The sequence below is a fragment of the Vigna angularis genome, chromosome 7, assembly GCF_016808095.1.
Source record: "Vigna angularis cultivar LongXiaoDou No.4 chromosome 7, ASM1680809v1, whole genome shotgun sequence".
In the NCBI taxonomy this organism is placed as follows: domain Eukaryota; kingdom Viridiplantae; phylum Streptophyta; class Magnoliopsida; order Fabales; family Fabaceae; genus Vigna; species Vigna angularis.
The window spans coordinates 36,255,430-36,327,518 of record NC_068976.1 but is presented as its reverse complement, the minus strand read 5'-3'; the positions used below and the strand labels follow the sequence as shown (position 1 = coordinate 36,327,518).

At 37.7% G+C, this 72,089-nt stretch overlaps 1 protein-coding gene across 1 annotated transcript; it reads left to right on the top strand.

Annotated features, from left to right (window-relative positions):
• Positions 1-41,135: 41,135 nt before the first annotated feature.
• On the top strand, positions 41,136-44,345 carry LOC128197915 (uncharacterized; the record flags this gene model as incomplete). Its single annotated transcript, XM_052880767.1, has 4 exons — positions 41,136-41,324; positions 42,753-43,291; positions 43,436-43,529; positions 43,965-44,345. Coding segments are annotated over exons 1-4 (1,203 nt in total), but the record flags the coding sequence as incomplete, so codon positions are not given.
• Positions 44,346-72,089: the final 27,744 nt, after the last annotated feature.

Here is a 72,089-nt window from a genome sequence, read left to right as displayed (position 1 = left end):
GGAGATGCTAGATGAATGGAGAATGCTTTCAAGCTTATGATGCTCTCTTCCAACCCCAAACTTAGATGAAAAACTAGTGATAAAGTGAGTGAAAGGGAAATTTTCTCAAGAGAGATGAGGAAAAGATTGTAGAGAACCTTTGAAAAAGTATGTAGGAGTGTGTGTGCAAAAAAGAGTCTGAAAAGAGAAACCAATGCGCAGCTTAGGGTATAAAAATACCCTAATGGGCTCGGGTTCCACTAAGGGGCAACCTAAGCCCAGTCTGCGACACTACCGCTCAACGGTAGTGTGCCGTTGAGCGACACTTACGGGAAGTGTTCTTCTTCTTCCTAGCTTGACCTAGGTACCTTCTACTCATACCCCTCACTTGCTCCCTACAATTAAGATCTCAGATCACTCAAACATTCAATCCCTATCATGCAACTCAAGCAGAATCAAAACAAACAATACAGATAAAAGCAATCAACTGGGTTGCCTCCCAGGTAGCACTTGTTTAACGTCATGAGCCTGACCCAAAATCCTTCAACACCCTTCAGTAGATGCAAATCTTTCTTACCAACACCCATCAATAGGTGTATACAAACATAGTATCCTTCAGTAGATATTGTTCCGCCTAACATCCATCAGTTGATGTAAACCCTGTAACAAATTTATAACAAAAACAAAAATACCCAAAAGTTCAAAATTACATCACCAAACCAAAAATTAAAGAGTTCTTAAATCACTGGGTTGCCTCCCAGCAAGCGCTCTTTTAACGTCACTTGCTTGACCCAATAAAGCTCAAGTTCCTTCTTCATGGTTGGTGTCTCTATCCCACCAACTCCTCAACTGCTTCCAGTGTACTATTTTGACTCTTCTAGAATGTGGAGACTTTATCGCTATCATCTCCTTTTCTTTGTAGCCTTTCACAACCCACAAATTGTTTTTGAATCTCACAGGTGTACCAAGTTGGAGTCGTTCTTTCATCCAGTCATCAGGAACTTTACTTCCTCTTCCAATCTTTTCTTCTTCCTGTACCTGAAACAACAAACAATGTTTACCTTTAACCTTTGGCTTTTCATCTTCAGGGCTAGTCATGAGTACATCTTGAAATGCAGCTTTATGACTAGCTTCTTCCTCCTGCATCTGTCTCTCTTCTTTGAAGACATCTACAACAACCCTTTCTTCTCGGTCTTGGAGCACCACTATACCTTCATTCACATCAATGATGGCTTTGGCCGTTTTCATAAACAGTCTTTCGAGAATAATGGGTATCTTTTCAGTTTCCATCTTCATCACCACAAAGTCTACCAAGAAATGTAGTTTGCCTACACAAACTATAATATCCTCTACTATTCCATAGGGTTTCTTTGATGATCCATCTGCCATTACTAAGTCAACCTTTATAGGTTTCACATCAACATCACCAATCTGCTCAAGTAAAGAATAAGGTATCAAGTTAACACTTGATCCTAAATCAAGTAAAGCTTTTCTTATCCTTTTCTTCCATATTGTGCATGGAATGGAAAATCCTCCTGGATCTTTTGCTTTCTGAGGGAATAGCTCCTTTTTAACAGTTGTATACTTCTTTGTATCTTCATCTCTACGTCTTTTCTTTGTAAAGACTTCTTCCTCTGGTTTAGTATAAACTGCAATCTGCTGTAGTATCTCCTTCCAAGGTACATCATTGTCCACCATCTTGAATAGTTCAGTAAAATCAAATTGTTCCTCTTGATTTATTGGAAAAGGAAAAATATCCCTACTCTTTATCTCTCTTCTTTCTCCTTTCTCTTTTCTCTCTTCATTTTCTTTTTCTCTCTTTTCTCTCTTTTCTTTTTCTTCCTCTCCTTTTTCTTTCTCTTTGTCTAACTCAACTATTTCATCATTTGTACTCTCTAACACTTTACATTCTTCCCTGGGGTTAACCTCAGTATTAGCCCTAAAATTTTTGTCAGGCCTTTCTTCCACTTGCTTGGTAATTTGACCCATTTGAATCTCCAAATTCTTAATAGCAGCATCAGTACTCTTTTGAGAAGATTCAGTTTTCTGTATAAATTGATGAAGAGTTTCTTCCATCCTTATGGATCTTTCATTAAGTATAGAAATCTGTTGCCATAAAGTTGGTTGTTGTTGTTGCTTGTTAAATTGCCCAGTTTGTCCAGCTTGCGCACTTTGTCCTTGACCAATGCTTGGGTGTGGTTTCCACCCTTGATTGAAATTCCCCTGACGGTACGGAAATTGATTGGCCCTGAAGTTAACATCCTCCAAAGCTTCTGCTGGAAAAACGCATTGACCATTTACATGGTCACCTCCACATAATTCACACAACTGTGATTGAACCTGTGCAACAGCCTTTAACTCTTTTGGCAGTTGTGCAAGTGTTTTTGTGAGAGTCTCCAGTTGTTGAGTTAGTATCTTGTTCTGTGCTAGCAAGGCATCATGGGATTGCAACTGTAGAACTCCTTTTTGTTGAATAGGAGCTCCTCTTTCACTATTCAGCTCATTATCACTTGTAGCCATGTTTTCAATTATTTCTGTAGCTTCCTCTAGAGTTTTCCATTTGATATTTCCTCCAGCTGTGGCGTCAAGCATCATCTTGGTTTGGGAACCAAGACCTGTAAGTGATAACAGTTGAAAAACTGTTATTTTCATGCTTAAAATTGATACTAAAAGCAACCTTTAGACTTAGAAACTAGCTTGAAATCATGCCTTTTATCTTTATTTTCAGAAATAAGAGAGCTGGACAGGTTTATGCTTGATTTGAGTGTTTTTGTGCAGGTTTTAAGGTGAATTTAGTGAAAAGAGTGAAGAAGGAGAGAAGTGACATTAGAAAAGACAAGAAAGAGTGCAAAAAGAGAAGTCGAAGGCACCGCTCAGCGGTAATTTACCGCTGAGCGGCACTCAAGAGGTCACGTTGGAACCGCTGAGGGGCAAAATGGCCGCTGAGGGGAAGAAAGAAGACGCGCAACCACCGCTGAGCGGTAAATACCGCTGAGCGGCACTTTTTGGGCTTGGGCTTTTGTAATCTTTTGTAACTCTAGAATAGTATATAAGGACTTGCACGTCCTAGGGTTAGGTATCTTTGGCAGAAACGAGGCAAACACTCTCTCTTCCACCCCTTTGAAGGAGGATCTTGGATGCTCAGGCTACCTCTTCACCTTTCTAGGGTTTATTCTTTCATTCTTTCATTGTTCATCTAGGTTCACCATGAATATGGTGAACTAAACCTTGTATGTTTGTTGGGGAATCAATGTAATCTCTTGAAGCTCTCATATATGGAATTTATGCTTGCATCTTAATCTAAGACTTATGCTTTCTTTCATCATTAGTTAGGGTTTTTCCTCTTTGCTCAATGCGTGCATTGTTTAACTCATTCTATTGCATGATTATTGGTTTTGTCGATACGGACACGTACGGGGAAGTCTAGATCCGGGGAATTTCTCCCAATATTATACTGACAATATTATATTGGTTGTCGTTAAGCTCCTGCGCTCATGAACTAATCATTAGGAATGCTAGGAATTGTATGAACTATTTGATTAGGGAGAAGCCATCTAGAATGGTACTTTAGAGAGTGGCATTAACAACGATGATTTGAATGTTGAATTCCTAAAATGTATGAGAGTGGATGAGATGAAATTGACCCCCAACAACATATTCATTCATATAATCCATTGAAAGTGTTTATCTTTAGTCTTTGCCATTGATCAATTCATGCATACATGTTTAGTTTTCGTCTTGCATAATATAATCCAATTATTTCGTTTGTAAGTCTTAGCTAATCAACAAACCACACAACTAAACTAGGCCGTGAGTCCTTTGGGAAGAACGATACTTGGTCTTACCAAGTTTATTACTTGAACGATTCGGTCATACTTGCCGATTGTGAAACAAGTTTGTGACATCATATTTTGGTGCTTACAAATTTCGTTCAAGTAATAAACTTGGTAAGACCAAGTATCGTTCTTCCCAAAGGACTCACGGCCTAGTTTAGTTGTGTGGTTTGTTGATTAGCTAAGACTTACAAACGAAATAATTGGATTATATTATGCAAGACGAAAACTAAACATGTATGCATGAATTGATCAATGGCAAAGACTAAAGATAAACACTTTCAATGGATTATATGAATGAATATGTTGTTGGGGGTCAATTTCATCTCATCCACTCTCATACATTTTAGGAATTCAACATTCAAATCATCGTTGTTAATGCCACTCTCTAAAGTACCATTCTAGATGGCTTCTCCCTAATCAAATAGTTCATACAATTCCTAGCATTCCTAATGATTAGTTCATGAGCGCAGGAGCTTAACGACAACCAATATAATATTGTCAGTATAATATTGGGAGAAATTCCCCGGATCTAGACTTCCCCGTACGTGTCCGTATCTACAAAACCAATAATCATGCAATAGAATGAGTTAAACAATGCACACATTGAGCAAAGAGGAAAAACCCTAACTAATGATGAAAGAAAGCATAAGTCTTAGATTAAGATGCAAGCATAAATTCCATATATGAGAGCTTCAAGAGATTACATTGATTCCCCAACAAACATACAAGGTTTAGTTCACCATATTCATGGTGAACCTAGATGAACAATGAAAGAATGAAAGAATAAACCCTAGAAAGGTGAAGAGGTAGCCTGAGCATCCAAGATCCTCCTTCAAAGGGGTGGAAGAGAGAGTGTTTGCCTCGTTTCTGCCAAAGATACCTAACCCTAGGACGTGCAAGTCCTTATATACTATTCTAGAGTTACAAAAGATTACAAAAGCCCAAGCCCAAAAAGTGCCGCTCAGCGGTGGTTGCGCGTCTTCTTTCTTCCCCTCAGCGACCATTTTGCCCCTCAGCGGTTCCAACGTGACCTCTTGAGTGCCGCTCAGCGGTAAATTACCGCTGAGCGGTGCCTTCGACTTCTCTTTTTGCACTCTTTCTTGTCTTTTCTAATGTCACTTCTCTCCTTCTTCACTCTTTTCACTAAATTCACCTTAAAACCTGCACAAAAACACTCAAATCAAGCATAAACCTGTCCAGCTCTCTTATTTCTGAAAATAAAGATAAAAGGCATGATTTCAAGCTAGTTTCTAAGTCTAAAGGTTGCTTTTAGTATCAATTTTAAGCATGAAAATAACAGTTTTTCAACTGTTATCACAAACCCAAACTTAGAACTTTGCTTGTCCTCAAGCAAACAAAATGTAACTCCATCTCCAACCAATTCATATGATGGTTCACTCATTCAAAATCCTTTTCTCAAGATAAGTAACAACTTCATTCAACCCTATGACCAAGAGTTCATTCAAGATGTGCACATGCTTTAGTGTTCACAAAGTCATTTAAATTCCAACAAATGCTATTTTTCATGAATGATCAATCAACTAAGCATGGATGTTCATGTGCTTATGGAATATTTCCTCACTAGGTAAAGTGTTTCACTCAACACACACGTGTATAAGAGGTAAAGTGTTTCACTCATTCACTCCACTATCACAATGTCACATGAATCAACTTTGCCTTTCATTTTACCACAATCAAAACAATCACAAGCATGCATCATCAAAAGGACTTTTCACTGGCTTATAATGTGGCTGGGCTAACAAGAAAATTGGTTTTTCTGGATCGCAAAATCCTTGAGTCAAGAGAATCATAACACACAATCATCTTATTCATTCCCAACTTGCCTTTTACAATTGCAATTGCATTGAGCTTTACTTCTTTTTCTTTTCTTTTCTTTTTCTTTGCATATTCTTACTTTTTAGCTCTTAGCTCAATGCTTTTTATGTTTTCCCAACAACCCCAAACTTGAACATTTAACAATACCACACAAGATCTTCTACTTAACTCAAGGTACAGATTTTTCAATCAAGGGTTTTTAGTGTATGTTCAAGGCTAAGGGTTCAAAGGATAGAACACAAAGTGTTCTCTTTTAGTGGGCTAATTTTATGTATTTGGCCAATAAAAAGGGTTTCAACAACACGGCCTTGATCATATGATGCAAAACAAGCAATTGATTCAATCATAGAAAACCTGGGCAAAATCATTCATGCTTTCAAGATAATAGCATTCAACAATAACAACTCTGGAGCTCAAAACCTCACATATAAGCTCATTCACATTTGACATACACATCCTGCTTAATTTCACAATCACAATCATGATATCATGCATTTGTTCACAAAGCTTGTGAATCACCTGTATAAGCATTTTAATGTGCACATCATCTCAACATCAATCAATCAATAAGCATCATCAAGCATTACTTATCAAACAATCACAGTTAATAGCAAACCATCACACAAACCCGGTTTTCAAGAGAGTACATCAAACCCTAATCTAAAAGCGAAAACAAAAATAAGTTCAGAAAACTTAAACCGCAAAAGCATAATCATATGATAGCATTCATCAGTAAATGCTATCTCAACTCCTCATCAGTCTGAGCTGTCCTCTGTATCTTCCTCTTCCTCCTCGTCTTCATCTTCATCAAATGCATCTTCCTCCTCAGCTTCATCTTCTTCCATATCTCTTGCTGAAGCTTCAGCTGCTCCAGCTCCTCCTCCATATACTGGTTCTTCTGGCCAAGCTACGACATTATGGAATTCATCCATAGTCCACCTGTGGGCTGGAGGATTATCATACATCCCCACTATCATCTCAGCAGTGGCCACCTGCCCTCTGTGAATGGACTGCAACTGAGCACCTATAAGAGACATATACATGTCCCTCATCTGGAATGGTTCTGCTTCATGCGCATCAGCAGATGTCCGGCTCTGTGCTGGCCCTCTCTCTCTACGAGCATGGCGTGGTGGAACTGGCTGAGCTGCATCCTCACCTCCACAGTACTGTCTATAATAAGCCTCATCAATAGCTTTTCTTGGCCTCTCAAATGGTGGAACAGAAGTGTCCACCCCAGCTTGCTTGCAAAGGTGAGTGATCAAAGAAGGATGTCCTAGTGGTGCTTTGTTGTTTGAGGTGTTGGCACATACACTGATCTCATCAGCTATCACCTGCCCAATATTGACATTCAAGTTTCTGATAGCACAGTAGATGAATAGTGCCCTGCTGAGAGTAATATATGACACATGTGAACATGGCTGGATGTTGGCATGAGAAAATGCCATCCAATACTTTGCAAGAGGAGTCAAATCTGTCCTCCTTATGTTAACCACCGCGCCAGATCTATTCCTTTGGAAGTGTCCTCCAGGTATACACAGTACTCTCTCAACATCCTCAAAGTCAGCACCTTCCTCCATGCTAAGAGCAAACTGACATTGCTCACCAGCCCACACAGTATCCAGGAAGTTGTTGATAGAATCAGGATCAAACCTGATAGCATGGCCTCTGACATAGCCCAAATAATTCTCAGCTGGATGACCACCAATCTTCTTTGCATTGGTGTAAAATTCCTTGACCACAGCTATGTTGGCAGGTGCTGGATAAGTGGCTAACTTTCCCCAATCATTCCCTAACACTTGCTCTCCAAATTGAGGAGCAAAGTTAGGTATCATTCCAACCTTTCTCTCCATTAGAAGTCTCCTGTCCTGAACCACCCTAAAGTGCTTCTCATGTTTCCTAGAGAGGAACCTACTAGAGTGGGGTTGCTCTGGTTCCTTTTCTTTCCTCTTAGTTGCCATGGTTTTCAATCTCTTTCCTGAAGAGGATGCCATTCCTGCATTCAAAGCACAAACCAAAACCACAGAACATGATGTTAATCATTAGTAAAACACAGAACACAACTCCTTTTGAAGCTTAAACCACCGCTGAGGGCCAGAATTTCCCCTCAGCGCCACCAGTACCACACGCAAAACCAGAAAAAACCAAATCTGGCAAAGTGCCGCTCAGCGGTAAATGCCGCTCAGCGGTGACCTGCAGATTTTTGCAAATCTCGTTTAAAAAACTGTCCTAACTCCACCCAAATGCAATTTTCAGTTTTCCAGTTCATAATCAAGCAGTTTAATCGGTTCAAATATCAAGTATATCATCAAATCATGCATAGAAATCAAAATCCCTAAATATTCATGCTTTGACAATCACATTCAAATTCAAGAACCCTAGAATGAACCAAATGCATTTTACTTACTTGGGTGGAGATGCTAGATGAGATGAGAATGCTTCCAAACTAGAATACTCTCTTCCAACCCCAAACTTTGATGGCACACTAGTGAAAAAGTGAGTGAAAGAGAGATTTTCTAAAGAGGGAAGAGTGAAAAAATGTGGAAAACCTAAGAGAATGTGTGTGGAAGTGTTTGTGCAGAGAGAAGCCAGAAAATAAACCCTAAAACGCAGCTTGGGGTATAAAAAATACCCTAATGGGCTCGGGTCCCGCTAAGGGGAACTTAAGCCCCTTTGCGATAGTACCGCTCAGCGGTAATTGCCGCTCAGCGGCACTTTCGTGAAGTGCTCCCCTCCTTCTTTTCTTGACCTACGTGCCTTCCCTACATGTCCCTCATAGGTTCCCTGCAATTCAATGTTAAAAATGCTTATGCAAATCCTAACTAAAAATCAACAAACAAAAACAATCAATCAACTGGGTTGCCTCCCAGGTAGCGCTTGTTTAACGTCACGAGCCTGACCCAGAATCCACCAACACCCAACAGTAGGTGTAACAAACTTACCAACACCCATCAGTAGGTGCACAATTTCTTACCAACACCCATCAGTAGGTGTTACAAACATAGTATCCTTCAGTAGATACTTAACCACCTAGCATCCTTCAGTAGATGCTGGATCCAACAAAATATTTACAAAAAATAATGTCCACAACTTAAAAATTACAAAATCAAAAGTTCTTAAATCACTGGGTTGCCTCCCAGCAAGCGCTCTTTTAACGTCATTAGCTTGACCCAATAAAGTTCAAGTTCCTTCTTCTTTTTCTTCTTTCTACTGAACTTCTTCAGAAATTTGATCAAACCAGGAACCTGTTGCAGTGTCTCAATCATAGGAACTTTAATCTCCAATTTCTTGAAGATTTCCATAAAGCACTTGAATTTCTTTTCCTTCCCATGATTCTTCTTTAAATGAGGATGGGATTTTTCATATGATTTCTTCTTTTTTTCTCTCGTCCTCTTTTTCTTCCTTTTTCTCTCCCTAAATTTTCTCTTTTTCTTTTCTTTTATTTTTTTCTTCCCTTTTCTTTTTCTTTTCAACTTCTTTATTTTCACACAAATCTTCTTTCTCTCTTCTCTCTCAACCACTTCTTTCTCTTTTTCTTCATCTTTATTTTTCTCACTCAACTCTTCTTTCTCTTTTCTCTCTACCTTTTCCTCCTCTCTCTCTAATTTTTCCTCATCAAGAATCTTGTCACTTTCGGTGATAATGATTTGCCCTTCCTCCTTAAGGTTAACTTCAGTATTAACCTCATCATTCAATCTCTGACTGATGTAATGAAGTTGCATCTCCATTCTTTTAAATGATTCTTCAATGCTTTTCTGAGTAGAGTCGGAATTTTTCAAAAATCGTTGAAGGGTGTCCTCCAAACTTTCTGATAGAGAGGGTTGTTGTTGTTGCTTGTTAAATTGCCCAGTTTGTCCAGCTTGCCCACTTTGTTCCTGACCAATACTTGGGTGTGGTTTCCACCCTTGATTGTAGCTCCCTTGACGGTACTGATTGGTCATGTAGTTTACATCCTCTACGGCTTCAACTGGAAAGGCACATTGACCATTGATATGGTCACCTCCACACAATTCGCACAACTGGGATTGTACCTGTGCAACAGTCTTTAACTCTTGTGGCAATTGTTCAAGTATCTTTGAGAGATTCTCCACTTATTGAGTTATTAACTTGTTCTGGGTTATCAAGGCATCATTGGATTGCAACTGTAGAACTCCTTTTTGTTGAATAGGAGCTCCTCTTTCACCGTTCCACTTATTGTCATTCGTAGTCTTCTTTTCAATTATTTTTGTGGCTTCCTCTGGAGTTTTCCATTTGATATTGCCTCCAGCTGAGGCGTCAAGCATCATCATGGTTTGTGAACCAAGACCTCCAAGGAAGATTAGAACTACTTCTCCTTCGTTAAATCCATGCGTGGGAGTCTTTCTTAATAGGCTTTTGTACCTGTCCCATGCGTGACCTAGTGTTTCCTCCATGCCTTGTCTAAATGAAGAAATCTCTTGCTTCCCTTTGTTGATTTTAAAGCTTTGTTGCTGCCATTGTTGTTGTGGTTGGTTCTCAAATTGTCCGGCAGCTTGCCAAAATTGGCTTTGATCCATGCTTGAGTCATGTTCCCACCAGTGGTTGAGATTACTTTGGTAGAATTGAGTGCCTATTAAAGTCTTGTTCGAATTGCATCCTGCAAACATTAGGCACAAAACTCTAGGAAATATTTGTTAGCACAAAAAGATAGAGAAGAAGATATATATTCAGAAGATAAAAAGATTTAGAAGACAGAATCAAATAAGATAGAATAAAATAAAACCTAATCTAAAAAAAATAAAATCTAACCTAATCTAAAAGATAAAATAAAATCTAACCTAATCTAAAGATAAAATAAAATAAAATAAAATCTAACCTAATAAAATAAAATCTAATCTAACCTAATCTAAAAGATAAAATAAAATAAAATAAAATCTAAACTACCCTAAAAGATAAAATAAAATAAAATAAAAAACAGAAAAATAAAATAAAATAAAATAAAATAAAAACAGAAAAAATAAAAACAGAAATTCAAAAGTAAAGTCAAAGATAATCAATAATCACACAAATTAACCAGTTAAACCACGAGTCCCCGGCAGCGGCGCCAAAAACTTGATGGACAAATTTGTAAGCACCAAAATATGATGTCACAAACTTGTTTCACAATCGGCAAGTATGACCGAATCGTTCAAGTAATAAACTTGGTAAGACCAAGTATCGTTCTTCCCAAAGGACTCACGGCCTAGTTTAGTTGTGTGGTTTGTTGATTAGCTAAGACTTACAAACGAAATAATTGGATTATATTATGCAAGACGAAAACTAAACATGTATGCATGAATTGATCAATGGCAAAGACTAAAGATAAACACTTTCAATGGATTATATGAATGAATATGTTGTTGGGGGTCAATTTCATCTCATCCACTCTCATACATTTTAGGAATTCAACATTCAAATCATCGTTGTTAATGCCACTCTCTAAAGTACCATTCTAGATGGCTTCTCCCTAATCAAATAGTTCATACAATTCCTAGCATTCCTAATGATTAGTTCATGAGCGCAGGAGCTTAACGACAACCAATATAATATTGTCAGTATAATATTGGGAGAAATTCCCCGGATCTAGACTTCCCCGTACGTGTCCGTATCGACAAAACCAATAATCATGCAATAGAATGAGTTAAACAATGCACGCATTGAGCAAAGAGGAAAAACCCTAACTAATGATGAAAGAAAGCATAAGTCTTAGATTAAGATGCAAGCATAAATTCCATATATGAGAGCTTCAAGAGATTACATTGATTCCCCAACAAACATACAAGGTTTAGTTCACCATATTCATGGTGAACCTAGATGAACAATGAAAGAATGAAAGAATAAACCCTAGAAAGGTGAAGAGGTAGCCTGAGCATCCAAGATCCTCCTTCAAAGGGGTGGAAGAGAGAGTGTTTGCCTCGTTTCTGCCAAAGATACCTAACCCTAGGACGTGCAAGTCCTTATATACTATTCTAGAGTTACAAAAGATTACAAAAGCCCAAGCCCAAAAAGTGCCGCTCAGCGGTATTTACCGCTCAGCGGTGGTTGCGCGTCTTCTTTCTTCCCCTCAGCGGCCATTTTGCCCCTCAGCGGTTCCAACGTGACCTCTTGAGTGCCGCTCAGCGGTAAATTACCGCTGAGCGGTGCCTTCGACTTCTCTTTTTGCACTCTTTCTTGTCTTTTCTAATGTCACTTCTCTCCTTCTTCACTCTTTTCACTAAATTCACCTTAAAACCTGCACAAAAACACTCAAATCAAGCATAAACCTGTCCAGCTCTCTTATTTCTGAAAATAAAGATAAAAGGCATGATTTCAAGCTAGTTTCTAAGTCTAAAGGTTGCTTTTAGTATCAATTTTAAGCATGAAAATAACAGTTTTTCAACTGTTATCAGTAAGGAAGGCCAAGACTACTTCCACTTCGTCAAAACCATGTGTGGGAGTTTTTCTCAGTAAGCTTTTATATCTGTCCCATGCATGACCTAGTGATTCCTCCATACCTTGCCTGAAAGATGAAATTTCTTGCTTTCCTTTATTTACCTTTGATTGTGGAAAGTATTTGTTTAGGAACTTTGTTACCACCGCTTCCCACTCTATAAAGCTTCCTTCTGGAAAAGAGTTCAACCAAATCTTAGCGTTGCCTCCTAATGAGAATGGAAAAAGGCTAAGTTTGATTGCTTCGTCCGGCACCCCATTTATCTTTACTGTGTTGCAAATCTCATTAAACGTTGTGAGGTGTTCATATGGGCTTTCGTGACACAACCCATTAAACTGGTTACTCTTAACCAATTGGATTAGTGCTGGTTTCACCTCCATATTAGCCACATTGACTCTTGGTCTTGCTATGCTGTTGAAATGCTGAGGTCCAGCTACATTAGTATAATCAGCAAGAGTTCGTCTGATATTATTATTCTCCATCTCCTGAATGCTATGGTCAGAACTTTGTGGTGATGGTTGTAACAGAGTTTCCGGAGAAGGAAAGAGTTCTCTAGATGTACGGATTCTTCTCCTCCGTCTACTCTCGTCCAAAACTTCAAGAAGAGGTTCTGCAGTTTTCTTGCTACTAGTTCTGATTGCTTCCTGCATACACAAGAAAACAGATCCCTAGAAGAATTGGTTAGCACAAAGAAAAGATATAAAAGAAGATATAATATAAAAGATGAGAAGATAAAAACAGAAAAATAAAATAATAACAGAAAATAAAATAAAATAAAATAAAAACTAAAAAATATAAACAGAAAAATAAAAACAAAAATTCAAATTTCAAAATTCAAGTCAAAAATAATCAATAATCAAACAAATGAACTAGTTAAACCACGAGTCCCCAGCAACGGCGCCAAAAAGTTGATGACAAATTTATGAACACCGAAAACGGCGCCACAAACTTGTTTAACAATCGGCAAGTGTGACCGAATCGTATCAAGTAATTAAACTAGGTAAGACCAAGTATCGTTTTCCCAAAGGACTCACGGCCTAGTTAGTTATCTAATTTGTTGATTATTTAAGACTTGTGAACGATTGATTGTAAGTTTTTAATGCAAAAGACAATAATTAAACATGTATGCATCAGTTTGATCAATGGAAAAAAGAGTAAAACAAACACGTAATGAATTATATGGATGAGTATGTTATTGGGGTAATCAATTTCATCTTGTCCACTCTCATATATTTTAGGAATTCATCAATCTTTTCATCAATGTTAATGCCACTCTCTAAATTACCTTGTCAAGAAGGCCTATCCTTAATTACGAGTTCATACAATTCCTAGCATCCCTAATAATTAATTCTGAAGTGCATAAGCTTAACAACAACCAACCCTCATATTCCTATGCCTAGGCAATATGCTATTGGGAGAAATTCCCCAGATCTAGATCTCCCCGTACGTTCCCATATCGACAAAATCAATAATCATCGCAATAAATGAGTTAAACAATGCAAGCATTAAGCAAAGAGGAAAAACCCTAACTAATGATGAAAGAAAGCATGTATCTTAAAATAAGATGTTAAAACATTAATTCCATATATGAGAGTTTCACAAGACTACATTGATTCCCCAACAACAATACAAAGTTTAGTTCACCATATTCACGGTGAAACTAGATGAACAGTAATGAAAGAATGAAAGATAGAACCCTAGAAAGAAGAGGAGGTAGCTTGAGCATCTAAGATCTTCCATCAAGGGGTGGAAAAGTGAGTGTTTGCTTCGTGTTAGCCAAAGATCCAAACCCTAGGAAGACCTAAAGCTTATATATTGATTGTAATAATACAGAAAATTAGGCCCAAGTCCAAAATAGTGCCGCTCAGCGGTAAACTACCGCTCAGCGATAAGTGCGTGAGTTGATTCTTCCCCTCAGCGGATCCAACGTGAGTTCCTGAGTGCCTCTCAGCGGTAAACTACCGTTGAGTGGTAGTTGCGACTTCTCCTTTTGCACTTTTTGATGTCTTTTCTGATTCCATTTCTCTCCTTCTTCACTTCTTTCACCTAATTCACCTTAAAACCTGCATAAAACACTGAAATCAAGCATAAACCTGTCCAGCTCTCTTATTTCTAAAAATATGACCAAAAGCATGATTTCAAGCTAGTTTCTAAGTGTTAAAGGTTGCTTTTAGTATCAATTTTAAGCATGAAAATAACAGTTTTTCAACTGTTATCAATATTGTTTCTAAATTTGAAAGTGATTCATGTTCTAAATTTTGTTTTGTCTTGTGTACAGTTTTACATGTTTCTCTTGATTTCTGGACTTTGTTTAGGTTGTAGATGTGTCTTTCACTTCATTGATACTTGGCTTGAAATCTTTGCTTGGGAAGATGATTATGATGTTTGAGAGGTTGTATTGATTGTGACACAAATGCCTTGTGTGAGAATTTGAGCCACTTAATGTCTTTCTTGTGTGTGATATGTCTCTTGATTGCTTGTGCATATTCCTTGGCTTGACTCTTGTTGATAATTCTTGATTGATATGCATGTTTGGAAGTGATAAAGGCAGTTTTGTTCTTGAGCCTCTCTAGCCAAATAAGCCTACCTTGTTCTAAACCTTTGATAACCCCTTTTGAGCCTATACTTTCCCCATTTCTTTGTTTTGAAGCTCATACACTAACTCTAAGTGAAAAAAAAACCATGATTACCTTAATCTTAGGGAATTTTGGAGCTTTGGAAGTGTTTTGGGAACAAGTGTGGTCTCCCTAGGGATTCTTATGAATTGACTAGTTGGTTCCTCTTCTTGTTTTGTTTTTGTAAATATGTTGTGTATCTTGTCTCTTAAAGTTGTGTCCTAAACATAAAGAAAAGAAAAGAGACAAGATGAGAACTGAAAAAAATAGAGAAAAATGAGAAAAAAAAATTATAATACAAAAAAATTTGTGAACAATGGAGTCAAGAAGAGGATTGAATTAGAGGTTTGGGTGTGATTTGACTGTGTTTACACTTGTTCCCCATTGCTCCTCTATTTCTTTTGGTTTGTAGCTTCTCATCCATATTTTATCCTCCCTTGTCCTTGGCCCCATTACATCCATAAAAGACCTTTTGATTTGAACATGCATATGTTTTGAATGTTGATATTAGAGACTTGCCAAGTCTGTTGTTGTTTGCTTTCTTGAGTGTATTCAGTTGACATCGTTTACCCTAGACACTTGAGAGAAACACTGATAGTGCATCTGTGAGGTTCTGTTGCTTTTGATTCACCTCTTGAGTTGATTGATCATTTTCTCATGCTTTGAATTGCTTGATAATTTCATGAGTATCTGCTTTCTTTGATTCTGAGTTGGATATTGTCTACTTCTTTTCTTTGTCCAGATTTCTTGAGGACTGTATAATTCTGTTTGTTTCCTTGTGAGTCTTTGTTTTCTGTGGGTTGAGTTTGTGTCACTTCCCTGAGGTCCTTTGAACTATTCCTTGATTTGCGTCTTGATTTTGCCCAGGAGTGCAAAAGACTAAGTGTGATATATTTTGATGAGTCAATATTTTCTTGACTTCGCTTAGTTTAGTGTACCGGATTTAATTAGGGAAGTGTGCTTAATGTCCAATATTTCCTCATTTTTGCTAATTATGTTTAATTTGACCAGAAATTCTTACTTTAATTAATTTGAATTATCTGAGGCTAATTATTTGTATTATTAATTCTAGGGAAATTGTGGATAATAATTTGGGACATTTGGAGGTTAAATGAGAAATGACAATTGGGCCCAAAGATTAATTTCTTTTAGTAGAAGCAAGCAGCATGCACATTTCATTTAAAAGATGCAAGGGCTGTGACGTGACGAGGACAACACGCTGTTTGGAAGCACAATTATTACATGGGATTTTTATTTATTCCAGCACACGGGAGAGTCACGTCCACCAGGTGGGCCACGCTATGCATTTTCTTTTCATTGCAATCATTCGGCTGGATCCATTTCGGGCTTTGGAGAAAAGAGAAAATGGTGGCTTTCTTTTGGAGGTTCACACAGCAGCAGCTGATGGACAAATTTATGAACACCGAAATACAGCGTCACAAACTTATTTTACAATCGGCAAGTATGACCGAATCGTTTCAAGTAATAAACTTGGTAAGACCAAGTATCGTTCTCCCAAATGACTCACGGCCTAGTTTAGTTATGTGATTCGTTGATTAGCTAAGACTTAAGAACGAAATAATTGGATTTTACTATGCAAAAGACGAAAATAAACATGTATGCATGAGGGTGATCAATGGCTAAAACAAAATACAAATACTTTCAATGGAATATATGGATGAGTATGTTGTTGGGGTTTATCAATTTCATCTTATCCATTCTCATATATTTTAGGAATTCAACATTCAATTCATCATTGTTAATGCCACTCTCTAAATTACCTTTCAAGAAGGCTTCTCCCTAATTACGAGTTCATACGATTCCTAGCATCCCTAATAATTAGTTCATTCAGCGCAGGAGCTTAACGGCAACCAATATACTATTGGGAGAAATTCCCCAGATCTAGACTTCCCCGTACGTTTCCGTATCGACAAAATCAATAATCATGCAGTGAATGAGTTAAACAAAGCAAGCATTGAGCAAAGAAGGAAAACCCTAACTAATGATGAAAGAAAGCATAGGTCTTAAATGTAAGATGTAAAAACAAATTCTATATATGAGAGTTTCACAAGACTACATTGATTCCCCAAATTCAATACAAGGTTTAGTTCACCATATTCATGGTGAAACTAGATGAACAATAATGAAAGAATGAAAGATAAAACCCTAGAAAGGTGAAGAGGGATCCTGAGCATCCAAGATCCTCCTTCAAAGGGGTGGAAGAGAGAGTATTTGCTTCGTCACATCCAAAGATACAAACCCTAGGGCGTCCTAAAGCTTATATACTATTCTAAAATTACAGAAAATTTAGGCCCAAGCCCATAAGTGTGCTGCTCAGCGGTAAAGTACCGCTCAGCGGTAAGTGCGTGAGTTGGTTTCTTCCCCTCAGCGGCCATTTTTCCCCTCAGCGGATCCCCCGTGAACTCCTGAGTGTCGCTCAGCGGTAAACTGCCGCTGAGCAGCAGTTGCGACTTCTCCTTTTGCACTTTTTGATGTCTTTTCTGATTTCATCTCTCTCCTTCTTCACTTCTTTCACCAAATTCACCTTAAAACCTGCACAAAAACACTGAAATCAAGCATAAACCTGTCCAACTCTCTTATTTCTGAAAATATGAATAAAAGCAAGATTTCAAGCTAGTTTCTAAGTGTAAAGGTTGCTTGTAGTATCATTTTTAAGCATGAAAATAACAATTTTTCAACTGTTATCACAACCCCAAACTTAGAACTTTGCTTGTCCTCAAGCAAACAAGATGTAACTCAATCTTCCACCAATTCATATGATGGTTTACTCATTCAAAAATCTTCTTTTTAAGATAAGTAAAAACTTCAATCAAACTTATGACCAAGATTTCAATCAAGATGTGCACATGCTTTAGTGTTCACAAATTCATTTAATATTCAACAAATGCTATTTTTCATGAATGATCAATCAATTAGGCATGGATGTTTATGTGCTCATGGAATACTTCCTCACCAGGTAAAGTGTTTCACTCACACTCAAGTGTATAAGAGGTAATCACTCATTCACTCCACTATCACAATGTCACATGAATTAAGTTTGCCTTTCATTTAACCACAATCAAAAACATTAACAAGCATGCATCATCGCAAGGACTTTTCAATGGCTTATAACGTGGCTGGGTGTTGAGAGGGTCGCACCTCCCAACAAAAGTTGTGCATAAAAGAATGCAGTATAGACTAGGAAGTGACTCCTAGGTCGTCTCTCAAGGACCAAATGCGATTCGAGACTTAGGTCAAACACGAAGTGGGGGGGTTTTGAAAGTGTTTTTGTGATTCGAAAATGATGTAAATTAAGACTGGAAATTAAATACAACCAAACATAATTGAAAACAGTGAAATGAATTAACAAAGCGTGAATACCAAACGGTTTCTAAAATAAGTGAGGAAATTGGAAATGCAAGAAGATAAATAAACTGAACAGAACAGACAACATGATAACAGTAAATTAAACATTCCTAAAGCCAAAACTAATTTAAATGCATTAGAGAAATAAGAAAAAGGAATCCAAAACTATTAAAATGCAATGATGAGCTAAAAAATTAAATGCACTTTGTAATCATCTAGATGAAGTACATCCATCATTGAAACACATCAAAAACAATGCATGAACAGTAAAGGAATCAAACGTGGCAAATGAAATAAACTAAACAAGTAAACTACTCCAAGCTGGAATAAAAAATTGAAAGCACCCAACGCAAAATGAATCAGCGTTTCTCTCAAATAATCGTGCAGCTGTGTGCTTCACTTCTTTCAACTCCATATTAACTCAAAAAAAAAACCTTTCTCTGTGGCCTTCCAGTGGCAGCAGCTTTCAAATCAACTTTCTCGTATTTGCTTCCAGCCGTATCAAGCAATTCCATTTCACCTAACCTACTTCTTCATTCTATGAAAGCAAAAGAAATGCGCACGCTCCTTCCAGTAGCCGTGACACCTACTCCAATCTAATTTCTATCTTCATTTTTTTATCCACCACCGTATGTGCCATTCTTCTAGACATCCTTTTTCCTTACCTTTATCCACCTTCCCGTGCACCATTATCTACTCCCAGCCCATCACCGTGCTCCACTCTTCTAAAGGTAAGAAACACTCATCTCTCTACTAGAATAAAATGCTCATTTCAATGATATACTCAAACTTCAATAAAAAAACAATGCATGAACCAAATAAAAAAAAGCAATGTGGAAAATAAGCAAAATGAAATTAACGTGGAGCTTTCCATTCTCATTCATCCAAAATCCAACAGCGTAAATATGCTTTTGCTCAAAATTCCAACGTTTCCAGCCAAAGAAAAACTAAGTGTGGCGGCTGGCTCCCCCCACGTCCAGCCCCCTTTTTCCTTCCAGCTCCTCTCTAATATAAACCCTGGACCGTGAGCGCTTCTTCCTGCACCTCCTTCCTCTCTCGGTGCCTTTCTTTCTTCCAGCTGGACCACGTGTTGATTTTTGCTTGTCACACGGAGCTTGCTGGACCGTGGAGCTTGCCAAGCTGCTAGAAGCGTGACATCTCCTCAGGTTGCTTCTGCTGGACACTTCCGCATTGGGCCTTGATGCGTGCTCCTTTCAAGCTTGCTGGACACCGTGTGAAGTGTGCGTGTGGTGGGCCGTGGCTTCTCTTCAAATGAGTGTGCTTCCAAAGCTGCTCCTACTTGAAGGCAATAAAGAAACCAAAAACTCTTTCAATTTGTGGGCCGTGACATGCTGTTCCAGCCCTAAAAAAAACGTGGCAGCCCACTTCTTCCAATTTAATCACCGTTGTTGCTTCATTTCAATGTGGTCCCTCCATTTTGCTTCTTAAAATTCAAGAATTAAAGGACTTGCTTAAGAGTGTTGGAGGTCTTAGCATCATCCATTGATCAATTCCAGCCACCACAATTTCTAAACAGCAAGCAAACAATGCAACGGATTAGAAATCACTCAAACAGCAGTAATCACTGGACTGACATATGAGAGTAAAATAAATACTGGGAACAGCACAGAATGAATTTGAACAAAGTAAAAACTATATGTTAAAATAGACATCCAGACGAAACTATGAAAAAAAATTGCATGGAAAACGGATAAGAATTGAACTCAAACGAAGACACACAAGTTGACACAACATTCACGCAGCAGCCAGCGAAAATAAAAATGGCTAAGATGCATTGGCTCAATTTCCATTTCTCATTTAGCTTTCTAATGTCCCAAAAAGTTATCCAAAATTTTCCCATAATTAATAATGCAAAATAATAAGCTCAGATAATTCAAATTAGTTAAAATAAGAATTTCCGAACAAATTAAGCACAATTAGGAAAAACAGGAAAATACCGGACGTTTAAGCATAATTCCCCGACTAATTCTAGCACATTAAACTAAGTAAAGTGAGGAAAATATTGGTTCATCAAAATAGACCACACTTAGTCTTTTGCACTCCTGGGCAAAATCAAGACGCAAATCAGGGAATAGTTCAAAGAACTTTTAAGAAGGTGACACAACGTCGACACACAGAAAATAAAGACTCACAAGGAAACAAACAGAATTACACATTCCTCAAGAAATCTGGACAAAGAAAGGAAGTAGACAATATCCAACACAGAATCAATCAGAGAAAGCAGATACTCATGAAATCATCCAAGCAATTCAAGACATGGCAAAATGATCAATCAGCTCAAGAGGTGAATCAAAAGCAACAGAACCTCACAGATGCACTATCAGTGTTTCTCTCAAGTGTCTAAGGTAAAGAATTTCAACTCAATGTACTCAAGAAATCAAGCAACAACAGACTTGGCAAGCCTCTAATATCAACACTCAAAATATATGCATGTTCAAATCAAAAGGTCTTTTCCTGGTTGTAATGAGGCCAAGGACAAGGGAGGATAAATATGGATGAGAAGCTACAAACCAAAAAGAATAAAGGAGCAATGGGGAACAAGTGAAAACACAATCAACTCACACCCAAAACCTCTAATTCAATCCTCTTCTTGACTCCATTATTCAAATTTTTTTTTTTCATTTTTCTTTTTCATCTTTCTCACTTTTTTTCATCTTGTCTCTTTTCTTTTCTCTTTTTTCAAAACAAAACTGTAAAAGACAAGATTTACAAAAATAAAACAGTAAGAGGAACCAACTAGCCAACTCATAAGAATCCCTAAGGAGACCACACTTGTTTCCAAAACACTTCCAAAGCTCCAAAATTCCCTAAGGTTAAGGTAATCATGGTTTTTCACTTAAGCCTAGTGTATGAGCTTCAAAACAAAGAAATGAGGAAAGTATATGCTCAAAAGGTGTTTTCAAAGGATCAGAACAAGGTAAGCTTATTTGGCTAGAGAGGCTCAAAAACAAAACTGCCTTTATCACTTCCAAACATGCATATCAATCAAGAATTATCAACAAGAGTCAAGTCAAGGCATATGCGCAAGCAATCAAGAGACGTATCACACACAAGAAAGAACATAAAGTGGCTCAAATCTCACACAGGGTAATTGTCACAATCAATTCAACCTCTCAAACATCATAATCATCTTCCCAAGCAGAGAAAAGCAAGGATTTCAAACAAATCAGAGTATCAATGAAGTGAAAGACACATCTACAACCTAAACAAAGTCTAGAAATCAAGAGAAACATGTAAAACTGTACACAAGACACAACAAAAATAACCTAGAAAAGAAAAAATTTAACCAAGAAAACAAAAACTAACAAAGAAAAATAAAAATCTCCCCCAATAGACCACACTTAAACTACACAGTGTCCTCAATGTGTCATAAGCATAAGATCAGAAATCAGAACAGTGAACAGATAATGGACAAGTGCAATAAAAGTAAGGAAAGGGGGAGAAGAGAGAAAGAAAACTCCCCTGATCAAGGTGGCAGTTGCCAATTTTGGACTTTCAGGGAGATGTCTTCCACCACAGGATCCAACAAGGAAGTTTTGAGGAAGAATTGCTTCATCCTCCAGATTTGATCTAGCAGGGAGATATCATCCACAGTTGGATCTAAGAAGCAAAGATTGTTGATGAGCAGGTTCAGCTGGTGCCTATTGATCTTGAAGCTTTTGTCAGTGTTAGCACCTTTATTTTCCACTGTGGGTGCATGTTGGTCAAATTCATGTGTACCTCCTGCAACATGGTTAGTGCAATGTGGCTCCAAAGAAATTGCATGCAGGGGTATAACTCCCAATCCTAGTGTAACAGGCTGAACCTCAGATACATCCTCAGAACATGAATCAATTTCTAAATTACAAGTAATATCAATAACAGACTCAGATTCATGTTCAGTGCATGGAGAATAAACATTAGGATGTGATATTAAAAAGTGGTTCTCATCATGCATAGAGGGAGAATTAAAAACATGCTCAGCAACAATATGATCATCAACATACCTCTCAACAGCATAATCATTAAAAGCATAATCATCAACAGCATAATCAAATTTAGGTATGTTTTCTGCCACTTCCTTAAAGATTGGAAAAGTGGTGGCAGATGAAAACGGTCTACCTGGTTCGAAATTACTCCTTATACCTGCCTGGTCCTCAAAATCTTCATCAGTCTCCTCATGTGCAAGAATAGGGACATTTGAAGGTGGGAAAGTAGGTTGCTCAGTGGTAAGCTCATAACTCTGCTCCCCATCTCCTATGTGGACGACACTATCATCATCAGGAATCTGAACAGTCTGAAATGGTGATTCCTCTAAATCATGAGGCTGTTCCTGATTGAGCTGAGTAGCCGTTTGCCCTATCTGATCATTCAAACTCTGAATGATAGCTTGTGTTTCCTGCTGAAACTCCATGATTTCTTGCTTGAACTGAAGATTTTGCATGGTCATCTGCTCCAATAACTCCTTCAATGTAGGTTTAGAAGTAGAAGGCTGAGGAGCTATTTGAGCAGGAGCATCATAAAATTGCATCTGTTGTTGTTGCTGCTGCTTTTGTTGCCTGTTGTTGTAAATGTTCGTAGCATAAGCCTGAGGTGCATAAAAGGCAGCAGGGTGCTGCAAAGAAGGACATGCATCTGTGTAGTGATCATTAGAAGGACAAATATCACATAGTCGTGCAACAGATGCAGATGGAGATGCAGATCTCTGGTTGGTAGTGAACTGTGTCACCAACTTCGCAAGAGAGTCAATCTTGCCTTCCAACTTGCTTTCAAAATCTGATAAAGATTGGGCAACATCATCATGTACGCCCCTCACCAGAGGATGCGCAATATTGTTCTCTTTATAGAAATCAACAGAATAGTTAGAGTACCATGCAGAAGGAGAATCATAAGTATCGGCAGAATAAGCACTATTCACATAACCAGAATAGGTAGACATGGGAAAAGAAAAATACTAAAAATTACGAAACAAATAAAACACAATACATTTATACATGCAACACGCACACACAAAACAGAACATCACATCACAACACAAAACAAAACACAACACACACTAACACAACAAAAACCTAAGACCGAACCGTTGGTCCCCGGCAGCGGCGCCATTTTGTTGAGAGGGTCGCACCTCCCAACAAAAGTTGTGCATAAAAGAATGCAGTATAGACTAGGAAGTGACTCCTAGGTCGTCTCTCAAGGACCAAATGCGATTCGAGACTTAGGTCAAACACGAAGTGGGGGGGTTTTGAAAGTGTTTTTGTGATTCGAAAATGATGTAAATTAAGACTGGAAATTAAATACAACCAAACATAATTGAAAACAGTGAAATGAATTAACAAAGCGTGAATACCAAACGGTTTCTAAAATAAGTGAGGAAATTGGAAATGCAAGAAGATAAATAAACTGAACAGAACAGACAACATGATAACAGTAAATTAAACATTCCTAAAGCCAAAACTAATTTAAATGCATTAGAGAAATAAGAAAAAGGAATCCAAAACTATTAAAATGCAATGATGAGCTAAAAAATTAAATGCACTTTGTAATCATCTAGATGAAGTACATCCATCATTGAAACACATCAAAAACAATGCATGAACAGTAAAGGAATCAAACGTGGCAAATGAAATAAACTAAACAAGTAAACTACTCCAAGCTGGAATAAAAAATTGAAAGCACCCAACGCAAAATGAATCAGCGTTTCTCTCAAATAATCGTGCAGCTGTGTGCTTCACTTCTTCCAACTCCATATTAACTCAAAAAAAAACCTTTCTCTGTGGCCTTCCAGTGGCAGCAGCTTTCAAATCAACTTTCTCGTATTTGCTTCCAGCCGTATCAAGCAATTCCATTTCACCTAACCTACTTCTTCATTCTATGAAAGCAAAAGAAATGCGCACGCTCCTTCCAGTAGCCGTGACACCTACTCCAATCTAATTTCTATCTTCATTTTTTTATCCACCACCGTATGTGCCATTCTTCTAGACATCCTTTTTCCTTACCTTTATCCACCTTCCCGTGCACCATTATCTACTCCCAGCCCATCACCGTGCTCCACTCTTCTAAAGGTAAGAAACACTCATCTCTCTACTAGAATAAAATGCTCATTTCAATGATATACTCAAACTTCAATAAAAAAACAATGCATGAACCAAATAAAAAAAAGCAATGTGGAAAATAAGCAAAATGAAATTAACGTGGAGCTTTCCATTCTCATTCATCCAAAATCCAACAGCGTAAATATGCTTTTGCTCAAAATTCCAACGTTTCCAGCCAAAGAAAAACTAAGTGTGGCGGTTGGCTCCCCCCACGTCCAGCCCCCTTTTTCCTTCCAGCTCCTCTCTAATATAAACCCTGGACCGTGAGCGCTTCTTCCTGCACCTCCTTCCTCTCTCGGTGCCTTTCTTTCTTCCAGCTGGACCACGTGTTGATTTCTGCTTGTCACACGGAGCTTGCTGGACCGTGGAGCTTGCCAAGCTGCTAGAAGCGTGACATCTCCTCAGGTTGCTTCTGCTGGACACTTCCGCATTGGGCCTTGATGCGTGCTCCTTTCAAGCTTGCTGGACACCGTGTGAAGTGTGCGTGTGGTGGGCCGTGGCTTCTCTTCAAATGAGTGTGCTTCCAAAGCTGCTCCTACTTGAAGGCAATAAAGAAACCAAAAACTCTTTCAATTTGTGGGCCGTGACATGCTGTTCCAGCCCTAAAAAAAACGTGGCAGCCCACTTCTTCCAATTTAATCACCGTTGTTGCTTCATTTCAATGTGGTCCCTCCATTTTGCTTCTTAAAATTCAAGAATTAAAGGACTTGCTTAAGAGTGTTGGAGGTCTTAGCATCATCCATTGATCAATTCCAGCCACCACAATTTCTAAACAGCAAGCAAACAATGCAACGGATTAGAAATCACTCAAACAGCAGTAATCACTGGACTGACATATGAGAGTAAAATAAATACTGGGAACAGCACAGAATGAATTTGAACAAAGTAAAAACTATATGTTAAAATAGACATCCAGACGAAACTATGAAAAAAAATTGCATGGAAAACGGATAAGAATTGAACTCAAACGAAGACACACAAGTTGACACAACATTCACGCAGCAGCCAGCGAAAATAAAAATGGCTAAGATGCATTGGCTCAATTTCCATTTCTCATTTAGCTTTCTAATGTCCCAAAAAGTTATCCAAAATTTTCCCATAATTAATAATGCAAAATAATAAGCTCAGATAATTCAAATTAGTTAAAATAAGAATTTCCGAACAAATTAAGCACAATTAGGAAAAACAGGAAAATACCGGACGTTTAAGCATAATTCCCCGACTAATTCTAGCACATTAAACTAAGTAAAGTGAGGAAAATATTGGTTCATCACTGGGCTAACAAGAAAATTGGTTTTTCTGGATCACAAAATCCTTGAGTTAAGAGAATCATAACAACACAATTATTCTTATTTTTCCCAACTTGCCTTTTGCATTGAGCTTTGCTTTTTCTTTTCTTTTCTTGTCTGTTTATTTTCTTTTCATATTCTTAATTCTTAGCTCTTAGCTCAATGCTTTTCCTTTTTCATGCTTTCCCAACAACCCCAAACTTGAACATTTAACAATACCACACAAGATTTTCTACTTAACTCAAGGTAAAGCTTTTCAACAAGGGTTTTCAATTTATGTTCAAGGCAAAGGGTTCAAAGGATAGAACACAAAGTGTTCTCTTTTAATGGGCTAACTTTATGAATTTGGCCAATAAAAAGGGTTCCAACAAACGGCCTTGATCATATGATGCAAAACAAGCAATTGATTCAATCATAGAAAACCTGGGCAAAATCATTCATGTTTCCAAAGTAATAGCATTCAATCAATAAAAACTCTGGAGCTCAAAACCTCACATATAAGCTTATTCACATTTGACATACACATCCTGCTTAATCTCACAATCACAATCATAATATCCTGCATTTGTTCACAAAGCTTGTGAATCACCTGTATAAGCATTTTATGTCCACATCTATCTCAACATCAATCAATCAATAATCATCATCAAGTATTACTTATTACATAATCACAGTCAATAGCAAACCATCATAACAAACCAGGTTTCCAATAGAGTACATCAACCTTAATCTAAAACAAAAGTAAATAAGTTTAGAACACTAAACCAAACAAAAGCATAAGTTCTGCTCTAATTATGATAGCATTCATCAGTAAATGCTATCTCAATCTCCTCATCAATCGGAGCTATCATCTGTATCCTCCTCTTCTTGGATCTTATAGTCTTGATTCTTTTTGCCCGATGAGGAGGCCATCCCTGCATCAAACATAATTCACAAAACCAAAAGATACATTGTTAAGCATTAGTAAACCACAATGAAGAAATCAACCCCTTCAATGATGCCCTCTCCCAACACCAAACTTAGATGGAAAACTAGTGAGAAATTGAGTGAAAGGGAGATTTTCTCAAAAGGGAAGAGGGAAAAGATATGGAGAACCTTTGAAAAGGTATGTAGGATTGTGTGTGCAGAGAAAAATCTAAAAAGAGAGAACAAGGCGCAGCTTAGGGTATAAAAATACCCCTAATGGGCTCGGATCCCGCTAAGGGGAAACTAAAGCCCATTCTGCGAGAGTACCGCTCAGCGGCACTTTCATAATGTTCTCTTCTTCTTTTCTTAACCTACGTGCCTCCTAAACATGCTCCTCACTGGATCCCTGCAATTCAATCCTCAGATTACTTATGCACAACCCTATTACTACTACAATGAAACAAACAAAAACAATCAATCAACTGGGTTGCCTCCCAGGTAGCGCTTGTTTAACGTCACGAGCCTGACCCAAAATCCCCCAACACCCATCAGTAGGTGTTACAAATTTACCAACACCCATCAGTAGATGTTACAAACTTACCAAAACCCATTAGTAGGTGCAAAATTTTCTCACCAACACCCATCAGTAGGTGTTACACACTTAGCATCCTTCAGTAGATGCTATATCCAACTAGCATCCTTCAGTAGATGCTATGTCCAACAAAATATTTACAAAATAATGTCCACAAATTAAAAGTTACAAAAAAAATAAAATCAAAAGTTTTTAAATCACTGGGTTGCCTCCCAGCAAGCGCTCTTTTAACGTCGTTAGCTTGACCCAGTAAAGTTCAAGTTCCTTTTTCATAGTTGATGTTGTTATCCCACCAACTCCTCAGCTGTTTCCTGTGCACTGTTTTGATACTTCCAAAATGTGGAGACTCTATCTCTATCATCTCCTTATCTTTATAGCCTTTCACTACCCATAACTTGTTTTTGATTCTCACAGGTGTACCAAGTTGGGGTCTTCCTTTCTTCCAGTCATCAGGAATTTTTCCTCCTCGTCCAATCTTCTCTCCTTTATGTACCTGAAACAACAAACAATGGTTACCTGTAACCTTGGGTTCTTCATCTTGATGGCTAGTCATGTGTGCATCTTCAAATGCAGCTTTATAACTAGCTTCTTCCTCCTTTGTTTGCCTCTCATCTTTAAAAACATCTACAACAACTCTCTCTTCTCGGTCCTGGAGGACCACTATACCTTCGTTTACATCAATGATAGCTTTGGCCGTTTTCATAAACGGTCTTCCAAGAATGATAGGTATCTTTTCTGTCTCCATCTTCATCACCACAAAGTCTGCCAAGAACTGGAGTTTGCCAACACAAACTATAACGTCCTCTACAATCCCACATGGTTCCTTTGAAGATCCATCGGCCATTACTAACTTAACCTTGACAGGTTTCATATTAACATTGCCGATTTGCTCCAGTAAAGAGTAAGGTATCAAGTTAACACTTGAACCTAAATCAAGAAGAGCTTTTTTAATCCTTTTCTTCCCTATAGTACAAGGGATAGAAAAGCCTCCTGGATCTGCTGCTTTTGGAGGGAATGGCTCCTTTTTAACAGTTTTACACTTCTTTGTATCGTCATCTCTACGCCTTTTCTTTGTAGAGATGTCTTCCTCAGGTCTGGTGTAAACTGCAATTTGTTGTAGAATCTGCTCCCAAGGTGCATCATTATCCACCATATTGAATAATTCAGTGAAATTAAATTGGTTCTCATGATTCATTGGAAAAGGAAAACTATTCTTGCTCTCTATTTCTCTTTTCTCTTCTGTTTCTCCTTTGTCTAACTCAACTATCTCCTCATTTGTGCTTTCCACCACTCTACATTCTTCTCTGGGGTTAACCTCAGTATTAGCCCCAAAATTTCTGTTAGGCTTTTCTTCCACTTGCTTTGTAATCTGACCCATCTGAATCTCCAAATTTTTGATAGCAGCTTCAGTTCTCTTTTGGGTAGACTCAGTTTTCTGTATAAATTGATTTACAGTTTCTTCCATCTTTGTAAACCTTTCGTTAAATGCAGCAAACTGTTGCCATAGAGTTGGTTGTTGCTGTTTGAATTGACCATTTTGTCCAGCCTGCCAATTCTGCCCTTGACCAATGCTTGGGTGTGGTTTCCACCCTTGATTGAAGTTCCCTTGACGGTATGGAAACTGGTTGGCCATAAAGTTCACATCTTCCAAAGCTTCTGCTGGAAAGGCACACTAACCATTTATGTGGTCACCTCCACATAATTCGCACAATTGAGATTGTACCTATGCCGCAGTCTTCAACTCTTTAGGCAATTGTGCAAGTGTTTTTGTAAGAGCTTCCAGTTGTTGAGTTAGAATTTTATTTTGTGCTAGCAAGGCATCATGTGTTTGTAATTGAAGAACTTCTTTTTGTTGCAGAGGAGCTCCTCTTTCACTGTTGAGCTCATTATCACTTGTAGCCATATTTTCAATAATTTCCGTGGCTTCCTCTGGAGTTTTCGATTTGATATTGCCTCCAGCTGAGGCATCAAGCATCATCTTGGTTTGTGAACCAAGCCCTCCAAGGAAGGTAAGGACTACTTCCTCTTCTTCAAAGCCATGCGTGGGTGTTTTTCTTAACAAACTTTTGTATCTATCCCATGCATGCCCCAGTGATTCTTCCATGCCCTGCCTGAATGAAGAAATCTCTTGCTTGCCTTTAGTCACCTTTGATTGTGGGAAGTACTTGTTTAAAAACTTTGTTACCACTGCTTCCCACTCTGTGAAACTTCCTTCTGGGAAAGAATTTAACCAAAGGTTAGCATTGCCTCCTAATGAGAAAGGAAACAAGCTAAGTTTAATCGCTTCATCCGGCACCCCATTGATTTTGACTGTGTTGCAAATCTCATTAAATGTAGTGAGGTGCTCATATGGGCTTTCATGAGATAACCCATTGAATTGATTGCTCTTCACCAGTTGGATCATCGCTGGTTTGACCTCTATGTTAGCTGCATTGACCCTAGTCCTGTCCCATTCCCTTATCACTACATCCAAACGTACACGTTTCCATGGAAAACAGCAACTCCTTCATGCTGTGTCAAGGAAGCCAAAGTACTTAGGTGCAGCCCATAAGTGGGGAGCAATTCATTCAAAACAGGGGACCAGCCACGCACTTTCGGTACATTTCAATCGTAAGCGATTACAGCGTCACTGTAATCGATTACATAACCCCAATACTGCCTTCCCACCCCTGCCTTAGCCAGTTCCTTCATGTTGTGTCAAGGAAGCCAAAGTACTTAGGTCCACCCCATAAGTGTGGAGCAATTCATTCATAACAGGGGACCAGCCACGCACTTTCGGTACATTTCAATCGTAAGCGATTACAACGTCACTGTAATCGATTACATAACCCCAATACTGCCTTCCCACCCCTGCCTTACCCAGTTCCTTCATGCAGTCATCAAAAGACAATGTTCGGGCCACCCTAATCTTGTCCCATTCCCTTATGACTACATCCACAGGTACACGTTTCCAAGAAAAACAGCAACCAGGTCATGCTGTGTCAATGAAGCCAAAGTACTTAGGTCCAGCCCATAAGTGGGGAGCAACTCAATCATAAGAGGGGACCAGCCACGCACTTTCGGTACGCGTCACTGTAATCGATTACAGAAGGCCAATACTGCCTTCCTACCCCTGCCTTCCCATTGCCTTATAACTACAGCCAGAGGTACAAGTTGCCAAAAAAACCACCTACCACCTCATGCTATCTCAATGAAATGGAACAAATTAATCCGACCTACTAAATGGGGAGTTGTTCAATGAAAATAGGGGAGCAGCGATGAACTTACGGTAATGAATAAACTCACTCCAACTAAAAACAAACACAACCAAAATGAATATTACGAATAGTTCACCTGTTTTCATTATTACTCGAACAAGTTGACATGTACATAAATCCAAGTAATACACTTCCAATAGTATAATTGTCTACAATGTATATTCTTTTACTAGTCATGAAGAATGTAAGCAAAGGACACATTTCTAATGCTACAGTAATCCAAAATGTTGCAGCATCTCCAATCTTCGCACGTTGTCCTCGTCCAGGATCCAGTCACATACATACTTTTTCCTAAACGCAGCCAACTCTTCCTGAAATTAACATATTGGAATTCATAACCAATGTCAAGGGTCTAATAATGTATTATTGACAAATTCATAATTTAACATACATTTGTATAATCAGGCATGCTTTTCCCATCATATTTCTCCTCTCCATCCCAAATTTCAATAGCTTTCATCATGATTACACCACAATCGTATCTGTTCAAATTAAAAAACACATGCATTAATTTTGTCAATGGAATCACAAAATTTTTGAACACATTGGTAAAATAAAATTACGTGTTTGGTTGGACTGAGATGTTGGCTTTCTGAACTAACAAAGGACACTTAGATTCTTCAAGTTTATCCGTCAACAAACCCCAAAAGCGTTGAATATTTTGAGCCTGTACGGTTACAATAAAGAAAACACTGACTTTAAACAAAGTACGATTTCAGCACTCATTTTCCAAACAAATTTTTAATCAAGGTAAACCTTACAATGCTTCTATCAATCCGACAACGTCCTTTGATACCATTGGCAAGTGAGTCTATGACATAAAACTGAAAAGTGCAGACCTTCAGTGCATAACACCACCAATGACCATCACTTACAATTGGGATGAACACCTACAGATTGTTTGGAATATGTCAAAATAGTAACCCACATTAAAAACCAAGTATCTCCTTACAAAGTACATCTTACTCACCCAATCAGCAGACAATAAGGCCTGAAGTCGAACCAGATCGTATCGAAAATATGGCTGGTAGTCAAGAAGTTGCCACACATGTTGATTCACTGGTCGTTTCCTATAGTCGTGCAGGACATGGGTCTTCAATTTCACATTAAAACATCATTAAACAACCATGTCAATGTTAAATTCTAGCCTACCAAAAAACAACAACATCTACTTAAACCATTTACCCCAAACATAGGACTGAATACAATCCTCTTTATGACTCCAGTCAACCTTTTTTCAAAGTACATGAACATTGTTGCTGCAAAAATTAAAGCCTACACAACAATTAAGAACTTCAACATCAAATTTATGAACTTTCTAAATAGAATGACAGTAGTAATTAAAGTCAACTGTATAATTACCATGTTGTCTACACATTGCCTTGGCCCTAAAGAGCTACATTCACTTGTGCTCAACAGTTGATACATAATTTCAGAGACGTACCTGAAAAAACATCATTAAATCAGCTACCAATATCATTGACCACAAATTCAACTACCGATAACAACAACTTATAAAAAATTATTATTGACAAACCTCCGTGGAATGTCTCTTCGCGTAACTGCGTGGTACAACATATCCAAATCCACCACTATTTTTGGATCACCAACAAAAGAACACAAAGGCAGTACATTCAAGGGTTCTACATCCACTTCTCCTTCACCATCATCAACACCATCGCCAACGTCAATGACAACTATTGGATGATCACCGGCTACTCCTTTTTCTTGTACAACCATTGTAGAAGCTGGTTCTTCATCTGCAGGTTCTTCATTTTCTTCATCTCCAGCTTCTTCATTTTCTTCATGTCCAGGTTCTTCATTTTCTTCATCTACATGTGCACCTCCTTCATTACCCTCACCTTCAACATGACCAACACCTTCAGGACCTGAACAAAATGGTTGTACAACGACATCTCCTTCGCCATGATGAACACCATCGCCAATGTCAGTCAAAAGTTCTGCATGGTGAAGGGGTACTCGTTCTTCTTCTTCAACAGTTGTAGAAGCAGGTTTGTCATCTGCAACTTGTTCATCTTCTTCATCTGCAGGTTCTTCATCTTTTTCATCTGCATGTTGTTCATGAAATGAAGGAAATTGTTCCACCTTTCGATACTTTAAACGATCACCAAGTACCTTCCTAACAGCCGCAATTTCATCTCTGACTTTTCTTATCCTGGCGTTGTTTGTTCTCAGTTTTTCCAAAGTGGCTAATAGCCAATTTTCATCATATTCATTTTCAGCTGGTTTTTCTTCACGCTTGGAACCTTCACGCCTCAATCCCTCATCCAAATTGAAAGCACGACGTATGATGGGATTTAAACAATCATTCTCACTAAGGTACCAATCAAATTGTACCTTTGACAATGACAATAAATATACAACAATCACATAAGAACAGCAAAAATCATAAAAAATAACTACATAAGTTCATAACAAAGTTACTTACCTCGGCAGTCCTAAACATAACATCTATTTTTTTTGTTGTATAATTTAACGAAGAAAATCGCCTAACGCGCGGAAATTCCTTGGCAGAACAATCATCATGCAAACCAAGCCGTTCATACGCCCAAAGCTACAGTTAAAACAATCAAACTAATCACAACAGTTATTACTATGGATTGACTTAATACAACAAACAACCAATATAAATCATACCTGCAAAACAACAGCATTCCCACTTATGCTCAATGAATCAGCAATCCATCCAGAAAGTAGTTTCTTATTACATCTATTTAGACTATCTACAAGATATTTATGTACAACACTACTCCAATCATAACTAGACAAACTGTCTAAGTCATCTAAGACTAAACAAGGCATGTTCGACACATATCTTGCCTTCCTAGGAAAAAAGAATAGCACAAAACAAACTAATACATACAAGCGACACACCACATCTACCTCACTATCATCATTACCTATAAGCACATTGAACATATCTATGAGGTCTTTCAATTTCGTACATTTTGAATTAAAGGATTCACCAACTTTACCCACAACTGATTCATCAAAAGGAACATCCAAACCCCCTACTCCTAACCCTAAAGTCATGAACACATCCTGCACATTGAAAGGCACCAGATGTTGGCTAACTCTAAACGATTGATGGTGGGGAACCCATCGACGAACCATCTTTTTCAACAATTTTAGGTTCACCTCTAAAGGATCTACAATTTCTAAACACCACTTAAACGGAGTTTGTAAAATGCGCATCTTATGTGTCGCTGCCAGTAACGAGTTCATGTTGGCAATGTACGATGTATCTATCCAAGCTCGAAGGCGCCACTATAAAACAGTTTCCAAATCATAACAATCAATTCACTTCACAAAAACAACAAAGAAAGCATTCATGTTTACGGTCTACTTACATTGTTACTTACATTGTTATTAGAGGATTCCATTTTGAACTCTAATAATAGCGTCTGTAAAATATTCACCTACAATAGAAAAGGCTGATAAACTTACTATTACTCAAACTCCTTCGAAAACGCAAGTAGCCATACCATGGAGTCACCAATCCTGAACTCAGCCATCAAACATACCATACACAATCTAACTCACAATAAAAAAGGGAAAACCAAACAACCACATACATAAATGGCAAAAGCGAACAAGGGCATACAAAATACCTTCCCATTAACAGTGAACACAACCAACTTTGTACATTACTGCCACACCCAAAAAACCACTCCTTTCGACAAAATCTGACAACCCTTCCCTCTTCAATACACTTCCAACCAACACTTCAATGGCCGACGGAGACAAACCACTTCAATGTCGGACTTCAATAGTTGCAAAGACGATTGCGAAGGACTCACTTTCCAAGGTTTTCCTAAAGACCGTCTTTTTTGCCCTGCCCAGAGTTTAGAATGGTGGACGCACAGTTTCGGGAAAGTGAATGGCTCTCTTAGGCGCCAACTGCACGAAACTGCTTATTCCGAAACTGCCCTCCAAATCAGATTTTCTCCTTTTCAAATTCCCAATTACAACAGCAAATCAGAGAACGCCACGTGTCGTTGTTAATTCGTTGTCAAATTGGCATTGTCGAAGAAACCTTTTCCTTTTTTATTTTATCACATGCAACCTTGCTTTTAGAAGAGAATAGGCGGTGACTCATTAGGTAGGTACACACAAGCGGTCTTTTCATTCAACCTTTAGAGAATATGCACACGGCTAAAGCTCAATTCAATTTGTTGGGAGAAAAAGAGAGCTCCAATAGATTCTTCAATTTGTATTAACGCTTGGACCGAGAATTATTTTCTTTTATTCTATATATTGAAATGCTTTTAGGTTGAAATAGTTTACTAATTTATATTATTCTACTGTTCAAGCATGTTTTCATTACTGTTTCCGGGAGTGATGTGCCCCCTCTACATGACTTCAATATGCATTTCCTTTGTTAGCTGAATGTTGCAATTTAATAGCATTATATGAGTTTCTTTATTTACCTGTTGCATTCAATCGGTGCTTTCAAGTTAACGCAAGATGCAGTTTGTAATTTGTTTAATATAAGATCGTTTAGTTTACTATTTTCGTTCACTATACACTCTATTATGTTTGGTTAATTGTTTCGTTCACTATGTTGTCTATTTTGTTCGACTTCTTTATCTTTCTGCATTTCCAGTTTTCCTCACCTGTTTTAGAGACCGTTTGATCTTCATGTTTTGTTCATTTATTTCAATGCTTTCAATTATGTTCGGTCGTGTTTAATTTCCAGTTTTAATTTAATTCACTTCGAATCACAAAAAAAAAAGCTTTCAAAACCCCCCCACTACGTGTTTGACCTAAGTCTCGAACCACATTTGGTCCTTGAGAGACGGCCTAGGAGTCACTTCCTAGTCTATACTGCATTTTTAATGAACATCAAATTTGATGGGTCGCGACAGCCCCATCACTTCCCTTTATTGACTTTAGATTGTGGGAAGTATTTGTTTAAAAACTTTGCAACCACAGCTTCACACTCTGCAAAGCTTCCTTCTAGAAAAGAGTGTAACCAAAGCTTAGCATTGCCTTTCAATGAGAAAGGAAACAAGCTAAGCTTGATTGCTTCATCCGGCACCCCATTTATCTTCACGGTGTTACAAATTTCATTAAAGGTAGTGAGATGCTCATATGGACTTTCATGTGATAGCCCATTGAATTGATTACTCTTTACTAGTTGTATCAATGCTAGTTTCACCTCCATGTTTGCAGCATTGACCCTTAGCCTTGCTATACTGTTAAAATGTTGAGGGCCAACCATAGTGGTGTAATCTGCAAGAGTTCGTCTACCATTATTCTCCTCTGCCATATTTTCAGTGCTTTTGCTAGACCTTTGCGGTGAAGGTTGTAAGAGTGTTTCTGGAGGAGGGAAAAGTTCTCTAGATGTACGGATTCTTCTCCTCCGTCTACTCTCGTCCAAGACTTCAAGAAGAGGTTCTGAATTTTTCTTGCTTCTAGTGCGAATTGCTTCCTGCATACACAAGAAAACAAAACCCTAGAAAAGTTTGTTAGCACAAAAAGATAGAGAAGAAAAATAAAAAGATAGAAGATAGAAAGATAAAACAAATAAAATTAGGAATACAAAAAAAAATAAGAACAAAAACCAAAAAGATAAACTTAAAGATACAAAAATAAAAAGATAAATAAAAAATATACAAATCAAGTCAAAGTTAATCAAAAATCTGGTAATAAACCCTCGGCAAGTGTAACCGAATCGTATCAAGTAATAAACCTGGTAAGACCAAGTATCGTTCTCCCAAAGGACTCACGACCTAGACAGTTGTGTGGTTTGTTGATTAGCTAAGACTTGCAAAACCGATTGATTAAGATTTAAATGTAAACACTTAAAAGTAAATATGAATGCATGGATTGATCAATGGTAAGAAGAAACAAAACACGTGAATTGAAATATATGGATGATTATGTTGTTGGGGTTTATCAATTTCATCCTATCTACTCTCATGTCTTCAGGAATTCATCTTTCTTCATTAATTGTTAATGCCACTTTATAAATTACCTTAAACCCGATGTCTCGGCGAAGAAAGCCTAATTATAATCACTAGTTTACAATGTCTTGTCTCCCTAGCAATTAATCATGCATTATAGTGAACAGAAGCTTAAAGGCAACCAACCATCATAGTCCTATGTCTAGGTTTATACTACTATTGGGAGAGATTCCCAAATCTAGATTTCCCCGTATGTGTCCATATCGACAAAATCAATGATCATGACATCGAATGAGTTAAACAATGCATGCTTTGAGCAAAGAGGAAAAACTCTAACAATTAAATGGCGTTGAGCTGTACTTGCGACTTCTTCCTTTTTTGAACTTTTTTCTTCCTTTTCTGAATCCAACTCTTAGCTCCTTCACTTATTTCAATCAATTCATCTCAAAACCTACAAAAACAAGGAAATCAAGCATTAAACCTGTCCAACTCTCTTATTCCTAAAACTTCAACAAAAACATGATTCCAAGCTAGTTTCTAAGTCATAAAGGTTGTCTTTAAGGTCAAACTTAAGTATAAAAATAACAGTTTTTCAACAGTTATCAGAAACGCTAGGTCAAGCATGAGAAATATACAAGAGCTATTTGAGAAAGACGTCACTCATGGCTTTGATGAAGCAACAATAATCATTCTTTTCCTTGGAGGTCTTGGTTCACAAACCAAATTGATGCTAGATGCCTCAGCTGGAGGTAATATCAAATGCAAGACTCTAGAGGAAGCTTTTGAATTGATAGACAACATGGCTACTAATGACAACGAGATGCATAGTGAAAGAGGAGCTCCACCTCAACAAAAAGGAGTCCTACAATTGCAATATCAAGATGCCTTGCTTGCACATAATAAAATTATCACTCTATAGTTGGAAGAAGTGACGAAGAAACTTTCTTTATTGCCACAAGAAATATAGAATGCTTCACTGGTTCAGTGGCAGCAGCAAAGATGGTAACAACAACCTACTCTATCTGAGAAAACCACAAAGCTTGAGGAACTTTCCAATAATTCATGAAGATGAGCGTACTTATTGTAAGAATGTGGAGGTTGCATTTAAAAGTATGAAAATGCATATTGAGCAATTGGTCAATAAGATGGAGATTTTTTAGAGGAATGCAAAAATTAATCTTAAGGAAGAGTGTAAGACCATTGTTACTAGAAGTGGCAGAGTGATCGATGAGAGAAAAATATAGAGAAAAGAGAAAGAAAATGACAGTGAAAAAGAAACACTTGAGTGAAAAGAGAGGATTGAGAAAGAAAAAAAGAAAAAAGAGGTAAATGAGAGAAAAAAAGAAAAAGATGTTGAAAAACCACTTCCTTATCCAAATATCTATTCAAGGAATGAGAAAGAAAAACAGTTTGAGCGGTTCATGGAGATGTTTAAAAAACTAGAGAATACTATACCTTTCTCTGAAGCATTGCAACAGATGTCGGCATATGCAAAACTTTTGAAGGAGCTACTTACAAACAAAAGAAAATATATTGAGAAGTAGACCATTGAACTGCAAGGTAATTGTAGTACAATCATACAAAAATTACCTACAAAGTTTAAAGATCCAGGAAGCTTTACTGTTACGTGTACCATTGGAGAATTGGAAGTTGGAAGAGCATTGATTGATTTGGGAGCTAGCATTAATTTAATGTCGCTTGCTATGTTTTAAAGAATTGAAGGTTTAAAACTCAAACCTACTATAATGGCACTGCAATTCATGGATAGGTCTCTTAAATACCCATACAGGGTGGTTGAAGATGTACTGGTGAAGGTAGATATTTTTGTATTTCTAGTGGATGTTGTCATAATGGACATGGAAGAGAATGGAGATGTGCCTCTTATGATACAAGAAGGTCTAACACCATAGGACCCATCACAAGAGGAATGGCCAAAAAGCTCCAAGATGAGTATTCTCCCCAAGGTCAAATACTATTTGCTATTTTTGGATGGAAAATTGGAGAACAAGAAGATGTTACAAAATTGCCAAAACATGGACAGGGGTAAAATGGACATTTACACACAAGAAGGGGTGTGCTTATCCTTCTATGGGGTGGCAGTAGTAATTTTTCATTTTTCACATGTAAAATGCAATTGTCAACGTGTTTCATAAGGCTTTATAGAAGCCACACATTTAGCACATTGTTCACATTTCAGATCTAAAGAAAACGTGTAAAAGGCTTTGAGATTAATCTATAAAATCTCATAAGCAATGCTTGTAGTGCACTTTTGATGAATTGAGAGAATAGATTTGCTGATGCAATTTCCAGCTTCTTCTCCCACCGAAAGTCACCCCTGTGCTTCCTACCAAATCTCCTCTAGCTTCCTTCCATTGATGAAGGCCGTCTGAGCTAGCACCATTCCCCCAAAGCACCTCATCCAAACTCTTTTTTCCACATATTCATACTCTGCCACTGCACAATCTAAACTGTTTCACTTTGTTCTTCCGCTGCCTCTGCACCATTTATCTGGAAGCTCACGGATCTGCAGAATAGCACCAAAGCTGGAGCTATCATGTGGTATTCAGAGCCAGGTTCGAAGTGCACCAGTGAGCTAAGTGTATCTTTTTAAAATTCCACACTGTCATCATATTTTTTTTTACTGTCTTTGAATCTGTTTCACTGTTGTATTCAGTTTCTGGTGTTATTAGGTTCTGTTTGAGTCTGTTCTTGTGTGCTAGTTTTATTTTGATTGTGTCTCATCATTTTAATCGGTCCATTTGTGTTGTTTGAGTTTTTTTGTTTGAGCATCTTTTCCTGTAATGTCAGTCATGTGTGTTTACAGTGCTGTCTTCAAATCTGGTTTAAATTTTGTGTGCTCTACTATATCTGAATAAACTGAAGAAGTTGTCATTATCTGCACACTAAATGAGCTATGACAAACTCAGTAGGAGCTCAAGTGCATGATTTGTGATAATAATTCCAGTTTCAGATTTTTGAGCAGTAAAATAGTTTTGTGTGTCTATTTGAAAGAAATTGGTGAATTAGATCTGTGATTGAATGTCAAATTGAGTTAGTACTTGATGCACATCATCTAAACACTGAATTGCTTCTGCAAAAAGCTTAGTAGCATCATTGGAAAACTCACATTGCATCTAATCTGCAGTTGGCCGAACTGCACTGCTTTGCTTGGTCCAGTATTTTTTTTATTCTGTTTCAGTATTAGATCACTGCTGAACATCTTGTTAACTAATTCCAGCACTTTTAACAAGTTTTAAATGTTGTATATGGACACATTTCAGTGTTCAAAGGTCGTTTGATTCAGTGCACTAAAATCTGGGTGGTTGAGTTCTTCATTTTGCTGCATAAAAAGGGTTGAATGAATCAAAATCTGTTATCATAAGTTTCTGCATCAAATTTCAGTATCAACACGTTTGATTTGATGAATTAAAATTGGTTATGCAAAGAAATTTTACATTGAAATAACCCTGCACAATTTTATTCTCTAAACCACCAGTTTTAGTCTTCTTTTGTTGGTGCAAGCTGCATACTATAAGGCTAGTTGTACAAACTGTTTTGGTGCAATCCAATAATCTAAACTTGTTAGCAAAAGCTTGGTCAAACGTATTCAATGATTAAAAACAATATAACAGAAACAAATATTGCAAATTAAAAAGCTGATTGGCCAGTGCAAGTTGAATCTGCAAAATTTGGTGCACCAAACTGATTGTTCATTCAGACAATTCATCAAACAGTTTGATCAATTTCTAATAGTCTCCGAATTTGAGTCCATTGCAGCTTGTTTTGATTTCTTGCTTTATTAATATACTCTAGAACTTTTCCTAGGTTCTTTTTTGCTGTGCCTCCGTGTTTGCATCTCCTTTTCTTGCTTTATTTTCAGTCATTGGCTTTCTGGCCTACCACCTGTTTGATAAAAGGTGTTGTAGTGCAGTAATTTTTCTGAGACAATTCTGTGCAGTTGCTTCATTTCTTGTTCTAATCTCCTGCTGATTTATAATCTGTTGAGGTATAATTACATGGGATTGAGCTATCAAGAGATCCTTCATCATTGGTAGCCTCCTAGGAAGTGGAGATTTGATGGAAACACAAGGCATGGTGACTACGGTGCTGCAGAAATTGAATTGCTGGAAACATAGCTGCTGCTGATACTGTAATAGCAGTTTGATTGCTGCCAATTAAATTCCACCTAGCTGCAACTGTGAGCCTTGCGTGATTGCATCCAGAATCACTCAGTTTTATTTGAGAGAAGCCAAAGTTGCATTGTCAACCCTTGTCTCTTTTCCTTTTTGCAAAGTCTAATTGTATTAGCAGTTTTCTTTTCTTTTGTTCTTTTTGTAAGTTGGCCATTTCAAGCAAATGAAGTGGAAGAGCTCATAAGTGTTCTTCACTCATTTGCTAACTTGACTTAAAGTCTCATCATTCTAAAATTGGTAGACGGTGAGTGTGTCTTAGATTCAAATTCTAAGCCTCACCTAGGAGACCTCACTTTAATTGCTTGTCCCATTTTCGACTAAGATAATATATATCTTGTGCGAATAGGAAGCTCTCTTAGGGGTCCGAATTTAGAGTTAGGTTGTATCTTTTCTTTACTTTGTGTTTTCTTTGTTGTCTTTAAGACTTAAGTGGATTTAAGAGTGATCTTGATCTAAGGACTCTAGTAAGTAACAAGAAGCATATTTGGCAAGGAAAAGGCTTGGTACTTAAGCATTCCTAGTGAATCACCTCCCTTACCTGGAATATTGCTTCAAGTGAAAAACTCTAGTCTTTATTTCAAGAATAACATTTAAGTCCATCATAATGTCTAGAAGGCATTCTCCTAGGATTAGTGATAGTGAAAAAGAACATTTTTCTCTTCAAACTTTAGTTAATGAATTCAAGGAAATAAGAAGAGAAATGAATGAAGAGAAAGTCAATAGAGAGCTTCAAAATGCTGTTATTCAAGATGAGTTGAGAATGATCAGAAAAAGTAAGTCTAGGGGAAGTCAGAGTGACAACTCTCAAGAGGGAGGGATGTCTATGAATCTGGGTGATTATTACCCTCATCAGCCTTCCACTTCTAGAAGGCATAGGAGAAATTCTCATGCACCCCCACCCCCTAAAGAATTCAATGTTGTGTTGCCTCACTTCCATGGGAAGGACAATGTAGAGGCTTATCTTGATTGGGAGATGAAGGTGGAACAATTATTTGAATGCCACCAGGTGAGTGAAGAGAGGAAGGTCTCTCTAGCTACCCTAAGCTTTCAAGGGTATGCAATGTACTGGTGGACTGCTTTGGTCAAAGAGAGGCTTAGACATCAAGCCCCTCCCATCCACTATTGGAATGATCTCAAGTCTGCCCTTAGGAGGAGACACATTCCCTCCTACTACAATAGAGAACTCATGGATAAACTCCAAAGGTTACAACAAAGGTCTATGACAGTTGAGGAATATAGACAAAAAATGGAGTTGTATATGATGAGGGCAGGCATAGTGGAGGGTCCAGAAATTACTTTAGCTAGATTTTTAAGTGGGCTCAATTTTGACATAAGAGATAGGGTTGAACTTCTACCTTATAGAGATTTGAATGATCTTGTTCAAATGTGTATAAAGGTAGAACAACAAAATTTGAGAAAATCTTCTTCTAAAAGAATTCAAGTTCAACCTACTTTTGAAAAGAAAATTTTTAAAGAAAAAGAGCCATTTAAACCTCTAGCCAAAATAGAAGAGAGACCCAAGAAAGAAACACCCTCACACACCAGAACAAGTGAAATCAAATGCTTCAAATGTCTAGGAAGGGGTCATGTAGCTACTCAATGTCCTACAAAAAGAAACATTATTTTGAAAGGCAAGGACATTTATAGTAGTGAAAGTGACACCCCAACTAGTACAAGTGAGAGTGAGGAAGAAGAGAGGGAAGAGGAAATATATGCTGATGATGGGCAACTTCTCATGGTGAGAAGGATACTTAGCAACCAACCAAGTCTTGAACACATATCACAAAGAGAGAACATCTTTCACACAAGATGTAAAATTCAAGAAAATCATTGTTCTCTCATTGTTGATAGTGGATCTTGTTGCAATTGTTGTAGCACAAGGTTGGTTGAGAAGTTGAAGCTTGATATTATACCCCATCCAAAAACTTATAAACTTCATTGGCTAAATGAAGATGGGGATATAATAGTCAAGAATCAAGTGAAATTGGCATTTTCCATTGGGAACTTCAAAGATGAAGTTTTATGTGATATAGTTCCCATGGAAGCATGTCATGTGTTATTGGGGAGACCATGGCAATTTGATCATCAAACTATCCATCATGGTCTAACCAATACCATCACTATTCATCAAAAAGACAAGAAGTTTGTGCTTCATCCTTTGACTCCTACCCAAGTGGCTAAGGATCAAGCACAAATGAAGTCTTTAAGAAAGCAAGAACATGCTCAAAAGAAAAAGTCAAAAAGAAAGGAGGGTATAGAAACAAGTGTGCCACCTAAGGTCACTCAACATGAAGTCCTTTTAAACAAAAAGACTTTAATCAATACACTTCAAGTTGAGCAACCTTCATATCTTATTCTTTGTCAAGGGACACTTACATGTACATCTAGTGAATCAAAGACTTCAACTCTTTCTCCATCCATTCAAAAACTTTAGAAAGAATTTGATGATCTATTCCCACAAGAAATTCCAAAAGGGCTTCCACCCATAAGAGGAATAGAACATCAAATTGATTTCATTCCAGGGGCAGTTCTTCCTAATAGGCCAGCCTATAGGACCAACCCCCAAGAAACTAAGGAGATTGAGACACAAGTCCAAGAGTTGCTAGATAAAGGCTTAGTTCAAAAGAGTCTAAGTCCATGTGCTGTACCAGTGTTGCTTGTTCCAAAAAAGGATGGGAAGTGGCGCATGTGTTGTGACTGTAGAGCTATCAACAACATCACAATCAAGTATAGACATCCCATTCCTAGGCTTGATGATATGTTGGATGAATTGCATGGAGCACAAATATTTTCAAAGGTAGATTTAAAAAGTGGCTATCACCAAATAAGAATTAAAGAAGGTGATGAATGGAAAACTGCCTTTAAGACCAAGTTTGGATTATATGAATGGCTAGTTATGCCTTTTGGTCTTACAAATGCTCCAAGCACATTCATGAGACTTATGAATCATGTCCTTAGGGATTGCATTGGGAAGTTTGTAGTTGTCTACTTTGATGACATCTTGATATATAGTCAAAATTTGCAAACTCATGAAAATCATTTGAGAGTTGTTTTAACAATTCTTAGAACACACAAATTGTTTGCAAACTTTGACAAGTGTACCTTTTGTGTTGATAGTGTCATATTTCTTGGATTTGTGGTCACCAACAATGGGGTTCATGTGGACCCAGAAAAAATAAAGGCCATCCAAGATTGGCCTCCTCCAAAGAATGTAGGAGAAGTAAGGAGCTTCCATGGGTTGGCCAGCTTTTACAGAAGATTTGTTCCTAACTTCTCTAGTCTTGCTTCACCCCTCAATGAGTTGGTGAAAAAAGATGTTACATTCCATTGGGGGGATAAACAACAAAAAGCTTTTGAGCTACTCAAAGAGAAGCTCACACAAGCACCCATTCTAGCTTTGCCAAATTTTTCCAAAACTTTTGAGCTAGAATGTGATGCTTCAGGGTTTGGCATAGGTGCAGTATTATTACAAGAAGGACACCCAATTGCATACTTTAGTGAAAAACTTCATGGTGCCTCTTGTAATTACCCCACCTATGACAAGGAACTCTATGCACTTGTGAGGGCTCTTCAAACTTGGGAACATTACCTTGTTGCCAAGGAGTTTATCATTCATAGTGATCATGAATCACTTAAGTATTTGAAGAGTCAACACAAGTTACAAAAGAGACATGCTAAGTGGTTGGAATTCATTGAACAATTCACTTATGTTATTAAATACAAGAAAGGAAAATCCAATGTGGTGGCTGATGCTTTGTCAAGAAAAATTAATCTATTAGCCACATTGGGAGCTCAAATTCTTGGATTTAATAACATTCTTGAATTGTATTCACAAGATCCTGATTTTGCTCATATCTATGAGGAATGTCTCAATAAGCCTCAAGGAGGATTCTATGTGAAAGAGGGGTATCTTTTTAAAGAAGGAAAAATTTGCATTCCCCAAGGATCACATAGAAAACTCCTTGTTAAAGAGACACATGAGGGAGGATTAATGGGGCATTTTGGGGTAGAAAAGACCCTTGGCATGTTGAAAGAAAAATTCTTTTGGCCTCACATGAGAAGGGATGTTCAAAGGCATTGCTTTAAGTGTATAACTTGTTTAGAAGCTAAATCTAAATCAATGCCTCATGGACTGTATACTCCTTTGAATGTTGCTTCCACCCCTTGGGAAGAGATAAGTATGGATTTTGTGTTAGGTCTTCCTAAAACTTCTAGGGGTTTTGATTCTATCTTTGTGGTGGTAGATAGATTTAGCAAAATGGCTCATTTTATACCTTGCCACAAAGTAGATGATGCAAGCAACATTGCAAAGTTATTCTTTAGAGATGTGGTTAAACTTCATGGGTTACCTAAGGTAATAGTTTCTGATAGAGATACAAAATTTCTTAGTCACTTTTGGCGGACCTTATGGTCTAGATTAGGGACTAAGTTATCTTTTTCTACTACTTGCCATCCTCAAACAGATGGTCAAACTGAAGTAGTCAATAGATCTCTTTCAACTTTACTAAGGGTAGTTCTTAAAGGAAATCACAAATCTTGGGATGAGTACCTGCCTCATGTTGAGTTTGCCTACAATAGAGTAGTTCATGGAACTACTAAATTGTCTCCTTTTGAAGTTGTTTATGGTTTTAATCCTTTGACACCTATGGATTTAATACCCCTTCCAAATTCTATTGATTTTGTTCATCAAGATGGGGTATCTAAATCTAAATTTATTAAAGATTTACATCAAAGGGTTAAAATTCAAATTCAACAACAAAATGAGAAATATGCCAAGAAACATAATAAGGGCAAGAAAGAGTTAATCTTCAATGAAGGAGATTTAGTTTGGATCCATCTTAGAAAGGAAAGATTTCCTCAACTAAGAAAATCCAAACTCAATCCTAGAGGAGATGGACCCTTTAGAGTGATCAGGAGGATTAATAACAATGCATATCAACTTGATCTTCCTCCTGAATATGCTGTTCATGCTACCTTCAATATCTCTGATCTTAAACCTTTTGCAGGATTTGATAGTGAAGATGAAGATCTTTTGGATTTGAGGGCAAATCCTTCTCAAGAGGGAGGGGATGATACAAGAAGGTCTAACACCATAGGACCCATCACAAGAGGAATGGCCAAAAAGCTCCAAGATGAGTATTCTCCCCAAGGTCAAATACTATTTGCTATTTTTGGATGGAAAATTGGAGAACAAGAAGATGTTACAAAATTGCCAAAACATGGACAGGGGTAAAATGGACATTTACACACAAGAAGGGGTGTGCTTATCCTTCTATGGGGTGGCAGTAGTAATTTTTCATTTTTCACATGTAAAATGCAATTGTCAACGTGTTTCATAAGGCTTTATAGAAGCCACACATTTAGCACATTGTTCACATTTCAGATCTAAAGAAAACGTGTAAAAGGCTTTGAGATTAATCTATAAAATCTCATAAGCAATGCTTGTAGTGCACTTTTGATGAATTGAGAGAATAGATTTGCTGATGCAATTTCCAGCTTCTTCTCCCACCGAAAGTCACCCCTGTGCTTCCTACCAAATCTCCTCTAGCTTCCTTCCATTGATGAAGGCCGTCTGAGCTAGCACCATTCCCCCAAAGCACCTCATCCAAACTCTTTTTTCCACATATTCATACTCTGCCACTGCACAATCTAAACTGTTTCACTTTGTTCTTCCGCTGCCTCTGCACCATTTATCTGGAAGCTCACGGATCTGCAGAATAGCACCAAAGCTGGAGCTATCATCTTATCCTTGGGCCACCTTTTATGAAGACTGCTAGAGTTTTAATTGATGTGGAGAATGACAATCTTAAAGTAAGAGTTCAACATGAAGAAGTGAATTTTGATGTATTCAAAGCCATCACACATCCTAAAGATGATAAAACATGTTTCCAATTTGATATACTTGATGAAGTTTATATGGTGCAAGAAAGGATGGTACATCTCTCTGTTTCTTTTTTGTCTTTGGTCATGCGAAGTTCAGCTATCACCGATTACCACCTCTGCTCTGTAATATTCGTTTTTCTCAGCTTATTGGAATTAATAAGCCCTAGCATAACAAAAAACCACGGCCCTGTTCTTGCTAACTAGGCAGTGTCCAAGGCTGTGAGACACATCATATGCTTAAGTTGCTGCCAAAAATCATATGAAGAGAAGATCCTGCCATGTTGGTTTAGACTTTAGGATCCTATAATTAACGTCTTGAGAGATGGAATTGCTGCTAGCCAGATGGAACTGAGAATCCCTCTGATGCATTAGAAGCAGATTTGAAGAATAAACCACACCTTACGTGGGTAGGGTTAACATGGAAGTTTATTGTTGGATCCCCTGTTGATTCAACAAAAGTTGAGAACGTAATTGAGAATCTACGACCTTCAAAATGCTTGAAGAAGTTGTCAGTAAGTAACTATGTGGGTAAACAATTTCCTAATTGGTTACTCAATAATTCATTATTGAATCTGGTATCGTTGCACAACTGTAAGAATTGCCAACGTTTTCCTCTTCTTGGTCTTTTGCCATTTTTGAAGGAGTTGATGATTTCAGGGTGTGATGAGATAGTGAACATTGATGCTGATTTTCATGGGAAAACTCTTGTTCATTTAAATCCCTGGAAAAATTAGAGTTCTCCTTTATGATGCAATGAGGAAAATGGGAATGTAAAGTTGTGACAGGTGCTTTTCCACATCTACAACATCATGATTGTCCCAAACTGAAAGGGCAGTTGCCAGAGAAACTTGTTCCATTGACAACACTAAAAGTTACAAGCTGCCAACAAGTGGAGGCTTCCACTCCAAGGACTATAGCTTTAGAAGTACATCACTGTGGAAAGTTGCAGTTGGAGTGGGCTACAATGAAAGGCTTAGAATGGGTTGCCACAACACAGAAGCATCATTATTGGAGAACGTGACCAGCCTAATATGTAAAGAATTAAGGACATGGTAATATTGTGTCTCATTTCTACTTGTTGTAATGAGTTAGAAAGAAATTTCATGCCGCATATTATAAGCAAGGGCATTTTTTCAAGTATAAAACAGTTATAATTTAGTTTAGGTTTATGAGAAGGAAATTGTTAGAGGTGTAATGAATAGGATATTGAACAAATATTTTGGTGTGGTGCAAATGATTGATGCATGTCAACTTGGTTGGGGTTACAGTCTTGTGTAGTGATTGTCTTTTTACACTTTTGTCAGAAAGTAGTTTTCTTTCTTAAGCTCATGTTTCTTTATTGTCCCTTTAATTTTTTTATACCCTGCCTTCCTTTATTGTCCTTCTCATAAATGACTCCTTCACGGTTAGATTAAACTTCAAAAAGTCATATTTGTATATTGTTTAAGTAGCTGAATTAACGTACCTAATTAACATTTTCTACCATGGTAGATTGATAATAAAAGCTCCAAACTCAAGAAGCATAGCTGTAGTGGCTCTTCCTGCGGCAACTTTTGCGAGATACTTCCTCGGTCCAAAAGGGAACCGAGGCAAAAAATCATTTGAAAAAGAAAATTAGAAAAAGCGAAAACCCTTATGCTTCGGCTACGTTTGAACCGAGGCAAAATTCTATTCTTTTTTGTCTCGGTTCACAACCAAGGCAAAAAGGGGTAGCTTTTTGCCTCGCCTGTATATGCCTCGGTTCAGGAACTGCTGTCTATGGACGAAAATAACTGTTGTCGTTTCTCTTGATTGCAGTAGTGCTTCCTGAAGAAGAAGAAGAAAAGTTGGTGGAAATATTTAAAGCCAACAAAGAAGCTATTGGGTGGTCAATCTCAAATCTCAAGGGTATAAGTCCAACTTACTACATGCATAAAATATTTATGGACGATGACTATAGACCAAGTGCTCAACCACAGAAAAGGTTAAATCTAGTGATGAAGGAGGTGGTTAGAAAAGAAGTATTGAAGCTTATGGAAACTGGCATTATATATCCGATCTCTGACAGAGAATGGGTGAGTCTAGTACAGGTAGTGCCAAAGAAAGGTGGGATGACAGTAATCTATAATGAGAAGAATGAGCTTATTCCTACTCGGACTGTTACTGAATGACAAATGTGCATTGATTACAGGAAGTTAAATAAGGCCACTAGAAAGGATCATTTTCCCCTTCCTTTTATGGATCAGATGCTGGAAAGATTGGCAGGTCAGGCTTTTTATTGCTTCCTAGATGGATATTATGGATACAATCAAATTGTGGTAGATCCAAAAGACCAGGAGAAGACAACATTTACGTGTCAATTTAGTGTATTTGCTTACAGAAATATTGATAACAGTTGAAAAACTGTTATTTTCATGCTTAAAATTGATACTAAAATCAACCTTTAACACTTAGAAACTAGCTTGAAATCATGCTTTTGTTCATATTTTTGGAAATAAGAGAGCTGGACAGGTTTATGCTTGATTTCAGTGTTTTATGCAGGTTTTAAGGTGAATTCGGTGAAAGTGAAGAAGGATAGAGATGGAATCAGAAAAGACATCAAAAAGTACAAAAGGAGAAGTCGCAACTACCGCTCAGCGACAGTTTACCGTTGAGCGGCACTCAGGAACTCACGTTGGATCCGTTGAGGGGTGAAAAGGCCGTTGAGGGGGAAGAACCAACTCACGCACTTACCGCTGAGCGGTAGTTTACCGCTGAGCGACACTCTTTTGGACTTAGGCCCACTTTTATGTAATTTTACGAATAGTATATAAGCTTTAGGGTTCCTAGGGTTTGTATCTTTGGCTGGAGACAAAGCAAACACATACTTTTCCACCCCTTGGAGGAAGATCTTGGATGCTTAGGCTACCTTCTCATCTTTCTAGGGTTCTATCTTTCATTCTTTCATTATTGTTCATCTAGATTCACCATGAATATGGTGAACTAAACCTTGTATTGTTGTTGGGGAATCAATGTAGTCTTGTGAAACTCTCATATATGGAATTAATGTTTTAACATCTTAATTTAAGATACATGTTTTCTTTCATCATTAGTTAGGGTTTTTCCTCTTTGCTTAATGCTTGCTTTGTTTAACTCATTCATTGCTATGATTATTGATTTTGTCGATATGGGAACGTACGGGGAAATCTAGATCCGAGGAATTTCTCCCAATAGCATATTGGTTGCCTTTAAGCTCCTGCACTTCAGAATTAATTATTAGGGATGCTAGGAATTGTATGAACTCGTAATTAAGGATAGGCCTTCTTGACAAGGTAATTTAGAGAGTGGCATTAACATTGATGAAAAGATTGATGAATTCCTAAAATATATGAGAGTGGACAAGATGAAATTGATAACCCCAACAACATACTCATCCATATAATTCATTACGTGTTTGTTTTACTCTTTTTGCCATTGATCAAACTCATGCATACATGTTTAATTATTGTCTTTTGCATTAAAAACTTACAATCAATCGTTCACAAGTCTTAAATAATCAACAAATTAGATAACTAACTAGGCCGTGAGTCCTTTGGGAAAACGATACTTGGTTTTACCTAGTTTTATTACTTGATATGATTCGGTCACACTTGCCGATTGTTAAACAAGTTTGTGGCGTCGTTTTCGGTGTTCATAAATTAGTAATCATGTTTTTGGTGTTGTTGTCGGGGACTCGTGGTTTAACTAGTTTATTTGTTTGATTATTGATTATCTTTGACTTGAATTTTGAATTTTGAAATTTTATTTTCTGTTTATATTTTTCAGTTTTTATTTTATTTTATTTTATTTTTTGGTTATTATTTTATTTTATTTTATTTTCTGTTTTTATTTTTCTATTTTTATTTCCTATCTTCTTATCTTTTCAATTATATCCTTTGATTAGTTCTTCTCTTTTCTATCTTTTTGTGCTAACAATTGTTTTTAGAGTTTTGTGCCTAATGTTTGCAGGATGCAATTTGGTCATGAATTTAATTCCATGGGCACTCAATTCTGCTAAGGGAATTTCAACCATTGGTGGGAACCTCACTCAAGCATGAATCAAAGTCAATTTTGGCAAGCTGTCGAACAATTTAAGAATCGACCACCACAACAATGGCAGCAAAAATCCTCTCTATCGGGAAGAAGGATAACGTTGGAGGAGGCAGTTCAACAGTACATACAGATATCTAATTTTCCTCACAAAAGTACTGAAGCTGCAGAAGAATTTGATAGGCCACCACCACAACAATGGCAGCAACAACCCTCTCTATCAGAAAGTTTTGATGACACCCTTCAACGATTTTTGAAAAATTCCACCTCTACTCAGAAAAGCATTGAAGAATCATGTAAAAGGATGGAGATGCACCTTCGTTACATTAGTCAGAGATTGAACGTTAAGGTTAATACTGAAGTTAACCCTAAGGAGGAAGGTCAAGTCATTGTCATTGAAAGTGACAAGATTTTTGATGAGAAAAAAATAGGGGGAGATGAGGAAAAGATAGAGAGAAAAGAAAAAGAAGAGTTGAGTGAGAAAGATAAAGATGAAGAAAAAGAAAAAGAAGTGGTTGAGAGAGAAGAGAGAAAGAAAATTTGTGTGAAAATAAAGAAGTTGAAAAGAAAAAGAAAAGGGAAGAAAAAAATAAGAGAAAAGAAAAAGAGAAAGTTTAGGGAGAGGAAAAGGAAGAAAAAGAAGATGAGAGGAAAGAAGAAGAAATCATATGAAAAACCCCATCCTCATCTAAAGAAGAATCATAGGAAGGAAAAGAAATTTGAGCGCTTTATGGAAATCTTCAAGAAATTGGAGATTAAAGTTCCTATGATTGAGACATTGCAACAGGTTCCTGGTTTGATCAAATTTCTGAAGAAGTTCAGTAGAAAGAAGAAAAAGAAGATGGAACATGAGTTTTATTGGGTCAAGCTAGTGACGTTAAAAGAGCGCTTGTTGGGAGGCAACCCAGTGATTTAAGAACTTTTAATTTTTGGTTTGGTGATGTAATTTTAAACTTTTGGGTATTTTTGTTTTAGTTATAAGTTTGTTACAGGGTTTACATCTACTGATGGATGTTAGGCGAAAGAGTATCTACTGAAGGATACTATGTTTGTATACACCTACTGATGGGTGTTGGTAAGAAACATTTGCATCTGCTGAAGGGTGTTGGAGGATTTTGGGTCAGGCTCGTGACGTTAAACAAGCACTACTTGGGAGGCAACCCAGTTGATTGCTTTTATCTGTATTGTTTGTTTTGATTCTGCTTTAGTTGCATGATAGGGTTGTGCATGAGTGATCTGAGAATTTTATTGCAGGGAGCCAGTGAGGGGTATGTTTAGGACGCATCTAGGTCAAGCTAGGAAGAAGAAGAACACTTCCCGAAAGTGCCGCTGAGCGGTAGTGTCGCTGATGAAGTTGTTCCAGCAGAAGTGAGGATTGAAGGCAGTGGAAGGATGAATTGGATCAAGAACAGTGTAGAGGTTGGCTCATGGAAGGCAGCTGGCAGCGGAATGAAATGGGTTTAACAGCAGTGGAATAGTGAATTCAGTGTATGCAGAGATGGAGGAAGAGCTCTATGGTGAGTGGAATATCTAACTCAGAAGGCCTTCACTGGAAGGAAGCTAGAAGGAGAAAGAAAGCTCAATAAGAGGTGACTTTTGACAGAGTTCTAGTTGCTGGAAAAATGCATCAGCATAGCAAAACTCAATATATTCAAAAGTGAGATACAAGCTTTGCCCATGAGATTTTATAGATCAATCTCCCAGCTTGAGCAAGCCTTTTACACGTTTTAATTGTGAAATGTTATTACTAACCATGTTCTAAATGAGTAGCTTCCAGTAAGCGTGCCAAATGAATTTTAACATGTGGAGAAAACAATTACTAATGCTACCCCATAGAAGGATAAGCACACCCCTTCTTGTGTGGCAATGTCCACTTTACCCTTCTCCATGTTTTGGCAAATTGGTAGCATCTTCTTGTTCTCCAATTTTCCATCCAAAAATAGAAAAGAGGGTTTGACTTTTGGGAGAGTACTCATCTTGTATTTTCTTGATCATCCCTCTTGTGATAGGTCCAATGGTGCTAGGCCTTCTTGTATCATCCCCTCCCTCTTGAGAGGGATTTGCCCTCAAATCCATAGGGTCTTCATTTTCACTTGCATAACCTGCAAAAGGTTTAAGGTCAGATACATTGAAGGTAGCATGAACACCGTATTCAGGAGGAAGATCAATTTGATAGGCATTGTTATTTATCCTCCTTATCACTCTAAAAGGTCCATCTCCTCTAGGATTGAGTTTGGATTTTCTTAGTTGAGGAAATCTTTCCTTTCTAAGATGAACCCAAACTAGATCACCTTCATTGAAGATTAACTCTTTCTTGCCCTTGTTGTGTTGCTTGGCATATTTCTCATTTTGTTGTTGAATTTGATTTTTAACCTTATGATGTAATTCTTTGATAAACTTGGATTTAGATACCCCATCTTGATGAACAAAATCAATAGCATTTGGAAGGGGTATTATATCCATGGGTGTCAAAGGATTAAAACCATAAACAACTTCAAAAGGAGACAATTTAGTAGTTCCATGAACTACTCTATTGTATGCAAACTCAACATGAGGAAGATACTCATCCCAAGATTTGTGATTGCCTTTTAGAACTACCCTTAGTAAAGTGGAAAGAGATCTATTGACTACTTTAGTTTGACCATCTGTTTGAGGATGGCAAGTAGTAGAAAAAGATAACTTAGTCCCTAATCTAGACCATAAGGTCCGCCAAAAGTGACTAAGAAATTTTGTATCTCTATCCGAAACTATTACCTTAGGTAACCCATGAAGTTTAACCACATCTCTGAAGAATAACTTTGCAATGTTGCTTGCATCATCTACTTTGTGGCAAGGTATAAAATGAGCCATTTTGCTAAATCTATCTACCACCACAAAGATAGAATCAAAACCCCTAGAAGTTTTGGGAAGACCTAACACAAAATCCATACTTATCTCTTCCCAAGGGGTGGAAGCAACATTCAAAGGAGTATACAGTCCATGAGGCATTGATTTAGATTTAGCTTCTAAACAAGTTATACACTTAAAGCAATGCCTTTGAACATCCCTTCTCATGTGAGGCCAAAAGAATTTTTCTTTCAACATGCCAAGGGTCTTTTCTACCCCAAAATGTCCCATTAATCCTCCCTCATGTGTCTCTTGAACAAGGAGTTTTCTATGTGAACCTTGGGGAATGCAAATTTTTCCTTCTTTAAAAAGATAACCCTCTTTCACATAGAATCCTCCTTGAGGCTTATTGAGACATTCCTCATAGATATGAGCAAAATCAAGATCTTGTGAATATAATTCAAGAATGTTATTAAATCCAAGAATTTGAGCTCCCAATGTGGCTAATAGATTAATTTTTCTTGACAAAGCATCAGCCACCACATTGGATTTTCCTTTCTTGTATTTAATAACATAGGTGAATTGTTCAATGAATTCTAACCACTTAGCATGCCTCTTTTGTAACTTGTGTTGACTCTTCAAATACTTAAGTGATTCATGATCACTATGAATGATAAACTCCTTGGCAACAAGGTAATGTTCCCAAGTTTGAAGAGCCCTCACAAGTGCATAGAGTTCTTTGTCATAGGTGGGATAATTACAAGAGGCACCATGAAGTTTTTCACTAAAGTATGCAATTGGGTGTCCTTCTTGTAATAATACTGCACCTATGCCAAATCCTGAAGCATCACATTCTAGCTCAAAAGTTTTGGAAAAATTTGGCAAAGCTAGAATGGGTGCTTGTGTGAGCTTCTCTTTGAGTAGCTCAAAAGCTTTTTGTTGTTTATCCCCCCAATGGAATGTAACATCTTTTTTCACCAACTCATTGAGGGCTGATGCAAGACTAGAGAAGTTAGGAACAAATCTTCTGTAAAAGCTTGCCAACCCATGGAAGCTCCTTACTTCTCCTACATTCTTTGGAGGAGGCCAATCTTGGATGGCCTTTATTTTTTCTGGGTCCACATGAACCCCATTTTTGGTGACCACAAATCCAAGAAATATGACACTATCAACACAAAAGGTACATTTGTCAAAGTTTGCAAACAATTTGTGTGTTCTAAGAATTGTTAAAACAACTCTCAAATGTTTTTCATGAGTTTGCAAATTTTGACTATATACCAAGATGTCATCAAAGTAAACAACTACAAACTTCCCAATGCAATCCCTAAGGACATGATTCATAAGTCTCATGAATGTGCTTGGAGCATTTGTAAGACCAAAAGGCATAACTAGCCATTCATATAATCCAAACTTGGTCTTAAAGGCAGTTTTCCATTCATCACCTTCCTTAATTCTTATTTGGTGATAGCCACTTTTTAAATCTACCTTTGAAAATATTTGTGCTCCATGCAATTCATCCAACATATCATCAAGCCTAGGAATGGGATGTCTATACTTGATTGTGATGTTGTTGATAGCTCTACAATCACAACACATGCGCCACTTCCCATCTTTTTTTGGAACAAGCAACACTGGTACAGCACATGGACTTAGACTCTTTTGAACTAAGCCTTTATCTAGCAACTCTTGGACTTGTGTCTCAATCTCCTTAGTTTCTTGTGGGAATAGATCATCAAATTCTTTCAAAAGTTTTTGAATGGATAGAGAAGGAGTTGAAATCTTTGAATCACTAGATGTGCATGTAAGTGTCCCTTGACAAAGAAGAAGATATGAAGGTTGCTCAACTTGAAGTGTATTGATTAAAGTCTTTTTGTTTAAAAGGACTTCATGTTGAGTGACCTTAGGTGGCACACTACCCTCCTTTCTTTTGGAATTTTTCTTTTGAGCATGTTCTTGCTTTCTTAAAGACTTCATTTGTGCTTGATCCTTAGCCACTTGGTTAGGAGTCAAAGGATGAAGCACAAACTTCTTGTCCTTTTGATGGATAGTGATGGTATTGGTTAGACCATGATGGATAGTTTGATGATCAAATTGCCATGGTCTCCCCAATAACACATGACATGCTTCCATGGGAACTATATCACATAAAACTTCATCTTTGAAGTTCCCAATGGAAAATGCCAACTTCACTTGATTCTTGACTATTATATCCCCATCTTCATTTAGCCAATGAAGTTTATAAGGTTTTGGATGGGGTATAATATCAAGTTTCAACTTCTCAACCAACCTTGTGCTACAACAATTGCAACAAGACCCACTATCAACAATGAGAGAACAATGATTTTCTTGAATTTTACATCTTGTGTGAAAGATGTTCTCTCTTTGTGATATGTGTTCAAGACTTGGTTGGTTGCTAAGTATCCTTCTCACCATGAGAAGTTGCCCATCATCAACATATATTTCCTCTTCCCTCTCTTCTTCCTCACTCTCACTTGTACTAGTTGGGGTGTCACTTTCACTACTATAAATGTCCTTGCCTTTCAAAATAATGTTTCTTTTTGTAGGACATTGAGTAGCTACATGACCCCTTCCTAGACATTTGAAGCATTTGATTTCACTTGTTCTTGTGTGTGAGGGTGTCTCTTTCTTGGGTCTCTCTTCTATTTTGGCTAGAGGTTTAAAGGGCTCTTTTTCTTTAAAAATTTTCTTTTCAAAAGTAGGTTGAACTTGAATTCTTTTAGAAGAAGATTTTCTCAAGTTTTGTTGTTCTACCTTTATACACATTTGAACAAGATCATTCAAATCTCTATAAGGTAGAAGTTCAACCTTATCTCTTATGTCAAAATTGAGCCCACTTAAAAATCTAGCTAAAGTAATTTCTGGACCCTCCACTATGCCTACCCTCATCATATACAACTCCATCTTTTGTCTATATTCCTCAACTGTCATAGACCTTTGTTGTAACCTTTGGAGTTTATCCATGAGTTCCCTATTGTAGTAGGAGGGAATGTGTCTCCTCCTAAGGGCAGACTTGAGATCATTCCAATAGTGGATGGGAGGGGCTTGATGTCTAAGCCTCTCTTTGACTAAAGCAGTCCACCAGTACATTGCATACCCTTGAAAGCTTAGGGTAGCTAGAGATACCTTCCTCTCTTCACTCAGTTGGTGGCATTCAAACAATTGTTCTACCTTCATCTCCCAATCAAGATAAGCCTCTACATTGTCCTTCCCATGGAAGTGAGGCAACACCACATTGACTTCTTTAGGGGGTGGGGGTGCATTAGAATTTCTCCTATGCCTTCTAGAAGTAGAAGGTTGATTAGGGTAATAATCACCCAGACTCATAGACATCCCTCCCTCTTGAGAGTTTTCACTCTGACTTCCCCTAGACTTACTTTTCCTTATCATTCTCAACTCATCTTGAATAACAGCATTTTGAAGCTCTCTATTGACTTTCTCTTCATTCATTTCTCTTCTTATTTCCTTGAATTCATTAACTAAAGTTTGAAGAGAAAAATGTTCTTTTTCACTATCACTAATCCTAGGAGAATGCCTTCTAGACATTATGATGGACTTAAATGTTATTCTTGGAGTAAAGACTAGAGATTTTCACTTGAAGCAATATTCCAGGTAAGGGAGGTGATTCACTAGGAATGCTTAAGTACCAAGCCTTTTCCTTGCCAAATATGCTTCTTGCTACTTACTATAGTCCTTAGATCAAAATCACTCTTAAATCCACTTAAGTCTTAAAGACAACAAAGAAAACACAAAGTAAAGAAAAGGCACAACCTAACTCTAAATTCGGACCCCTAAGAGAGCTTCCTATTCGCACAAGATATATGCTATCTAGTCGAGAATGGAACAAGCAATTAAAGTGAAGTCTCCTAGGTGAGGCTTAGACTTTGGATCTAAGACACACTCACCGTCTACCAATTTTAAAGTGATGAGACTTTTAGTCAAGTTAGCAAATGAGAGAAGAACACTTATGAGCTCTTCCACTTCACTTGCTTGAAATGGCCAACTTACAAAATTGAAAAAGAAAGTAACACCAAAAATATAAGGGAAACACAAAATTTGGTAAAACAAGGATGTGGTTGAATGTGGCAGCTTTGGTTGCTCTCAAACAAGTAATGAATCAGCTTGGATTCATGCAATTCTCTCAGCTGCAAGTGAATTATGCTGCTGTTGCAGCAACCAGTTTGATGCAGACCAGTGAAGAATTTGGTTCTGCTGCACCAAAAATTTCAGCCTCAATGTTGATCTTTCCTTGCTCCAATCCACTCCCTAAGATGCTACCAGTGTTGTAGGACCTCCTGAGATAATTCTGCACCCAACAAAGAGCTCATACAGTCCACCACTAATCAATTATTAAGCCAGAAAATCAACACTGCTGCTGCCAGAAACTGTTAAACCAGAATGCACAACTGTAGTTTTATCAAACATCTTATGTGCAGGATTTTCAAACAGCTTAAATCAATCAATTAATCGGTTTCCAATGAATGGTGGCACTCAAAATGAACTTAGGAAAGGATCTAGAGTAGATTTGAAAAGCAAGAAACAAAGATAAGTTGCAGCTTTGATCAATTTCGAAACCAAATGTAAACTATGCAACGTGTTTGACAAAATGCCTAGGAGAATGGCTGAAAATTGTGCATCAAAATTTTACAATTTTTGCTGAGTACTGGTTCAAACAGCTTTTTACAGTGCAGTTTATGGTTAGATTTGAATTGTGCAGTTCTTTTAATTCAATTGAACCAAGCTTTTGCTACCAATCTAACACTGAATCTGATGCATTAATCATACCAAACTCTGAATTTTCAAAATCTGCAGCTTATATCAGAAAAAAATGTTGAAAATTTGGTGGTTTGAATGGCAATTTTACATAAACACGTTTGCACACTTAATTTTATGATTTGAGCAACTTTGTTTAACCAAATGTGACTTGCTCAAACTGCCAGCAGAGGCTAAAAACTTGGAATTCCGATTTTCACTACTTCAGTTGCTATTTTGCACTAAAATTAAGCCAAATCACCACCCAAACTTCAGCAGAGGATTCAAACAAAACTGTAAACAAATATTATGATTCCAGGACAACAAATGAAACTTAAACAAGACTCTAGGAATGACTGAAAAGATGTCCAAATATGATTTCTAATCTGGACAGATTCAAAAATCAGAAAAATTTCAGAAACATCAATCAAAGATAGGTGCAGTTCGGTCAAGCTGCTTGAATGAGTTATGGATTCTGCAGAATGGTGCAACCAGATTGATTTTCTTGGATAATTCCTTGTTCATATGGTATGCACACATCACATTACAGCAACTCAAACATCACCAATTTTAATTTCACACGGTGCATTTCAGAAACACATTTTAAATCAAATTCAAAACAGATTTGAATTCTGTATTAACTGAAACTGCACTGTGATGGAATTCAAGATGCACTTGAGCTCTTTGATCATTGCTCATCTGAGGTGCTTCTATTGAAAAACACATCCAGTTTCACAGATTTATCCAGGCACCAAAATTACTCAGGATTTTTGACAAAAATTCAAGAAAATCACATGACTGGACAAAACAATGCAGATTAAAAAATTTAAAAGACTCAAATCAATGAATTGATCCGATTAAAATGATGAACAATAAAATCAAATAAAAGCTGAAACAAAGACACGATGTAAATGAAAACTACTGGAATTGAAGAGAGTAATGAAACAGTGCACAGATTCAAGAAAAACACGAAATAAGTGTTTATGACAGTATAGAATGGCAAGAACACTTAGCTGGAGCGTGATGCAGAACCAAGGCTCTGAATACCACTTGATGAAGTTGTTCCAGCAGAAGTGAGGATTGAAGGCAGTGGAAGGATGAATTGGATCAAGAACAGTGTAGAGGTTGGCTCACGGAAGGCAGCTGGCAGCGGAATGAAATGGGTTTAACAGCAGTGGAATAGTGAATTCAGTGTATGCAGAGATGGAGGAAGAGCTCTATGGTGAGTGGAATATCTAACTCAGAAGGCCTTCACTGGAAGGAAGCTAGAAGGAGAAAGAAAGCTCAATAAGAGGTGACTTTTGACAGAGTTCTGGTTGCTGGAAAAATGCATCAGCATAGCAAAACTCAATATATTCAAAAGTGAGATACAAGCTTTGCCCATGAGATTTTATAGATCAATCTCCCAGCTTGAGCAAGCCTTTTACACGTTTTAATTGTGAAATGTTATTACTAACCATGTGCTAAATGAGTAGCTTCCAGTAAGCGTGCCAAATGAATTTTAACATGTGGAGAAAACAATTACTAATGCTACCCCATAGAAGGATAAGCACACCCCTTCTTGTGTGGCAATTTCCACTTTACCCTTCTCCATGTTTTGGCAAATTGGTAGCATCTTCTTGTTCTCCAATTTTCCATCCAAAAATAGCAAAGAGGGTTTGACTTTTGGGAGAGTACTCATCTTGTATTTTCTTGATCATCCCTCTTGTGATAGGTCCAATGGTGCTAGGCCTTCTTGTATCAGTCGCGGACTGGGCTTAGGTTGCCCCTTAGCAGAACCCGAGCCCATTAGGGTATTTTTATACCCTAAGCTGTGCCTTAGTTTCTCTTTTCATACTCTTCTCTGCACACACACTCCTACATACTTTTTCAAAGGATCTCTACAACTTTTTCCTCATCCCTCTTGAGAAAATCTCCCTTTCACTCACTTTCTCACTAGTTTTCCATCTAAGTTTGGGGTTGGAAGAGAGCATCATAGCTTGAAAGCATTCTCATTTCATCTAGCATCTCCACCTAAGTAAGTCAAGCATTTTTCATTCTAGGGTTCTTGAGTTTTAATTTGATTGTTAAAGCATGAATTTTTACGGGTTTTAATTTCTATGCATGATTTGATGATTTAATAGATGTTTGAACTGATTGAACTGAATGATGTTGTTCTGGAAAACTGAAAATTGCATGTGGGTGGAGTTAGGACAGGTTCAAAACGAATTTTTCAAAAATCTGCTGAGTCACCGCTTAGGGGTAAATTGTCGCTGAGCGGCACTCTGACAGACATGTAGTTTTTGTTGAGTTGCGTTCTGGATTGCTGCACTGGTGGCGCTGAGGGGTGATTTTGACCCTCAGCGGTGGTTTAGCTTCGAAATATGGTGTTGTCTGTGTTTTACTAATGATTTACAACATTTTTTGCGGTTTTGTATTTGTGTTTGATGTAGGAATGGCATCCTCTTCAGGAAAAAGAATGAAGACCATGGCATCCAAAAGAAAAGAAAAGGAACCAGAACAACCCCATTCTAGTAGGTTCCAATCTCGCAAACATGAGAAGCACTTCAAGGTGGTCCAAGACAGGAGACTACTTATAGAGACAAAGGTTGGAATGATACCTAACTTTGCTCCTCAATTTGGAGAGCAATCGTTAGGGAATGATTGGGGGAAGCTAGCCACATACCCTACACCTGCCAATATAGCTATGGTGAAAGAATTCTACACTAATGCAAGAAAGATTGGTGATTATCCAGCTGAGAATTACCTAGGCTATGTGATGAGTGCATATTTATGCCCACATTTATACTTTAAAATTCAAATTTTTGATGGGATAATTGTGCTTGAATGATTGATTTAAAGAGGATTTGTGATGATTTCATATATTGTGTTTGGAATTAAAAGGGACTTAAAAAGTGATTTTAATTGCATAAATTATTCTTGGAAAGCCTTACGTTTATTTGTGCAGCTGAAATTATAAGTTCTATTCGTTCAAATGGCAATTCAAGGCCCAAAATCAGGTTTTATTTGGAAAATAATGTACAGATGGGCCAAACAGGCAGACTTTACCCTTGCACCCCCTAAAATCCCTACATACACTCCTATTTCTGAAACAGGCCAAAGACCAAGCACAAACACTAAGCCATTTTTACTACACCTCCCTAAGTTTCCTATACACACCCCTCCTCAACTAGACTCCACCAGATCATGCCACGTGTCCAAATCCTCCCCACACAGATCTAGCCAACCACATCTCGCCACCTCAGCCCTAACCCATGAGCATCATCTTCCACCTTCTCCAACAGAACCCTAGCCGCCACCACCTTCCCGCCGCGCCGCTCCGTCACCGAACAACCACTGCTGTGCCACCGCCGCAAGCCCAACGCCACTGCCGTGCCGCCGTCACCACCATGCCGCGACCTCCGTTCATCTTCTCCCTTCTCGAAACTAGTCTCGCCACCGTGAAGTTGCTGCCATCGCGAGACCAGACGCGTGTTCTCCGCTTCCATCGTCCGCGAGCACTTCTTCCACAGCCACCGTCACCTTCATCTTCTCCATTCTCGGAACCAAATCGCGCCATCTACGATCAACCTTGCCAACGCCGTTCGCCACTCCGCCACCTCTTCCGATCGCACAGTAATCGCAATCGCGATTCCGCCATCAACGAGCGTTCACGCCGTTGCCCACCCTCCATGGCAGCCATCACACGCCACCGCACCTTCCAGCTCTGTAATCGGACCTCCACCTGCAAATCCAAAAACACAACAGAATCAAAGACGCAAGAGCAGGGTTGCAGCGCAATCCAATTCGCGGCGTAGCCAGACGACGAAAAGGGGGAAAGCCCTTTCCCCAATCTGAAACCCTAATTGGGGAAGGAAGAGGGCAACCACGTGGCGAGCTCCCATTGGGTGCGTCCTCCTCTGGTCAAAGCTAGTCAACTGAGGGGCTTTCTTGTAATTTCAGAAACTCAGAAGGGCCTAAAGTGTAGATAGAGGAAATTTCAGGGCATTTGTGCAATTTTAGAAATTCAAAAAAGCTAAAAGATAAAATTCAGTTGTTGAATTAATTTAATTTGGGAATATCAACCGAAAATATCTTCCAAATAATGTTTTAATTATCTAAATCTTTTAGTTATTTGGAAGATATAAGACAAAAGATTCTATCAACTGAATACTCAGAGTCCAAGCCCAATCAAGCCCTATATAAAGAGACCCGGGGACTTCACTTGATTTATTCTCTGATACTCCTCTCACTTTTCTTTCATCTTGTATTCAACTCTTTTCATGGAGAGCTAAGCATCTAGGCTAATTTTGCTGTAATTCCATTATGGATTCTGAGGTTAGATTGAGTTAATGCAATTGTTTACTTTGGTTATTGATTTAAGTTGTTCTCTCTATGTCTTTTATCTCTCTATCTTGTTAAAAGTAAAGATTGTTGCATCATAATGTGTTTGAATCTACATGCATATTGATTATATGAGTTATAGGGTTTCTAGATTTAATTGACAATTTACTTTGATTTAATTTAGGAACTTTCATATGATTAAATGGTTTTTACTATCAATTTAGAATCTACTTTGGTTGGTAGTAATAATTTCAACTATAATCAATTGAGAATTTACTTTGATTGATTAACTTTTAACTTGGTTAGGAGATTTAAGAATAGACATAATTAAACACAATAGAATTTGATTGAGAATGTACTTTGGTTGAATTTATTGTGAATAATCTAGAAAGGTTTTGCATTTGATTGAGAATTTACTTTGGTTAAATGCATGATCGCCCTCAAATTAATTAAGAATGTACTTTAATTAATTTGAAACTTAAACAATAATCAATTGAACAATTATCCGTGAATAACTGATGATGAATCTATCTTGGAAAAGTAGTGGAATTAGCCTATTTCATCGTAACTGTTTTTAAGTTTCTTATTTATTCTTTAAACACTCTTCAACCATTACTTTTATTCATAAGCATTGCATAACATTCGTAAGAGTCACAAATATTCAAAAGCAATTCCGTGTTCGTTGGGAGACGACTCAGGGTTACTTTAGCCCTATCTACTTTCTTAGATACTACTTGGCAATATTGAAGTTGCCTTGAAAAGTAGTATTAATTTGATAGCTTCAATCACAGCCTATCAAATTTGGCGCCGTTGCTGGGGAATATGGTTAGTATTTTAAATATTTTGATTCTTATTTTATTTTTTTATTTTTTTTATTATTTTTTTTTTATTTTTATCTTTATTTGTTTTATTTAACGCACATACATTTAATATAATTTGAGTTATTTTATAGTCTTTAGTCATTCTTGGTTTAGCAAAAAGATCTTTGTTCTTGTTTTTATTAAGAATTTCTCTTGAGAAATACTTGAGGCTAGTTTGAATACACTTTGGCTAGGAAAGACTTGGTACTTAAGTTGTCCATTGTGACGCACCTCTCTTTCCTGGGAGTGGACCCAACAAAGTCTCTCTTATCTCTTATTTGAAATCTTTATCTAAAGCAAGAACAAAAGAAAAAGAGAAGTAATAGAGGAACAAATTTCAGCAGATTGCGTAGTGTATGACCAGAGCTAACCCGGGAGAATTTTATCAAATTAACCCGGAAGTTGAAAGGAATTTGCGTAAGCTGCGGAGAAGATTGAAATTTGGGTGTTCTACTGAAGGAACATTTCCTACAACTGAAGTCATTCCACCTTCATTATCTCCAATCACAAACATACCATCAAATCCTTTACCTGATCTTAACCCAAACAATATGGCACAAAGAACCATCAGACAATTAGCCACCTCCCACAATATTGCTATCCGAAGTAACATTGAATATCCTAATGAGGAGTGGGAGCTGAGAGCTGACCTATTAAATGCCTTACCAAAGTTCAATGGGGACAATCAACATAAGTACTTGAGACAATTTCACATGTTGAGTGAAAACTTTAGATCTCCCAAGATCACAATAGAGAGCCTTAAAATGAGAGCTTTTCCTTTTACTCTTCAAGGTGTAGATCAAGATTGGTGGTATTATCTCTCTGCACGGATTACAAATTGGGAAACTATTGAAAGACTCTTTCTTGAGAAGTATTTTCCTGCATCCAGATTATCAGCTATCCGCAGAGAAATTCAAGATATAAGACAGAGATATAGAGAGAATCTTAGTGAATATTGGGAAAGATTCAAGAAACTATGTTCTTCATGCCCTCAACTCCAAATGGAAGATTTTATTCTAAGCTTTTATGAAGGCTTAAGTCCTACTGATAGGTCATGGGCAGATGCTGCAAGTGGAGGATCTTTCTTAGACCGGTCACCAAAAGATGGTATAGATCTAATAGGACAGAAGGCAGTAGACAATCAACAGTATGGCACAAGAGAAAATTCAGTGACTTTGTTGAAGGGAGTGCATGAAATTGATAATGGTGCAGTTGATGGAAAGAGGATAGATGAAAGATTAAATAAGCTAGAAAGCAAACTCGACGAGATTACAAGTTTGTTTAAAACCTCAACTCCACAAATTGTTAAGAAGTGTGGAATTTGCATTTCAACTAACCATTATACTGATGAATGTCCTAGCTTGGTGGAGACCACTGTGGAAAACCCATCTCAAGCTTTTGCTGCAAACATGATTGGAGGAAATAGACCATACCAGAATTATCATGATTCGTCCTCCAATAGATATCAGCAAAACAAGCAACCTTATGTTCCACCTCAACAAAGGCAACAATCTCAGCCTGAAATGTCAATACAAGATATGAAAACAATACTTGAGCAAAATTCAGAAATCAAGAAATCAATTGTAGAGTTGACTCAAAGGGTGGAAAAATTAGAGGCTAAGGAGTCAAATAAACTACCTGCACAAACAGTGATCAACCCGCAAAATGTAAGTGCTATTACTTTGAGAACGGGTAAGCAAGTAGAAGGCCCTGAAGGAGCCCAAGAGGATGAAGATAAGGAGAAAGAAGGAGCGCAAATTGATGACAATGGAGGACCAAGTGAACCATCACCTGAGACTACCACTGATAAATCCAGGTTAGTATCCTCTAACTCTTCTTCTAAAAATTCTTCTTGATCTTATTCTCCACCTCCTCCATATCCAAATCGGTTGAAGCCGAGAAAAAAAAAATGGAGGAATTAGACCAAGAGATTTTAAATATTTTCAAGAAGGTGGAGATTAATATTCCCTTGCTAGATGTTGTTAAGCAAATCCCTAAATACGTAAAGTTTTTAAAAGAAATTTGCACAAATAGAAGGCGTTTTAGGGATAATGAGGTTGTGAATTTGGGAAGAAATGTGTCAAGCTTGATTAAGAAGCATATTGAAATACCGCGAAAATGCAAGGATCCAGGTATGTTTTCTGTTCCTTGTGTTATTGGAAATTCAAAGTTTGACAATGCCATGCTAGATTTAGGGGCTTCCATAAATGTAATGCCTTTATCAGTGTTTACTTCTCTATGTTTGGGACCTCTTAAGACTACTGGTGTGGTCATTCAACTGGCCAACCGTAGCACAGTTAACCCTACAGGTGTCCTTGAGGACGTCCTTGTCCGAGTAGACAAATTAATTTTTCCTGCAGATTTCTATATCTTGGACATGAAGGATGATGAAGGAATCAGTCCAACAACTATTATCTTGGGAAGACCTTTCATGATGACAGCACGAACCAAGATAGATGTGCATGCAGGATCATTGACAATGGAGATAGGAGACGAGAAAGTGTGGTTCAACGTGTTGGAAGCTGGGAAGCACCAGATTAAAGATCATTCTTTTTTTTGTATTGATTTATCAAGTGATGTTGTAAACAATTTTTCTTTTTCAAATATGTCGTCCCTAATTTTGGACGAAAAAGGAAACTGTAAAGCAGGTGATATTGAGGACGCGGTATTAATAGATGATACCTCTGTGGCGTCCGAGTGTGATGTTGAGGTGGCTGAGATTACCTTAGGCAGTAAAATTTTGCCATCTGTGGTGCAGCCACCCATTTTGGAGTTGAAACCTTTATCATCCCATTTGAAATATGCTTATCTTGAGAGGGATGGGAAACTCCCTGTTATTATATCTGCATTGCTTATTGATGAGCAGGAAAAACAGCTATTACAGGTTATCAGAGACCACAAGAAAGCAATAGGCTGGACTTTAGCAGATATTCGTGGTATTAGCCCTTCTTTTTGCATGCATAGAATACATTTGGAGGAGGATGCTAAACCAGTGAGACAACCTCAAGGAAGACTGAATCCTCAACTGATGGGGGTTGTAAAGAAAAAGGACACCAAGTTGCTACAAACAGGTCTTATATATTCAAATTCTAACAGCACTTAGGTAGGCCTTATACATGTGGTTCCCGAGAAATATGGAATCACAATGGTCAAGAACGAGAAGGACAAGTTGACTCATATTCAAGACAGAGGTGGGTCACATAATGTAGTAGTTGACCATCTTAGTAGGATTGAAAAGGGAAAAGATATCATTCTCATCCATGATGACTTTTCCAATGAAGTCCTACTAGCATTCCTTCCACCATGAAGGAGGTAAGTTCCCTCATACTTTTTCTTTGCATTTTATATATATGGCATACATTGAGGACAATGCATAGTTTAAGTGTGGGGGTGTGGGGAAACAATTAATTTTGTTCCCTATTTGTTTGTTTATTTTGTTTGTTTTTAATAAATATTTGCGTTGGATTTGAGAGTTTGAATCAGTAACTGGAATGATCATGAATTCAAGAGAAAAAAAAAATGAGTCATGTTGATTGCTTTTATGATTTGCTGATTGAGTTGACTTGAGAATTTCCTGATTAAATCTTTTGTAAAAGAAATTTGAACCATGTGAGTTTTGGACTTGATGTTAAGGATGGACCACCATGTGCCATACCTATTTTTCTTGTGTGATTTGTCCATGTTTCGTTGATACTGTAATAGTTAGCTTGATTCTATGTTGTGCAACTAAGGTGAATATGAATGATTTGATATGATTGAGGCATTTCTTGTTTTAGCTACTTGGCCAAATAAACTTGTCCTAACATTAATCCATTGGAACCCTCTTTGAGCCTTAAGCCTATTTTTCTTGTTCCCAGTCATTGTCAAATGAGAAAAGAAGAAAAATCATATGTTCCTTACCTTAGGAAAGAAGAAGGAGTAATGGATTTTGTTAGAAGTAAAGTGATGAATAAGTGTGTGGGTGAGTACCTCACCTACAAAACAATAAAAAGGGTAAAAAGGAAGATGAAAAGTTGAAGTTTTAAAAGAAAAAAAAAATCTTCCTTAAAAGAGCAAGAAATAGAGTTGTTTTTGAAATCAAATGTCATTACTCTTTCTATATCAATTTCAAAAACTCAGAAATTCCAGGAAAATTCCCTACCTTTGCCTTGGCCTCAATAAAACCTTAAAAAGCCCTCATGATCAATAATTGCATTATTACTGAAGTGTGTGAATGTTAGAGTCTTGCTAAATATCAAGGGTGTCTACTTACATGGGTATTTTGAGTGTAAACACAAGCCAAAAACACTTGAGAGAGTTGAGGAGAAATATATACATGTTGACTTGAGTGTTGTCTTTCATATTTGATTTTCTTGGGAATTCAAAAAGGTTAACTCATGTGTGAAGAATAAAGTGATTCCATTTGCATGTCCATGACAAAGTAATGCCTAAATGATTGATCTATGTCTGGTGATGCTCATTCTTTTGATCCAAATGCAAATATGAAATAAAATGACTCAGAACAAAGTCTTGGAATTAATCAATTTTGCCCAGGAGTGCAAAAGGATAAGTGTGGGGGTGTGATGAGTGCATATTTATTCCCACATTTATGCTTTAAAATTCAAATTTTTGACGGGATAATTGTGCTTGAATGATTGATTTAAAGAGGATTTGTGATGATTTCATATATTGTGTTTGGAATTAAAAGGGACTTAAAAAGTGATTTTAATTGCATAAATTATTCTTGGAAATTCTTACGTTTATTTGTGCAGCTGAAATTATAAGTTCTATTGGTTCAAATGGCAATTCAAGGCCCAAAATCAGGTTTTATTTGGAAAATAACGTATAGATGGGCCAAACAGGCAGACTTTACCCTTGCAACCCCTAAAATCCCTACATACACTCCTATTTTTAAAACAGGCCAATGACCAAGCCCAAACACTAAGCCATTTCTACTACACCTCCCTAAGTTTCCTATACACACCCCTCTTAAGCTAGACTCCACCAGATCATGCCACGTGTCAAAATCCTCCCCACACAGATCTAGCCAACCACATCTCGCCACCTCAGCCCTAACCCATGAGCATCATCTTCCACCTTCTCCAACAGAACCCTAGCCGCCACCACCTTCCCGCCGCGCCGCTCCGTCACCGGACAGCAACTACCGTGCCACCGTCGCAAGCCCAACGCCACTGCCGTGCCGCCGTCACCACCACGCCGCGACCTCCGTTCATCTTCTCCCTTCTCAAAACTAGTCTCGCCACCGTGAAGCTGTCGCCATCGCGAGACCAGACGCGTGTTCTCCGCTTCCATCGTCCGCGACCACTTCTTCCACAGCCACCGTCACCTTCATCTTCTCCATTCTCGGAACCAAATCGCGCCATCTACGATCAACCTTGCCAACGCCGTTCGCCGCTCCGCCACCTCTTCCGCTCGCACAGCAATCGCAATCGCGATTCCGCCATCAACGAGCGTTCTCGCCGTTGCCCAACCTCCATGGCAGCCATCACACGCCACCGCACCTTCCCGCTCTGTAATCGGACCTCCACTTGCAAATCCAAAAACACAACAGAATCAAAGACGCAAGAGCAGGGTCGCGGCGCAATCTAATTCGCGGTGCAGCCAGACGACGAAAAGGGGGAAAGCCCTTTCCCCAATCTGAAACCTTAATTGGTGAAGGAAGAGGGCAGCCACGTGGCGAGCTCCCATTGGGTGCGTCCTCCTCTGGTCAAAGCTGGTCAATTGAGGGACTTTCTTGCAATTTCAGAAACTCAAAAGGGGCTAAAGTGTAGATAGAGGAAATTTCAGGGCATTTGTGCAATTTTAGAAATTCAGAAAAGCTAAAAGATAAAATTTAGTTGTGGAATTAATTTAATTTGGGAATATCAACCGAAAATATTTTCGCAATAATGTTTTAATTATCTAAATCTTTTAGTTATTTGGAAGATATAAGATAAAAGATTCTATCAACTGAATACTCAGAGTCCAAGCCCAATCAAGCCCTATATAAAGAGACCCGGGGATTTCACTTGATTTATTCTCTGATACTCCTCTCACTTTTCTTTCATCTTGTATTCAACTCCATTCATGGAGAGCTAAGCTTCTAGGACTAATTTTGCTGTAATTCTATTATGGATTCTGAGGTTAGATTGAGTTAATACAATTGTTTACTTTGGTTATTGATTTAAGTTGTTCTCTCTATGTCTTTTATCTCTCTATCTTGTTAAAAGTAAAGATTGTTGCATCATAATGTGTTTGAATCTACATGCATATTGATTATATGAGTTCTAGGGTTTCTAGGTTTAATTGAGAATTTACTTTGATTTAATTTAGGAACTTTCATATGATTAAATGGTTTTTACTATCAATTGAGAATCTACTTTGGTTGGTAGTAATAATTTCAACTATAATCAATTGAGAATTTACTTTGATTGATTAAATTTTAACTTGGTTAGGAGATTTAAGAATAGACATGATTAAACATAATAGAATTTGATTGAGAATGTACTTTGGTTGAATTTATTGTGAATAATCTAGAAAGGTTTTGCATTTGATTGAGAATTTACTTTGGTTAAATGCATGATCGCCCTCAAATTAATTAAGAATGTACTTTAATTAATTTGAAACTTAAACAATAATCAATTGAATAATTATCCGTGAATAACCGATGATGAATCTATCTTGGAAAAGTAGTGGAATTAGCCTATTTCATCGTAACGGTTTTTAAGTTTCTTATTTATTCTTTAAACACTCTTCAACCATTACTTTTATTCATAAGCATTGCATAGCATTCGTAAAAGTCACAGATATTCAAAAGCAATTCTGTGTTCGTTGGGAGACGACTCAGGGTTACTTTATCCCTATCTACTTTCTTAAATACTACTTGGCAATACTGAAGTTGCCTTGAAAAGTAGTATTAATTTGATAGCTTCAATGACAGCTTATCACTATGTTAGAGGCCATGCTATTAGATATGATCCTGATTCCATCAGCAACTTCTTGGATACTGTGTGGGCTGGTGAGCAGTGCCAGTTTGCTCTCTGTATGGAAGAAGGCGCTGATTTTGATGATGTGAAGAGAGTTTTATGTGTACCTTGAGGACATTTTCAGAGGAATAGAACTGGCTCTGTGGTTAACATTAGGAGAACTGACTTGACTCCTCTTGCAAAGTATTGGATGGCATTTTCTCATGCCAACATTTAGCCATGTTCTCATGTGTTAGACATCACTCTTAGCAGGGCACTCCTCCTTTACTGTGCAATCAGGAACTTGAATGTCTATATTGGACAGGTAATAGCTGATGAGATAAGGATGTGTGCCAACACAACAAACAACAAAGCACCCTTAGGACATCCTTCTTTGATTACACACCTCTACAAGATAGCTGGGGTGGATACTTCTGCTCCACCATTTGAAAGACCAAGGAAAGCAATTGATGAGGCCTATTACAGACAATACTGTGGAGGTGAGGAGGCAGCTCAGCCAGTTCCACCACGCCGTACTCGTAGAGAAAGAGGGCAAGCACAGAGTCAGGCATCTGTTGAGACACATGAAGCAGAACCTTTTCAAATGAGGGACATGTACATGTCTCTTATAGGTGCACAATTACAGTCTATTCACAGAGGGCAGGTGGCTACTGCAGAGATGATTGTTGGAATGTATGATACACCTCCAGCACACAGGTGGACTATGGAGGAGTTTCATAATGTGGTAGCCTGGCCAGAAGAGCAAGTACAAGGAGACAGAGCTGAAGCAGCTAAAGCTTCAGTTATGAAGATGGATGAAGATAATGCTGATGATGATGAGGATGATGCATTTGAGGATGCTGAAGATGAGGAAGAAGAGGAGGATACAGATGACAGCTTAGATTGATGAGGAGTTGAGATAGCCTTTACTGATGAATGCTATCATAACTAAAGCAAGACTTATGTTTTTGTTTGATTTTCTGAACTTATTTATTTGTGTTTTTGTTTAGGGTTTGATGTACTCAATTGGAAACTTTATCTGTTATGATGGTTTGCTTATGATTGTGATTGTTTGATAAGTAATGCTTGATGATGCTTTGATATGGATTGATGTTGAGATGTGCACATTACATGCTTATACAGGTGGTTCACAAGCTTTGTGAACAAATGCAAGTTATTGTGATTGTGATTGTGATATTAAGCAGGATGTGTATGTCAAATGTGAATGAGCTTATATGTGAGGTTTTGAGCTCCAGAGTTTTTGTGATTGAGTGCTATTACTTTGAAAGCATGAATGACTTTGCCCAGGTTTTATATGATTGAATTAGTAGCTTGTTTGTATCATATGATCAAGGTCGTTTGTTGGTAACCCTTATATTAGCCAAATTGCATGAAATAAGCCACTAAAAGAGAACACTATGTGTTCTATCATTTGAACCCTTAGCCTTGAACATAAATTTAAAACCCTTGTTGAAAGCTTTACCTTGAGTTAAGTAGAAAATATTTTGTGGTATTGACAAATGTTCAAGTTTGGGGTTGTTGGAAAATAGAAAGGGAAATTGAAAGCATTGAGTTAAGAGCTAAGAATTAAGTATGTGAAAAGAGAAAGAAAAAGAGAAAGAGAAGAAAAGAAAAAGCAAAGCTCAATGCAAAAGGAAAGTTGGGGAAAAGTAAGAATGATTGTGTTTATATGATTCTCTTAACTCAAGGGTTTTGTGATCTACAAAAACCAATTTTCTTGTTAGCCCAGCCACATTATAAGCCATTGAAAAGTCCTTGTGATGATGCATGCTTGTGAATTTATTTGATTGTGGTTAAATGAAAGGCAAAGTCAATTCATGTGACATTGTGATAGTAGAGCGAATGAGTGATTACCTCTTATACACTTGTGTTTGAGTGAAACACTTTACTTAGTGAGGAAATATTCCATGAGCACATGAACATCCATGCTTAGTTGATTGATCATTCATGAAAAATAGCATTTGTTGGATATTAAGTAACTTTGTGAACACTAAAGCATGTGTATGTCTTGATTGAAGTCTTTGTCATGAGCTTAATTAAAGTTTTTAGTTATCTTGAAAAGAGGATTTTGAATGGAGTAAACCATTGTATTGATTG